The sequence below is a fragment of the Trifolium pratense genome, linkage group LG6, assembly GCF_020283565.1.
Source record: "Trifolium pratense cultivar HEN17-A07 linkage group LG6, ARS_RC_1.1, whole genome shotgun sequence".
Classification (NCBI taxonomy): domain Eukaryota; kingdom Viridiplantae; phylum Streptophyta; class Magnoliopsida; order Fabales; family Fabaceae; genus Trifolium; species Trifolium pratense.
The window spans coordinates 32,676,891-32,747,715 of NC_060064.1; the positions used below are offsets into that span (position 1 = coordinate 32,676,891).

Sequence of the window (70,825 nt, forward strand, 5' to 3'; positions counted from 1 at the left end):
GCTTGAGATTCCTTGCCGTGGTGAGAGTAAAAATTGCAAGGAACAAAACTAGCACATATACTAAGTAGTTAGACATCTTAATTTGCAGCTTCATATGACACTCACAAATAATTAGTTTGGAGGTAGGACTAGCTTTTGTATTGTATATATATATAGTGACAACTTTCTATAACTTTCTATAAAACGTTAGAACTATACTAATACAAGACCAATTATATTTGATAAAAAGTAGTTTCCGTGACCGTGAACTTAGTTCAATTAGTAGAGATATTACACTTAATTTATATGTAGGATTGGAGTATCGAACCTCGGATATTCCACTTTAAATGTAGAATTTCTATCAACTTGACTACATGAAAAAAATTTTATAAAAAGCATTAACAATGAATTAAGTAAATGGTGAGCATTTGGTTATAGAGGCTTTCATCTCCTACTTTTGTGTATGGAAAAAAATTAGTTGCATAGAAGCTCCATATTAATAAAGGATACTCCCTAAAAAAAAAGTTAAATATGTTTTTGCCTTTTTGGTTCTTATAAAACTATATATTTTATGCTTCAAAAAAAAAAACTATATATTTTATTTTTGGTTGTTATAAAAAAAAAGTGGCATTCCGTCAAAAAAATAAAAGTGGCATGTTTTGGTCCATACAAATTTTTTATTTATGCAGTTTTAGTCACTGCTAATTTTTAAAATTGTTTAATTATGGTTCTAATAATAAATTTTTGAATAATTTTTTTTAAGCATGTGTAAAATACTATAAAAAGTTATAAAAAAAGAAAAAGAAAAAAAAGTTTATCTACAAAATCATAGAATTTTTTAAAATGAGAAGATTCACAAGGAGAAAAGTGCCCTGTCCCTGTACCCACATCCAGTAGAGGGGATATTTGTACCTACAAACACTAATAACCATTCACTATAAGTCTGTAACTAGAATTTTTTTATTAATTTATGCTTATATATTATTTAACAAAACGGTGCCAATTCACTCAATCTTTCACCTTAGTCAAGATCCTTTCCGTTTTGTCTTTCTATTTATTATTCTTCCTCTCTATTACTATAGTTTTGAAGTCTTTTAAAATATATATTAAATAACATGACCCACAAAATGTCACATTATTGCATTTATATTTTCAAAACATTTATTTTTACGGAAAAATGCTTATCTCATTTCATTAATAATAATGTTGTAAATACAAGATGGTATAGCGATAAAATTATGGAAGGAAACTAGCTAGAGATGTAGCCGACCCGGCAGGCCTATGAGCAACTTCATTTGGTTGTCTCCTAATGAACTTAACATCAGAGTTCACTATATTAGAAGCTAGAATATTTCTACAATCATTTAAAATAGCACCAAGATCAGAGAGGTAGGTTCTTTTACTGTAAAGACTGTCGAGTAATTTTTTGCAATCCATTTCAAAGTCAGTGACATATAACTGCATTTCTTCTACCCACTTGAGAGCGTGCATCAAGCCTATGGCTTCACCAATCTCCAAAACTTTAGTAATTGCAAAAATGGAGAAATCTCAAACCTCAAGGTTCATCTTAATCGAATTTTCCATGAACATGCGATGAATCGCGGAAAGTTTCTCGGAGAAATCTCAAACCTCAAGCTTCAAATCTAAAGACTAGAGTTGTAGGTTTCATCTTCTTCATTTCCATCTTTGTGTTCTGTCTTCATCTCTGACTAGGGATGGCAAAAAAACTCAAACCCGAAAGACTCACCCGAATTCAAACCCAAGTCAACGGGCGAAACCCGATTTGACTGGGTTTGGGTTTGAGTTCGGGTGACACTCGATAATATGGGTGTGAGTTTGGTATCAGTCAAACTCACACCCGAAACCCATACGTCCACCCGAAATATTTTATAATTACCTAATTACCCCCGTAGTCTCCCGCAATTTCCTTGGAAGACCTTAAATTTTAGTTGTAATTTAATTTCTTGAAAGTTTATGTTGTAATTTCTTGAAATTCTATGTTTGAATTTCCTTGGAAGACCTTAATTTTAGTTGTAATTTAATTCAAAGTCTATGTTGGAATTTAATTTCTTAAATTTGCAAATTATTTTCAAATGTGTTGCGGGTTTGGGTTTGGGTGGGAAAAACCCGAACCCATTGGGTGTGGGCGTGGGTGTTGTTTTGCCACCCGAACGGTCTTTGGGTTTGGGTTTGGGTGATGATTTCGGGTGTGGGTTTGGTAAGTGTCAAACCCGCACCCATGGGCGCCCGTTGCCATCCCTATCTCTGACTGAATCGGTTGAGAAGGAAATGACACAACGACTAAAGTGGTGGTGCGCGCGGTGCTTTTTTGCCGTGTCTACTATTCGGTTTGTTTCTTCGACTTCACTTTTTTAAAATTTAAAATGATAAAGATAAAAGTAGGGAAAATCTCAACTTATAAATCAAATTTTGAGTTTCTTTTTTCTTTCTAGGAACTTTTAATAATACTCTAAACATAAATGCAAAATAATAATTCACAAATACACATTTGTTTTTTTTTTTTATATAATAAAACACACATTTGCTTAACAATAAAGACTAAAACTTTGTGCATATATAATAATTTTGTATGAGACCAAAGAATGCTAATTATTTACAGAAACCAAAAATATATTTAACCTAAATAGCCAAAGTATTGTCATTGTGAGACCAGAAGTCATAGATTAATCTTTCAATAAATTAGAGCTTTGACCCATACGGTATACGAGTCTAATTAGCCTAATATGTAATAATATCTGGGTTTAACTACATATTTGGTCTATTATATTTATGTTAGGTTTTAATTTGGTCTATTACGTTTAAAAAGTATCAGTTTGGTCTCGTACGTTTTTACCGTTTGCATTAGTTTTCCGTTAATTTTGTCACATGTGGTAGTCAGTTTGCATATGTGGAGAGACACGTGGGCACTTAGACACACTGACACGTATATAGTTCAAGTGACAAAACTGACAAAACTAACATAAATGACTAAATTGAAACCTATTGGTGAAGGAAAAAAATAGCTTATAAAGACATATATAATAGTATGACAATGACTCTTATTCGTTTCACTATATATATTAGTATAATTTTTTTTAAGCGAAAAAACAAAACCATGGTCATTTTTCTAAATTAATACATTTTTTTACGAAAAATTTGTTTAAATTAATACATTTTTTTACGTTTTTTTTACCTGATTTGTTTGGTTAAAAAAGTCTTGGGTTTGGCGTATTAAAAGACAACCGACGTATTAATTCAAAATTAAATGTGTCAATAATATAAAAATACTAATTGAAATTAAAAGACAACTGACGTATTATTTTAAAATAAAAATGTGTCAATAATTGAAAGATACTAATTGAAACGTGACAATAATTGACGTATCAATTAACTTCTGAAAATAAACGACATTAAATATATTAATTAAATTCCAACGTAAGAGATATGGAAATATAAATGTGTCAATAATAGAAATATAATAATTGAAACGTGACAATAATATTTTGGTAGCGAACAATTCAAAAATTAAGTGGAATAGTTTAAATTATTTTGAATACAATAATCATTCTATATTATACCTTAACATATTCGTTTCATAATGTTCATTCTAAATTTTTTGCTAATATTTTGAACAATTCTAAATTATTTTGAATTATGTGAACATTGCATCTTCAGCTTGTTGTTCTCATTCTCCAATAATGCGACAATAATATGAACATTGCAAATTATTGTATTGTATTTTTTACTAATGTGACAATAATGTTCATTCTAGATTTTTATTATATATCTTTTGATAATGATGTGTTGTAATCAAATAATGGTAGACGTATCTTATAAAATAAAAAATAAAAAAATAATGGTGGACGTAATAAATTAAAAATATATGGACAGGATTAATTTCGTTAAACGGTTATAAAAAAAAATTAAATTTAGATTTTTATTATATATTTTTGAGCTAGTATTTGTTGTACATTAAAAAAAGATAATAAAAGATTTTTATTATATATTTTTTTCACAATGATGTGTTTCGTTAAACAATTGAGATTAGAAGAAGATTAAGGGGATCACATAAAAAAGGAATGAAATTAAACGGTTGATATTAGAAGAAGAGTGAGGGGACCACATAGAAAAATAGATGAAAAATGAAATTAGGATAAAAATAGATTTTTGGAACAAGCTTAGAATATAAGAGATACTTTCACCAAGAGTTAAAGAAAAATATTGTTATTTTAACATGGAGGCCAAGAAAAAAAATAAAAAAAAAAAAAAAAAATATATATATATATATATATATATATATATATATATATATATATATATATATATATATATATATATATATATATATATATATATATATATATATATATATATATATATATACTATTTGAATAAATAGAAAGAAAGAAAAAACAATCTAAAGCATGATTCATTTCACATTTTTTTCATCTGGTTTCACGTCTGTACGCAGGTTCGTTATCCCGTTAATGAATTTTTGTTATGATGACTTATGGTTGATCCACTAGGTCTATTTTATACTGATGTATCCCTATTTGAATTATATCTAGGTCAAGTTTAATGTCCCCTAGTCTTTATATTTTCTCCGTTTATTTATTTTGCTTTTACTTTTGAAAAAAATAAATAAAAGATGATTTTAGATTAAAAAATATTATCAAAATCCCTTTTTCATTAGTGGATGAAAAAGAAGATAAAGTGTTAAAAGGATTTGACACCAACGGTGCGTAAAATTCCAGCAAGTTCTATATCAGTCAAATTTGACGAAAAGTGGTTTTTTTAATTTAATATTTTTTTCTAATAGCTTAATGATTAAAAATTTCATCTTAAAAGTGAATAAATGGAGTGTACATGGTTCGAACTCCGACTCCTACATAATATATGCGATGTCACAAAACAAAAAATAAAATAAACAATTCTTGTCATTCATTGAACTCCAACTTCAAGTTCAGCATTAAAAATATATTGAAATCTTAATCTTAATTCTTATTCTTAATAATATACAAACTCAAACCTATGTTTGGGCAAGTTTGCTTATTTGTCCACCTCTAACTACATCATTGTCAAATCATCATTAAAAAATATTATTTCTTTGCCATAGTTAGCTTTGATGCCAACTTGGTTGTTAGACATGAAGAAAATTCAAAATTCAAATTTCCCCCTTTTTCCACAAACAAACAAAAAATAAATTAGGTCCAAGCCCCAAGTCAAGCACAAAATGAGTCCACTATATGCAGCAGAACAACATTAACATGTTCTTTCTCTCCTTCCTCTCCATATCTCATCCTCCCTTCACCATCACCATTTCACACAAAAATACCCCTCTCACCATTGTCCCATCCTCACCATCTCACTGTTATCATCTCACCATTCCTTCTTCTTTCTTCCTCTCCTTAAACAACCGCCGACAACGGTGAAAATTGGAAGGAAGCTGCTAAGAGAGGTGAAAATTTCTTTTCTAGGTTGTTTCTCTTTGCAATTAAATTTTTCTTTGATTCTTTTTCGTTTTCAGTTTTAAAGACAAATTGTCATTTCAAGGCTTTTGTTCAATTCTTCATTGATGAAAAATTGTCATCTCTGCACATGTATATTTTTAGATGAGTTGAGCAATATGTAGTATATTATGTTGTTGCAAGTCTGTGTTTTTGTTTGTGACTTCTTTTCTAGTAAAAGTTAATTTGAGTTTCTTTCTTTTAATCCTCAATTTTCTAATCCTTATTTTGGAAGAAGCTATACGTGGTTCTGACAAGGGAATAGCTTCAGACTTTTGCTTACCATGTCCGAGGCATCTTCATATCAATGGAAAAGTGTTATTCAGCTATGTAAGTGTTATTTCTTATTGTTGTACAATTTATTTAACATTCTCCAATACTTTCTTCTAACAAGTTAGCAATGACAGGGAAATAACAAACAACAAGATAATGACATGGTTAATTCCTCTAATAAGTTAGCAATGACAATGAAGTAACAAACAAAAAGATAATGACATGGTTAATGGTTAATGAGGATAAACTAGGTCTATTAGCTTTCTTAACATTCTCATTTTGTTTTTTCTCTTGGCTAGAATGATCATTTCAATATTTTTATATTCACATGTGATTTTTTTTATTGAATTTATCTCCCCCTTTGTAAATATGAAATTTTTTCATTGACTTTTATAAAGATGTTCTTAATGTGCAAGGTATGTGCAAGAAACCAGGACCATCAATTATAAAACTGGGACTTGGAGAATTAAACGAATGGTTTGTCTTTGAAGGCATAGTATGATGATTATCATGTATTTCTACTTCTTCAGGATTATATTGTAGATTGGATATAATTAAAGTGAGTTTTTATTTTCTACTTTATTTTTTTGTTGATAGATTCATTGTATTTTCTACATTGGTCTATAGTTTTACTTTAATTTGTTTGACTATTTTTAGGGTAATATCTCAATATCCACACGGGGGCTTACCATAACCCTGCTTTTAGTACTTTCTTCAATTATTCCTTAACTAAGCCCCAAAAATATGGGGGGCTGAACCACAAACACTTACCATAACCCTGTCTTTTTTTTAACATTTAAAAGCCGGTACTTCCAAGTTCAACTATCAATGTTGTTTTTCCGAAAGTTTTTGATAACCTTTAGGAAACATAAGGAGATTGGTAGAACATCTTCAAACCAATGGATATTGCATTGAACTAAATGCTGTGTTTTGAAGTTATGTAATATTTTAACAACTTGACAAATTTTTAATGTTTTCTATTAGGTTGCCATGTAGTATGATTATGCATTATATTTTGGTTTTACATAGAAATAATGCATATCTTTTTGAATTGTGTAATATTAAGGCAAATTTCACGGATACTAAAATCTTAATTGTCCAACGAGTTCTATATTGAAGTATATATTTATTTACTATAACATTTTGACAATACATATATTTATTGTACGAAATTACTACAAGACGGTGTTTCTCACGCGTTAGCACGGACACTGGAACTAGTTAGAGTAATTCTTGTGTAGAAGTATAAATAATATAATTGTTTAAGAAATACTACATATTATTTTTTAAGAAACTCGATACTCCCTCCGGTCCTAAATATAAGAGAACATTCACTTTTTAGATACATTGAGAATTCAATGTATTTAGCCTATAATATAGACTAAATACATTGAATTCTCAATGTATCTAAAAAGTGGATGTTCTCACTAGAGGAGTATTATTTAATTATTATTTCTCTCATTTTTTGATTAACTAGGTGTTTTTTTTTCTTTTCATTTTTATCAATATTTATCAAAATATAATTATACGTAAAAATAAATCAAAATATAATTCGTTTATATATTGAAAATATATTTATCGAAAAATATTTCCCACTAATATAATTTTTATCAAAACTAGTGGGCCAGCCAGGCGCGTTCCGCGCCTATCTTTGTTTAAATTATGTTCAAAAATATATATATATAACTTATGTTATGTTCAGTTTGTTAATAAAAGATTTTTTGTTGCTAAAAAAAAAATTATCTTATGTTATGGTGAGTTTGTTAATAAAATTTTTTTGTTGGTAGTAAAAAAATTAAAAGTATTGTTGATATTATGAAAAGTTCATACCAAAAATCACGTATCTTCTTTATATATATATATATATGGGGTTTTCTAACTTAGACCCTAGTTAGGTCTAAGTTAGCAAGATGCACCTTTTCAATTGGACCAAAATACCCATTCTTTTAATTTTTGAAAGAATAGAGCAACAGGGGCATTTCTGTAATTTTACACCAACATTACACGCGCCCCACCTTCTGAAACCATTAATAGACGCGGATCCAGTGTCGCGCGCGTACCGAAGGACCATGGTTACAGACCGTTGATTTCCATCAGACAGCCAAGATCTGATCTCATCAAGACTGTCTGATCAATCAGACAGCCCAGATCATCCTGATCCATCAGATTCCAGCGCCTGCGCCACACTGGATTACAACCTGGAGAGAGAAAAATTTGCTTTTAAAAGTAGGACACGTGTCACACAATGGTTGGCTGGGCGTGATTTTTGTTCATTTAATACTTTGAACTCAATTATTTCGTTGTAAATTAATTTTTTATTTTTTTATTTTTATACCAAAATTCATAATTTTTTTTTGTCTTCAAATAGAGACTTGGTTCGTTTGATTTGGACACCGAAAAAAAAACGCAATTTTTCACTACCTTAATCTCATTTTTTGTCTACTAAATACGTTACTTGTGTGTTGTAATTTAACACGCACCACTCAACCAACTCACTGAAACCATTATACCAGGAAAATAGTAGATAATATTCTGGAACTTTTGGTATATTTTATGAAATTTTTGGAGACCTGAAACTATTTTTAGTTAATTAAATGAGATAAAACGGTAATTAAAAACTAATGTTTGCTTCTGAAACCATTTTACTGGTAGAATGGTTGCACATAGTTGTATTCTGAAACCATTTTACTGGTAGAATGGTTTCAATGAGTAATTTATTAATTGTGTTTGCTTCTGAAACCATTTATCTGGTACAATGGTTTCAGAGAGTTGTAATCTGAAACCATTTTGCAGGTAGAATGGTTTCAGTAAGTTGATTATTAGTTATTTGCTTCTGAAACCATTTAGCTTGTAGAATGGTTGCACATAGTTGTATTCTGAAACCATTTTACTGGTAGAATGGTTTCAGTGAGTAATTTATTAATTGTGTTTGCTTCTGAAACCATTTATCTGGTACAATGGTTTCAGAGAGTTGTAATCTGAAACCATTTTGCTGGTAGAATGGTTTCAGTAAGTTGATTATTAGTTATTTGCTTCTGAAACCATTTAGCTTGTAGAATGGTTTCAGAGATTTGTACTCTGAAACCATTTTCCTGGTAGAATGGTTTCAGTGAGTTGATGTAAGGTAGTGAAAAATGAGATTAAGGTAGTGAAAAATTGGGTTTTTTTTTCTGTGTCCAAATCAAACGAACCAAGTCTCTATTTGTAGAGAAAAAAAAATTATGAATTTTGGTATAAAAAATAAAAAATAAAAAATTAATTTACGATGAAATAATCGAGTTCAAAGTATTAAATGGAAAAAAATCACGCCCAGCCAATCAGACAGCGACACGTGTCCTGCCTTTTCAAAAAGCTTTCTCTCTCCGCGTCATCCTTCACCCACGCGCGCCTGTCGGCGCGTGTGATGCACGCGCGTGATTTTTGTGCAATCAGGAGCTGCCACGTGTCCTGGGGGTGGGAAAAGAAATTGGGGGCGCGTGTACTGTTGGGTAAATTACAGAAATGCCCCTGTTGCTCTATTCTTTCAAAAATTAAAAAAATGGGTATTTTTGTCCAACTGAAAAGGTGCACCTTGCTAACTTAGACCCAACTGGGTCTAAGTTAGCAGCCCCCTATATATATATATATATATATATATATATATATATATATATATATATATATATATATATATATATATATATATAGTATAGATATAGATATAAATATAAATATATCTCTCAATAATATAAATTTTATGCGTCAAAAAAATAACCTCTTGATAAGGCTTATAGCCCATTTAAATTGAATGGACCATACCGAAAAACCCATTCGGTAGGTCGGTTTATGTGATATTTACTATTTAGGCATGATATATAAACAATTCTTTTTTTCATAATCTCATCGAAATTAGGAAAACGCAAGAAGACCGAAAGAAGATGGAACAAGAACTCGCTTCACTCACCTTCGATACCGAAAACGATGCAGGAGATTCGAGTTTACCTCAGTCGCGGCGAATAATTGATCGTGAAGATGATTATCGTAAGCGTAGGTTGAATCAGATTCTTTCTCCGGATAGACATGATCCTTTTGCTGCTGGAGAGAAGACGCCGGATCCATCTGTGAGGACTTATGCTGAAATTATGAGGGATGAAGCGTTGAAGAGAGAGTTCGATCAAACAAAGAGGACTAATGCTAAGAAGGCTAAAACATCTGATTGGGATGCTCCGGAATCGATGACACCGGGGAGAGTTATTGATGCTACTCCAGGGAGGAGGAATAGGTTGGTTGCTACTCCTGGTGGTGCTACACCTGGTGCAACTGCTTGGGATGCTACTCCTAAGCTTCCTGGAATGGCTACTCCAACTCCCAAGAGACAAAGATCAAGATGGGATGAAACACCTGCTACTATGGGGAGTGCAACTCCATTACCTGGTGCAACTCCTGTTGGTGGTGTTGAATTGGCTACTCCTACTCCTGGTGCTTTACAAGGTTCATTTACACCTGAGCAGTATAATTTGTTGAGGTGGGAGAGGGATATTGAAGAGAGGAATCGTCCTTTGGCCGATCAAGAGCTTGATGCTATGTTTCCACAACAAGGGTATAAGGTTTTGGATCCTCCTGCTTCTTATGTGCCAATTAGAACTCCTGCAAGGAAGCTTCTTGCTACCCCTACACCGTTGGGGACTCCGCTTTATCAAATTCCTGAAGAGAATCGTGGTCAGCAGTATGATGTTCCTAAGGAAGCTCCTGGTGGTTTGCCTTTCATGAAACCTGAAGATTATCAGTATTTCGGGGCTTTGTTGAATGAAGAAAATGAAGACGAGTTGTCTCCAGATGAGCAGAAAGAGAGGAAGATTATGAAGCTTCTGCTTAAAGTGAAGAACGGTACTCCACCACAGAGGAAAACTGCTTTGAGGCAGTTAACTGATAAGGCTCGTGAGTTCGGTGCTGGACCTTTGTTTAACCGAATTCTGCCATTGCTTATGCAGCCTACTTTGGAGGACCAAGAGAGACATCTTTTGGTAAAGGTAATTGATAGAGTTCTTTATAAATTGGATGAATTGGTTCGGCCTTGTGTGCATAAGATTCTTGTTGTTATTGAGCCCCTCTTGATTGATGAAGACTACTATGCCCGTGTTGAGGGGAGAGAAATAATATCGAATCTCAGTAAAGCGGCTGGTTTGGCCACCATGATTGCTGCCATGAGGCCTGACATAGATAACATTGATGAATATGTTAGGAATACCACTGCTAGAGCTTTTAGTGTTGTTGCGTCTGCTCTTGGTATTCCGGCTTTATTGCCCTTCCTGAAGGCTGTTTGTCAGAGTAAGAAATCATGGCAAGCTCGACACACTGGTGTTAAGATTGTACAGCAGATTGCCATTTTAATTGGATGCGCTGTGTTGCCCCATCTGAGATCTCTTGTGGAGATTATAGAGCATGGTTTGAATGATGAGAATCAGAAGGTGAGGATGATCACTGCATTATCTCTTGCTGCACTTGCTGAGGCGGCTGCCCCTTATGGTATTGAAAGTTTTGACTCGGTGTTGAAGCCACTGTGGAAGGGAATTAGGCAACACCGTGGTAAGGTGCTGGCTGCGTTTTTGAAGGCAATTGGGTTTATCATTCCGTTGATGGAATCCTTATATGCTAGCTATTGTACTAAGGAAGTCATGCTTATTCTGATTCGGGAGTTTCAGTCACCCGATGAAGAAATGAAGAAAATTGTTTTGAAAGTGGTGAAGCAGTGTGTGAGCACCGAGGGTGTGGAAGCTGAGTATATTAGAACTGATATCCTCCCTGAGTTTTTCAGAAACTTCTGGGTTAGGAGGATGGCTTTGGATAGAAGAAACTACAAGCAACTTGTGGAGACGACTGTTGAGATAGCAAATAAGGTTGGTGTTGCCGATATTGTTGGAAGAATTTTTCAAGATCTTAAAGATGAGAGTGAACCTTATAGGCGAATGGTCATGGAAACTATTGAGAAGGTGGTCACTAACTTGGGATCATCTGATATAGATGCACGGTTGGAAGAACTTTTGATTGATGGTATTCTTTATGCTTTCCAAGAGCAGACCAGCGATGATGCTAATGTGATGCTTAATGGGTTCGGTGCAGTTGTAAACTCGCTCGGGCAGAGAATAAAACTATATCTTCCTCAGATTTGTGGTACCATCACGTGGAGGTTAAACAATAAGAGTGCAAAGGTGAGACAGCAAGCAGCAGACCTCATTTCGAGGATTGCTGTTGTCATGAAGCAGTGCCATGAGGAACAGTTGATGGGTCATCTTGGTGTTGTCTTGTATGAGCATCTTGGAGAAGAGTATCCAGAAGTTCTAGGTTCAATTTTGGGTGCTCTCAAGTCTATTGTTAATGTTATTGGTATGACGAAGATGACTCCACCTATTAAGGATTTGCTTCCCAGGTTGACTCCAATATTGAAGAATAGGCACGAGAAAGTCCAGGAGAACTGTATTGACCTTGTGGGTAGGATTGCTGACCGTGGGGCTGAGTTTGTACCTGCCAGAGAATGGATGAGGATCTGTTTTGAGCTTCTTGAGATGCTTAAGGCACACAAGAAGGGAATTCGTAGAGCTACTGTGAACACTTTCGGATATATTGCAAAAGCCATCGGACCACAGGATGTCCTGGCAACTCTATTGAATAATCTCAAGGTGCAGGAGAGGCAGAATCGTGTATGCACTACTGTTGCCATTGCTATTGTTGCAGAAACATGTTCACCCTTCACAGTTTTGCCAGCACTGATGAATGAGTACCGTGTTCCAGAGCTAAATGTGCAAAATGGTGTGCTCAAGTCTCTCTCTTTCCTCTTTGAGTATATTGGTGAAATGGGCAAGGACTACATCTATGCAGTGATTCCTTTGCTTGAGGATGCTCTTATGGACAGGGATTTGGTTCATAGGCAGACAGCTGCATCTGCTGTGAAGCACATGGCATTGGGAGTGGCTGGTTTGGGTTGCGAGGATGCGCTGGTCCATTTGCTGAACTATGTTTGGCCAAATATATTTGAAACTTCTCCACATGTGATAAATGCTGTGATGGAAGCCATTGAAGGGATGCGGGTAGCCTTGGGTTCTGCTGTTGTTCTTAATTACTGTCTTCAAGGGCTGTTCCAACCTGCCCGAAAAGTGAGGGAGGTGTATTGGAAGATTTATAACTCTCTTTATATTGGAGCTCAAGACGCTCTTGTTGCAGCATACCCTTCTCTAGAGGATGACCACAACAATGTTTACAGTAGATCGGAGTTGATGATGTTTATTTAGATTTTGATTTAGACAAATGAGAATGTCCCTGTTTTGCAATTGTGAATGGATTGGTAAGTTCTCTTTGAATGCCTAACTTTTATGCATCTATCACTTTTCTGTGTGAAAAATTTCTAATGTGCCATGTGTTGTTTTTGTTTGCCTGAATTGAATTACTATAGAAACTGTGTATGAAATAGCTTTTTTGTTACTTCGATTATCTCAAATTGAATTACCGTGGAAACTGTGTATGAAAGCTTTTTTGTTACTTTGAGAGAGTTATAACATATAGTTCACTTGACTTATATAATTGCATTTTTCTTGGACCAGAGATAATCCAAGAGACCACAGAGAAAATAAAAATGATACAAGAAAAGATGAAGGTTGCTCAGAGCCGACAAAAGAGTTACACAGATAAAAAAAGGCGGCCTTTAGAATTCAAAGAAGGTGATCATGTGTTTTTGAAAGTAACTCCTAGGTTGGGATTAAGAGGAATTTTCAAGACAAAGAAGTTAAGCCCAAGATACATAGGACCATATCAAATCATCAAAAGGGTGGGAACAGTGGCATATAAGTTGCCTTTACCACCTTCATTATCCGGACTTCATAATGGCCCATAACCCATAGGTCCCTGGATCGAAATCAGGCTCTGATACCAAAAATATAACATTCTAATAATTTAAGCTAATAAATCAATTAGGACATTAATCTTGATACAGGATAACATAGTATATAAGTCTGAACACATCCGATCACGTCATTCCTTTGGTACAATACTTAGTTCGGTCACATAGTACTTGACTCATTAAGTCCAAGATACAAAAGGAGTTATAACAAGATTCACAACTAATTCAAGTTATTAATTACATAGCTCTTGACTTAACAAGTTCAAGATACAACTTAGGAGATATAATACATTCCACAAAAGTTATACAAGGGATTAGGCAAGCAAAATAAAACTTGAAGCTTAAATTCCTGTTTCCTTTTCCTTCCTTGGAACCTGTTCATCTGAAAATAAAAACTTGACGGGATGAGATTATATCTCAATGAGTTCTTAACTAAATCCATAACCAGCCTAACCCAAGTACCCGGATTTTTATAACTAATAATAATAATGTAAATAACAATCATTATCTTTCCAACGTAATGGAATAGTTGAACACTCAAGAGGGTATTATCTTGCATTTTTTTTCTTTTAACTACAAGGCAACTGAGTGTGAGCGATGTCGGAAGCCTTGCCTATCCGGATGAAATATTCATTTCAGACAACAACTCACGATGATTATTACTACGTACGTTGCTTCACAACATAGGTCTTTATCCTTATGGATAATTAACTAGATCAACAACTATTCTTTAATTTAATTTAAAGAAAACTAATGCTTAGTTATAGTAAAGTCTATAAACATCTTCACTATCCCTTTTGTTTCTAAATCAAAAGCTAAAGTTCTTTATTTGACAATTTCTATTAGTCCAAAATATGAGTACTAATTCTAAGTAAAGGAGTGTAAAACTAGCATAACCTTATGCTCTACACAACAAGACTGGCCACCTCTGTTTTGGACATTTTTCATCCAAGACAGCTGCTGTACCTATTAAAATGTTACAGAATTTTCCAACAATTCAAACTAACCATTTTGCTACAATATTAGTAGTCACCAAAAGTTTCAACGGTCCTAAAGAAGTCTCAGCACTATTCCAATTTCAATTAACATGGAATTTTAATTAAACCATGAGCAATCATAATAAAATTATGAATTTAACATACTCTAATTTCTACATTGAAGTCTCTAAGCATAATTTTTCATAAGTTGAGATAGAATTTCTTAACATTCTAATACATGCAACTTTTAATACTTAATAAGAACTCTAATTTCTACCAAACTCTAATTTACTCAAACTCTAATTTCTCAAACTCTAATTCTAATTTACTCAAACTCTAATTTCTACCAAAATCAAACTTAATAAGAACTCACCTTGACTCTTTGAAGGTAGTTCTTGATGGGTGAGTGAAAATGAAGAAGATTGGAGAAATCCCTAACACTTGAGTTCCAACTTCTTCTCTTTTGTTAACTCATGATGCAGATCCAATGTATAATCTTCTTCACTAAGCTTGTTAATAAGGTAGAAGGTGTTTATTCTTCTTGAATCCTAAGCATGCATGTGGTGTTAATGGTGAATTTGAAGAAAACTACATTGGAGGGGGTGGGGTTGTGTTCTGCCGAGAGGAAAGAGAGAGAGAGACTAAAATTGTTTTTCTTTTTTCTTTTTCCCAACACTCACTTTATGTATACTTGTTGATAGAGTTTTACAATAATGTCCCTCTATAGAATAGTTTCTTCTCTATGATATTATTCCTCTTCTCATATTTACTAATAAGTCCTATTTAAATTAGTGACTTAATTTAACATAAAGTTACTTATAATTATTATTTACTATAATAATAAAATAGGTTGTTACAATTTTTGTTTCTTACATTTACAAAAATAATCTATCCATCTTAAAATCCAACGTTTTGATCCTGCAATTATTACATTTGTTGCAAAAATATTGAGTTATAACATTTTTTTTTTTGAGGTTAATATTGAGTTATAACATAAGTTTTACCCCAAAATAATAATTTGAGAGACAAAAAATGTTTTTTTTTTAATCTAAAAAAAATGATTTTTGACTTTAAAAGATGTAGTTTATCTTCAAATTTACAATTGATCACAATACATCACGATCTTCGCATCAAAGTTTCATCCAAAGTAACTGGAGCAAAGTTTCATACGTAAAAAAAAAAAAAAGGCAAACTTACAAGAAAAAATAAGCGAAGAAAAGAAGATTTGCATATACCAAAAAAAAATGCCAAAGCAAGAAAGAAAAAAAAAAGTATTAGGGAGATGAAGAATTTTCATTTTACACAGAGGAGATGAAGAATCTCAAATATTTCTTTTTTCCCAAATCCCACAATTTAGCAACGCTACTCACAATCATTCGGTACTTCATCATCGTTCATCATCATTATACTCACTCGTTCATCATCAATCAATGTTCTATAAATCGTACATAATCATTCTGTCTTTGTTCCTACTTCCTACGATATCGTTCATCATCATTCAGTTTCTACGACTGTGTTTACCAATTCAATCAAAAGCGTTATTTTCCTTCATGAACTTAGTAATAATAGTTGTTTATGGTCTTTGATGAGAAAATAAATGTATTGGTTTGGTATAATGAGGGTTTTTTAATTCAATCATTGACAAATACCATATGATTATTATTTGCCATTCAAAAATAAATAAATACCATATGATTATCATCTTTATGGTTTGGTCTCTAAACCATCTAATTATAAGTAGTTTTTTTAATATGTGATCTAACCTGTTGATCAGAGTAGGTGTGATGGCCAGCAATCGTCCGTTGAGCAGCAATACGTCCACCGGAGGAGGGGTTGTACCTGCAGGCACTCCGATGCTTAAGTCAACAAGAGAATGAGAGATACAAGAGAGAATAGAGAGATTGTAGAGAATTGAATATCTGGTTCTCCTGTATAGAAGAACTTATATAGTTGCCCCCGACGCTGGGCCAAATGTCGGTCTAATGGGCTGGAATGAGCAGGCCCAATAGACTCGACTCCCAGAATATGCCCTGTATGATAGGGAAAGCAGTTGTTGCTCATATCCTGGTGGAGTTGTTCCACAATACTAGGAAAGTGGATAGGCTTCGTGACTGAATGGCTGTTGTAGCGCGGAGCATGTGTTTATCGTGCTGTGAAGGTGACACGTCAAGGACGCCACGTCATGTGCTGAGGTGGTCGGGGACGGGGACGAGGCTCCTCGGTTCAAATTTTTACAAACAAAAATTTGGGCCAAAATTTACTCTAAATAAAAAACGGGGACGAGGCTCCCCGGTTCATAATTTTTGCAAATAAAATTATTAGGAACGGGGGACAAAGCTCCCCGGATTAATTGTGAGCAACTTCAAGTCCGGTTAGAGTTTTTGTGCAGATTTATGCCGCACGGGGGACAAGCTCCCCGGATTAATTGTGAGCAACTTCAAGTTGCACGGGGACGAGGCACCCCGGCTAGAATTTTTGTGCAGATTTATGTCGCACGAGGGACAAGCTCCCCGGATTAAAATCCAGCCAATTTGTATGGGGATGAGGCTCCCCGACCAAACACAGACTCCTAAATTTACCCAGAAATCTATCCTACATTAATCTAGTGCTCGGAAATTTCATCCCATGTTCATCCTATGTTCATAAATTCATCATGTTCTTCATGGAAGAACCCAGAAAACACCCAAACTGAGCAAAAAACAATAAAAACTAGATCTAAACAAGCAAATCATAAGAAGAAATTTGAGGAATACCTTGAATTCGAAGAGGATTGAAAGAACGAGACTTGACACTTGAGCAAAGCTCTCAGAGAATCCTAACAGCAGCAAACGAAGAGAGAGAGTGAAAAGTGAAAAATAAATTCACTTCTCTCTATTTAAAGAAATCAAAGGCCACTACAACGAAAAGGCTTTTGACCCAACGGTTTATACACCCCCTCGTAAAAATAAAAAGCAATAAATACACCTCTTCGCAGGCATCCCCTCGTCGCCACAGGCACGAGCTCTAAAAAGAAGCAATCTTTCATGAACAGCTGCTCGTATGAAAGCAGCGTTTCACAAAAATACCTCCTCGTGAACATAACGAGCAAGGTTATAACAGGTGACGAGCAAAGTGACGAGCACGTCCCTCTTCAAACAGTTATGGTCTTCAACCTCCTCGTAAACATCATGAGCAGGATTACACCAGGTGACGAGCACATCCTCGTACAAAAACTGAACTACACAAAATCAACAGAGGTAACGAGGACATCCCTCCTCGACATTAGGCTTAGCCTAAAAGTCATTACTCCTATGTCTAAGAGCAACGACTTGGGGGCTCCTGTTCTGGACTAGACTAGAACTAGTCCACTTCATACCCTCTAAAGTCCACATGGCTTTCCCCATCATATCCATGTCAGCAGAACATGGTGGAACCTCTCCAAGATAGGAGCAAATTATTGTTCTACCCACTATCTAAGGGTGATATCTTGACAGTCCTTCTTATTGGGCCTTGGCAAGTCCAACCCAATAAGAGGACCTTTGGCCAGAGCTGGGGGCTATATAAGCTCTCATATACAGGAGAGCTAGGTAACATTATTCATTCTCTCATTACTTTCTCTCTCTAGTATCTCTCTTGCTCTCTTTCCTTGTCTGACTTTGGCATCGGAGCACCTGCAGGTACAACCCCCCTCCGTGGATCAGCTGCTCGACCCGCCGTCAATCACCTGCTCAATGGACTGCTAACTGACCATCTACATGTTCTGATCAACAGTTAAGATCACTTATTTTATTTATTTATTTATTTGACTAAGTAAATATTCATTCATTCAAATCGAAACATACATAGATCATTACAAATTCGATTGCTAAAAACTGAAAAAAGTGAATATACAAAAAATCTTGCAGCACCTAGTTTAATAGCATACATCGGCATCATGAAAGTACCTACAAATATGACAAAATAAATGTAACCGGAATCTTCATACTTCAGGATCTGCAACGTTGATGTCAAGTCTTTATCGGATCCGTAATGAGTTGAAGATGATATGTCAATTTGAATCAAAGAAACACGGTATCAAAACGAAAAACCAACAAACGCCGCACAAGACGACTACAAACACAATGCCGCGGAAGACGACCACAAACAGAAAATCATGAAAAAAAAAAATTAAATGGATGTGAAAATCACTTATTTGAATAATAAAGAAAGTAAAAAACAATTTGAATAACAAAGAAAAACTAGGGATTTTTGAAAAATGGAGCGGCTGCTCCTTGGTACAATTGGACCAAATGTATGACATTTATGTTGGCTAATGCTACAGTGGACCACTTGTGAAGGACAAATGATCTACCGAATATGAATTTTAAAAAATTCACTATTGGATTGAAGGTATATATCGTATAGATCATCCATAAATTTTTTAAATTTTTTTGAAAATCATTTGATGTTTTATTGAGACCTATCAAGATTTACGTTATTTAATAAACCGTTAATCTTGATGTGTCTCAATAACATATCAAATTGTTTTCAATTTTTCTAAATTTTTCTATGGATAACCTAAGGGAGGCGGTCGACCTGGTCGTATGGGGAATCTGCGGGGTATTGCTGGGACGTACATACGAGGAGGTATCATCCTAGCTAGCTTTCTTCGTCTAAGTCGTCGTTGTTGATTAGGTCCATTGGATGGACCGTAATGGAGAGTAACCTGTTTTTGTGGATTTGGTTGCTGGTAACTGATGAGTACAATATTGGAACGAGCATTCTCTTCATGAATTTGATTGTTGTGATTCCTTGCAAGTGTGAGAGTGATAGTTGCAAGGAACAAAACTAGCACAGATAAGTAAGACATCTCTTTAGCTTTCCTTATCTGTGATCAAATAATAATTGTATACAAGTTTTTTTTTTTATGCACTAAAAATATAAAATTGTACAGTATATAAGATTTAGTTTGAAGGTAGCCAGTACTAGTTTCAGTATATATAATATAATATGACAAACAATTTCTTTAAATTGTATGTGTAGAAGACCAATTATTATATGATAAAAGTCAAGCAGAATGGGGAGGTTTTGATCCACACCTTAGGGATGAGAGTTTTTGATCCACACCTTAGGATAATATGACTCGGCTTAATTATTATTATATGATATTTTCTTTCTTTTTTTGTGTTAGTTCTGTTAGACTTTTCAACAAAGAATATTAAAACTTTTTTAGAAGTCTTTTTAGCCTTAAAGATTTTAATATTTGGTAGGTCTTAAATATAAGTAAAAATTAAAATGTATCTAATTAAAATTTAAAATAAATAGATTTTGATTTTTAATTTTTGTAAGGGATTAATTTGAATCTTCACTCAAGCTTTTATTATGAGAAAAGATTGGTTTTTAGTGAGATCTCATTAACCGGCCCGATAATAAATCACATCACTTAGTTAGTTAAACATGGAAAAGGAAAGACTTGGTTTGTTTTTCCGGCCAACCCGAGTCTTTCCTTAATTCTATACATTTTTTGTGTTTAAATATTATTGCTTTAAAACCATATCGGTGACCGAATCGGTCAAGACACTGAATCATTAGTTGGATCGATAAAAAAAACTTGTAAACCTAAAATGTTCGACTTTCTTCAATGAGTGTGAAAAACAGTCTCATCAGCATAAGATATACTGAGGTAGACTATAAAGATTTACAAAAAGTCAATGAAAGAGAACCATAAACAAATCATAAACAAAGCAAATGACTAGACCACCAACTATGATAGTTTGAAACTAAAGTAACACTCGTCGTCTTCAACCACTTATAGCAAAAAAAGCTTGATCTAGTCTGACATATGATGAGCAATGCTTGCTGAGCCTAAGAACAATCTATGATTTCTTTCCTTCCACACAACCCAAACGCAAGCAAGTCAGATGAGTTTCAAAAAAGATCGGCGAGCTCAAGATCCACCTGCTGACAATGTAAACTGAACAAAGTGATCACGTAAAGAAGTAGAATCCACACTGATGAAATGTCAATCCACGCACGAACTAATGCCCAAAGAGAACCAAATGTACTGCAGGAGACGAATAAGTGATGGGTCTACTCAACCTCTCCACAACCAGAAACGCAAAAGTGAGTTGCCGAAGATAAGATGCCCCGAAATATTAATAATAGATTTGATTTATTACAAAAATATATCACGTTATATTTTTTATCTGAATAAAACACATAAACCGCCTTCATAGACTTGGACAGCAAGGCGCGGATTGGCTTGGCGAATAAGCATGAGCATATAAACGAAACAAATCTTCAGAAGATTTGATATAAAAATTCTCCGCGCTTCAGATCAGCACAATGCTGTACTCACATGCTACAACATCTTGTCCAACATGTGGCTGAAAATTGTTTTTGCAAAATGTAGCCAACACAAAAACCCTAACAACTTTATTTTTATATTTTGTTATAAAAATAGATTATTCATGAGCACTTATATGATAAGCACTTGATTAAGCTATTTATCCAAACATTGGTCTTACCAGAGATCAACTTGATTAAGCTATTACAAGTAGCAATGTAGTCTGTACTTACAATATAACCATCTGGTGTCCACTGAATCACTTCCCATAGATTATTTTGTTTTTTGCCCAGAATTGAATTTGAGACCTCCAACTACTTTAACTCTTCTTAAAAAAAAAAACTCTTAATTTAAACCATTTGCAGCCTTATTCACCAAAAAAAAAACTATTTGCAGCCTTTGAGTTTATATTAAAATCGGTTGGGGAAAACAAAGGTTGACCAAACATACCACAATACATTTAAAAAAAAAATGATCTTGAACAATGGTTAAAAATTCATAATTTAAAATAAAAGCAGAATAATTAAAGGACAAAAAAAAAATCCTTCCATTACAAGGCAAACTCTGAAAGTTGGAACCATGACAAAGTTTCAATCTGAAATTGCATATTTTCTTCCTTGCAAATTTTGGCAAAGGAGAAAAGTATAAATGAGAAAACTTATACATATTACTGTACATGATAAGTGCTTAGTCTGAACTCTGAAGTATTCACAATGTCTATATTTGTATTTTCAGGTTGCTTCTGTTGTTGGCATCATCGACGACAAAATATTAAGTTGTTTCATCGAATAGCATCACCTATACACCAAAAGAAAAAAATAAAATAAACAACTCTTGTCAATCATTGACCTCCAACTTCAAGTTCAGCATTAAAAATAATATATACAAATGCAGTACACTAGAACATTTTATATTCACAAGTGACTGCAAACACATTTAAAATAGCATTAGAATCATTGACATTTGACTTGATTGGATTAGCTTATTTACATTTTTACTGACAGAAGCGCTTGCGAAATTGTTTGAGAGAGCTTATGAAAACAACTTATGACGTTTCCAGAAGTTGTTTTTTGCTTATTTGCATAAGCTTTCTCGGATAGTTTGTGAAAACAGCTTATAACCTATATGAAATAGTTTGGCTTTATTTTCTTTTGTTATTGAAAGAACTTATACATAAGCACTTATATGATAATCACTTATTTAAATTGTTTGTCCAAACAAGACTATAATCAGAATATCAAGTTCAAGCTGCTCCAACTCATGCAAGGAGTATAAAAGTATGGTACTATGTTACAGCAGCAACACATAGCCAACAAGTAAAATAAGTTTCATATAGAGCGCACACATGAATTAATATAGTGTGAGAGCACACATTATACATACCCTTGTTTTGTTCTATTCAATCAACAATCGGTTAATAGGCCGTGCAGTGTGTCACTAAGTAGCAGAAACACGCAGTGAACTAAATTAAGTTTCTTTACATTTGTCTCAGAAAAGCTAGTTTCAAAACATGAAAAAACACTATATATAGTCTAGAGAATCAATAGTAATACTAGAAGCAGTGAACTAAACTGCATTAGGACATGGGAGTAAATTTTTTATAGACAAATATTAGGGGGAGAGGGATTTAGTTAGCAGCGGATATTGAACACTGGACCTCCTTTTTAATATTCCTTCAGCAAGAGAATTCTCAAGAAAGAAAGAAAGAAGGACCAGAAACATCGCAGAAGAATTCTTACAAAAAAGGGAAGTAACCAGAAACTTACAAGTTCCAGATATTTCTTAAGAGATAATTGAACTATATTTAGGTTAAGAAAATAAGGAATCCATATAGAGGAATGCTAGTAAGACAGGTACTGAAACCCTCTTCTCAAACACTATTATTGCCAATAGCAGATTTCCTATTAAAATCCAACTATGTGGAGTGCGTCGACAAAGAAAATTGTTGAGAACGATGAAACACCGACAGGAACACCGGATACGACATTGAAACATAGACACTGGTAATAATTTAAAAAATAGAAGTGATTGAATGTTAGTGTGAGATGCCGACACAAGCCAGACACTGTGCACGTCATCAATCTCCAATGTAGTGTCTGTGCTATATAGGTTCAGTTTAGTAGAATTGGAACTCTTTTCCAGTTGTTACTGGAACTGACTGAACCAAGTTAATTCACATTGGATTGCACTCTTAACCTAGTTCGGGTTACAGAAAAAAAGCAGTTCAGTGATAAAGAATTTGCACTGACTAAGTTCAACCTGTTTCCCACGACACTGATTTTCGTGTGCTCTACTATGAACCAAAAGCAATTCCATGAGAAAGAATTTGAAAAGTACAAAGTAAATATTACCTTCCCACAAACAGGACAGGTGTCACTTCTCTCCATCCACTCATATATGCAACCAAGATGATAATGATGAGAACATTTTGTCACTATCTTCGGATTCTCTTCAGTGTATTCTGCAAGGAAAATATTCATAGAAATATAAGAATCTAATAAAAGGCCCTGTTAATGATCATTTGCTAAGTTTTTATTCTAATTTATAACATCAATAATACCAACGCTGCATTAATGGGCGGCCACCGGATACACCACATTTGGGGGCGGCCATCGACTACTCCGTTGCCATAACGGCGCTAATAGTCATTATTGACTACATAAATCCGCAAGTATACCACAAAATTATAATACCCAAATTAAACAAATTATGTCAAGATGTGTATAATATAGCATCCTACGGTCAGATATTTAGTACAACATTGAGTTCGACAATCAAGTGGTATTCTAATGAAAATTTGAGTATAAAACTGCATGAAATTTTAAAAATCTCTACCTTCAAGACAAGTTGGACAAACATCCTCCTCTTCTGATGATGCGTACACAATCTCAGCTCCAGTTGTAGGTTTTGCCGAAGAAAGTCTTACCGTGGACTTTGAGCGGTATTCCTTTGACCCATCTTTGCCAGTGGATTCATTCCATTTACCACTCAAGTTCATAGATTCTGAATCTACATCTAAATCATCCCTTAGAGGTTCTGACTCCTCATTCAAATGACTGGAACCCTTTTCACGTCTTGAAACTAGTCCGTCATGCTGTGAGCGGAAATGCCTAGGGTCTGCATCATAAGGCAACGGCCTTGGAGGAGAACGGTATATGTCTGATAGAGAATTATCAAGTGATGCAGTAGAAGTCCTAGATGCTGCCCCCTGTATAGATGTAGGAAGCGGCTGCATTTCCCCTCTCCGGAATATTGATGCATACTGAAATTTGAGGTGGATTGGAAAAAAAGTTACACAGTATAGTGGCCTATAGTTCCGGTCAATAATATGTAGACACGAAATTCTGAAAAATTGCTTTAGGACTAAGATAATCTTCAAAATGTTGTTTACAAAATATAAAGATAAAAGTGGTAATTAAAACAATGAATTTACCACAAGATACTTATGGTACTTTGATGTATATTTGAAGGACAATATAAGTAGAGCAACACGAGATAAATAGTTACGCCATATGACTATTCTTTGTTTTGTACATTTTTTTATGGATGATGCACAACTCAAATATACTGTGGAACTTAAGACATTATCTGATTTGGATTGCGGCGATTGCCTGCCAGTCACAATCTCTCGCATTCACGCGGTCATCATTCATCGCATTAGTGGCCTTTGGATCAAGATTTGACAGTCTAAATTTCAAGCTTAGTATTTTAAAATTAAAAGAAATCAAAATATGGATCGTCCGATCTAGATCCAACGATCATTGATGTGCTGACTGCATGAATGCGTCGATTGCTGACTGTCGACAATCCAAATCTGTTGCATTGCGTCAAGAAGTTGTCTAAAAATAAAATTCCAAACAATTTTGTTCTATTCAGCACCTCATTTTTAAGCAAATCCTTAGATCAAGGAACATAGCGTAGCTTTCCTCAACAAAATTATAGGTTACAGAAGGTCATACAAACAACAGAGTTCATAATTATAGACTTACAACATTCAAAAGGTTTTGTAGGAAGCAACCGCCGCACACGCAGTTCCTAAATACATGACTATGTGGATTCGCATAATCTTCTAAATCATCAACAGTCAAACAAGAACAAATAGAACCCATTGTTTCAGCTTCAATATCTGTCCGTTTTTAGCTTAAAACTCTCGCACTTCTCAGCACACCAAAATATCAATGGTCACACACACTATGAGAAAAAGGAGCCCCCAACAGCGCTAATCAACGACTACGCTTTCAAAAAAGGAGAGAGGATTCTAAGCTCGCAGAAGTCTAAATGCCTCCGCAAACCAGTACCCTCCCTCTTTTGTTCAGATGATCGGTAATATAGATAACCAGACTCTGACTCTCTTGATCACCTGTAAAATACACCAAAATTGCATAAACATCACTCATTGTGACCAATCCACACAACAAATTTTCTAAAGGTTTGTATTGAGTTGAGCAATGCAACGAATGGTAAAGCTCAAAATCCAAACAGCATGTATACAGAAAATCATCGACAAACACACGTTATAATCAAGACCAAACACCGTTCTTTTCCCTTAAAGGGTAAGAAAATAAGTTTTCAATTTGTCTAGATGCTCCAGTTCTTATAGGAAGGCAGACCCTAATAATCCAGAGTTCGGTCGGCCGACATATAAATAAAGTTTGACCAATGATTAATTTAATATGCCAAAAAGCATAATAATAACAAAAAAAGTTTCAAATTTGATTTTTGTTACAAGGGAAAGCTATAATTTATTTACAATGTTCCTTCAAACTATGGAAAAAACAATTCTTTACTTCACTGAAAAGCTATTAGTACATCAATCAGCATAAACATTGATTGTTTCTCTTTTTCAGCTAAAAAATCACAATCACTAATTTTATACAACAAACCATAAACATAAAAACATATTCGGACATTAAAGAATGAAAAAATATATAATTAAAAACATATGCAGATATTATTTAGCTTCAGGTAGAAAACCTCAATTTTCAACCAACAGAACATAACAAAAAAAAATTCAACAGAATACAAAAACAAAATTTATGATCCAAATAACAAATAGAAAAATACCCAGTTACGATTATCAAATAAAAGCGGAAAAAAAACGATAAAAAAAACGGAATTTGGTAATCAAATAAACGATCAAAGGTGGAATATTTTTAGGGGAAAAAATACCTGAAAAAGTTATTTTCTAACGTGTTGCTGTTAGAGAAAAAAGAGAGAGATAGATGAAGGTGGAGAATATTTGAGATTGAGAAATCAGGGTTTTTTCTAAAAAAGGGTTTTTGGATTTTTCGGTGGAATTTGCTATGAATGAATTCGCCAAATTTGAGAGAGCGTTATATAGCACTTGGTTTGTTTTTTTGTTTTTGTAATTTTATTTGGATGGTATACTTCACTATTTTATTTATGTTTTTTAATACATATATTCTCTGTTATTTTATTACACAAAGATAATCATCAATTAAAAAAAGATAGGCTTATAAAATTAAGAAAAAGATGGACTTTTTTGGTAAAAAAAAAATTAAAAGATGGACTTTTTCTTTAGTGAAAAGATCAAAAGAAGATAGAATTGGACTTATAAAATTAAATAATAGACCAAATAAATCTATAATGTGCGATCTTTTAAGTTTAATGTTTATAGTATATTAATTATTTTTTTAATTTGTGACTAGAAATTTTATTTTAAAGGTGAATAAATAGAGTGTTAGGGATTCGAACCTTAGCTCTACACATATAGTGTGATATTCCTGTCAACCGAGCTAAACTCGCGGAAATAATTTATTTTTTAAGTGGTCCTTTAAGTTTTTTGTAATATAATGTCTTTTAATTCATATAATAATGTTTTAAGTTTTTCTTTTGTAATAAAAAAATATTTTGACTTTACCAAAAAAAAAAAAATTTTGAGTAGATTTGTTGAAATATTTCTTGATTCTATTATATTATATGTTGAATGGGCCTATTGGGCCTATCTTTTCTGTCATAGTTGATTTCATAGATTTAGTTTATAGTTTAAGCCGTTTGGTTAATTTAGGGTTTCAACTGAGGCTTTTTTTATTATATATGTTTTTTCATGAAATTAAACTGAATTTGTGTTCTCTTTTAGAATTTGAACAAGTCTTGTGACAATGTACTACAAATCAAAAAAGAAGAAACCAACAAAGAAACCGGGTACGAAACGTAACTCAATCTAAGATGTTGTATTTATATATTTTTTTACTCTTGAACCATATGATCATAGTTATATTGTACTATTTAATTTCCTATTATTTTGGTTATATTCATGTTAAGATTTTTAGCAAACTCAAACTAAGTTTATGTGTTGTATTAATAGTTTGAGTTTCCCTCTTTTATGATTATTTATATTTCTGGATTTTGAACCATATGATCTTGGTTATGTTATGTATGTTTATGTTGCTATTTTATTCTCTATTATCTTGGTTGTATTTACCTATAAAGCATGGACACAGACACCGGAAACGACACGGACACTAACACGCGGTAATAATTTGAAAAAATGACATAATCCAGTGTAATCATAAGTATCGGTGTCTGGGCTTCATAGGCATTTACATTATAAGATTTTTTAGAAATTCAAATTAAGTTTATATGTTGTATTAGTAGTACTATGCACTTCTTCCCTCTGTTATGATTATTTATATTTTGAAAAAATATAAATAATTTGAAAAAATGACATAATCCAGTGTAATCATAAGTATCGGTGTCTGGGCTTCATAGGCATTTACATTATAAGATTTTTTAGAAATTCAAATTAAGTTTATATGTTGTATTAGTAGTACTATGCACTTCTTCCCTCTGTTATGATTATTTATATTTGTATTTACCTATAAAGCACGGACACAGACACCGGAAACGACACGGACACTAACACGCGGTAATAATTTGAAAAAATGACATAATCCAGTGTAATCATAAGTATCAGTGGGCTTCATAGGTATTTACATTATAAGATTTTTTAGAAATTCAAATTAAGTTTATATGTTGTTGTATTAGTAGTACTATGCACTTCTTCCCTCTATTATGATTATTTATATTTTGAGCAAATTACAGTGACCTCCCTCCCTGAGACTTCTTTTAATGTCTCTTACATGCCCTCTATTTTCATAAAACCATTAACCTCCTTTGTCGTCGTTAACTTTGTTTAGCTACTGTTAGGAAGAAGACTGCGATGAATGTTCAAAGAGAGGTACAGTTGAAAGTTCTGCAATTGTGTATTTAAATGGAGAGTTAATGGTGTTAAATGAGTAACGGAGGTGTCTATCTATTTATAAAAATTTATGGAGGTTAGGTTTTATTTTAAAACTAGAGGAGATGTATGTGTCATTTAAAAGATGTTAACGGAGGTGATTGTAATTTCCTCTTATATTTTTGACATTTGAAGCCTATGATCTTGGTTATGTTTATGTTGATATTTCATTCTCTATTATCTTCTTTCCTGTTTTCTAGTTTGTGTCTCTTTTTTTTTATAGCTTTCTGCCATATTCCAATGATCTCATACTTTCATTTGCTTTCTCTTTTCTTCAAAACAGAATTGAGTCCGGAGCGCATTGCAAAAATGGACAAATATGATGCTAGGGTTAGGATGAGACTTGATAAGAAAAAAGTAAGTTTTTCTCAAAGTCTCAACTAAGTTTATTGGGCCTTTATTACAGTTTTTAATTCTTTGTGCTTATTTTAATTTTTATTGACAATATGCAAACCTACAGTGTAAAAGTGGCATGACCAAAGACGAACACAATTTGTGCATTGATAGATTGTTCGCGTTTGCAAGGTTACGCAAGGAGGGGAAACCCAAAGATGATGACATATTGCAGAAATATATCCAGGAAGCTAGCGAGAATAGAGAGGCTCTTGTCAAGGCTTCTTGTTTAAAGAGGGACAAGAAAAAGGCCAAGGCTTTTAAAAGGAAGATCAGCAGGCAGTTACTAAAGAAGTCCTGATACAATCATGTGTTTGTGTGTATAATGTTTCTTTTTTGAAGAACAAATTCTGCATGTTTCTTATTATTAATCTTCAGTACTAGTATAAACTAGATTTTGAATTACATCAAATTACTCTCATCTTCTTGAATCCATCATTGTGGGTTGCAACAGATATTAAGAATATCATGATAATCAATTTACACAATGAGGATCCCTAGAGTAGTAATGGCGGTCTTAGACTTTTTAGTTGATGGTGTACCAAAATTGGTCTCAGAACATTGTAGCCTTCCTTCTATTAATGCCATGAAAGTCAGAGGCCATGGCATATGATTTGTAAGGTTATTCTTTGAATTACATGTGAATATCATCAGTTTAATTTTTAACTGAGTACACTAGAGAACATGTAATTAAGTTACTTCAGTTCATGTGGCATTGAAAATCCCTACATTGCAACAATAAAATAGCAATGTTGAGTTTCATTAGGCCACATATATGGTTAGTTCAATCTTTTTAAAGCTCGTCCAGTCCCTGGACGAATACCTCCAGTCCAACCTTGTCTGCATGGCAACCTAGAGACATGTTAAATATCTGAATATTGCAGACAACTTTCAGTTTAAAGTCAATTTGGCTGCATTTTCATATCTAGATTGAGATTACCTAAGTAAAGAAAATGTAAACATGAAGTTTATTTGAATTCTAAACATGTTCATTCAAAAGAAGACTAAATTACCTTTTCCTACATTGGGCAAACTTTGTAAAATATCCACCAATATAATGCAAAGGAGCAATGCAAATAAATTACTACATATCCTTCATTTTATACGAGTGACTTAGTATACTACTTATCTTGATCACCACATGCCAAGGGTGCATTCCCTAATATGTACTGTACTTTGGTTTGTTTAAGTTTTCATTATGTTTTTATATGTTTTAGCTGAACAAATGCTACTAAGTTTAGTTTTTTTTTTTTTTTTTATCTTCTATCTCATGCTACATGTAAAATCTTTATTGACTATTATAACTTATGTAATATATTATGTGTGTTTAGTATTTTATTTCTTCTATCTTATGCAATATATTATGTGTCTGATGTTTGTTCAAATTTTATAATCTTATTAAATAAAAGTATATCTTTTAAATAAAATATTTTTTCAAATTCAGAACACAGTTTTTTATTTAAAGATCAACTTTTTAAAAGTGTTATTTAATTCTAAAAAAATATAGTTTTTTTATTAAATAATATATAAACATACATGTTTGGTAAATATAACTCAATTAATAAAGATATTACATTTTATATGTAGGATTAGCGGTTTGGATTTCCTGCAGTTGAAAATACTGCAGTAAAGGTGCAGTAATACATTTTGTGAGAGAGGGGATTTTTTTTATGGGAGAGAGAAGATATAATTTTAACAAAAAAAAAAAGGGGTAGTTTTATGTGTAAACTTTGGGAACCGCAGGAAATTTGGACTGCAGTGAATCTCAATCCGTAGGATTAGAGTTTGAACTTACAATCTTGTAACCAAAAAAAAGAGTTTGAACTTACAATCTACTACTTATTATCTCTAAAAAGTAAATTTTTAGCTATTAAACTATTTACCAAAAAAAAATTAAACTTACATGTTGGATTAGATGTTAAACTCGAAATCTCCCACTTATTATTTAGATATGCAATATCCCACTTTTTTATTTCCACCACCAGTATCCGTTTACGGGTCGGTTCTTTTCAATGCCCTCCATTCGCAGTGGTTTTAGCCTTCTTCCGATCGCAGTTAGTTGCAGATGATCGAATCGTAATTTTTCTTATAAGTCCAACGTCAATCACCACCGGAATTCTAGACCAACTAGGTGTACTATCCCACTTTATCACTAACCATTTTTCTACCCTTTTTTTCTATCATTCATTCACCATTTTTTTTTCACACTCTGGTTCATAGGGGAAGGGGGCCCTAGTAATCCAGAGTTCGGGGCGAATTCTGGTATCAGGTGGTTTCAGTCTCCTCCCAAATACAATTGCGGAGATCGAACAGTGTTCCTCCCTACCAAGTTTGGCGTCAATCACCACCGAAAACATTTGGTTTCAATCACCATTTTTCTTCCAACTTATCCCTTTCCCTCTCATTTTCCTGTTAGGGAGGAACACTTTCGAAAAAATATATTGTTATGTCATTATTCAATCATATCGCTTATAATTGACTGTCATCAGTAATTAACTTTATTGTATTATTATTATTATTATTAATAGTTAATAGTATATTTTTATTTTAGGTTTATCAATTTATAGGGAGGTTTTGGTCTAATCCCTTCGTTGTGTATTTAGTGTCTCATTCTATTTATATATTTTGGGGGTTGTAGCTCTCTGCTACTACTCTAGCTTATTAAAAAAAGAGTATATTGTTTATTTTATTTTATTTTATGAAAAATATTGTTTATGTTTCTATTTCTATATTCCTAACTTTATGCATATTTATTTTATTTTTTCTATAATTTTGTTTTTAGTGACTTTTTTTATCATCTTTTTTCTTTTAATAGATTATTGAGTATTTTTGTTTCTATTTTTAAGTATATCATTTTTTTTTTGTATTTATCTTACATTCTTTCTATATATATTTATTATTATTTTTTTAGTGAAATTATAATGAATGATATAAAACTTGCAACGTGGTTAAAAGTAATAAGAATAAATTAGTAACTTTAGTGGTAATCGATTTTAATATATTAGTAATAGACTAGTGGCCAGACGGACACTTTCGTGCTTGTCTGTGTAATCGGCTTTTTCTAATTTACTAAGTTGTATAAAAGATTATTCTCTACGCTAAATTAACGTCTTTAAATTTTTCTTTTGTAATAAAAAATACTTAAAAATTTACTTTTTAAGTTTATAGAATATTTGATGTATTTGGTCTAAAAAATGGACCAAATACATAAATCATCTCATGAATCTAAAAAGTAAAACTCATCTTATATAAGGGATGAGAAAAAGTAATATTAATATACACACACTTTCTCTGATCATGAATATTTTCGCGCGTTTTTCTTCTTCGCGCTTTCTCAACTCAAGGTATTTTTCTTTCTCTTTAATTTCCACTTCATGCTTCAGAATCGAATCCCTCAATTTCAATCTATCTTTCTTGTCATTGTTGATTTCATAGATAGATTCGGTGTATATAGTTCATGCTGTTTGGTTAATTTAGGGTTTCAATTGGGGCTTTTTTAGTATGTTTTTCATGAAATGTAACTCAATTTGTGTTCTGTTTTAGAATTTGAACAAGTCTCTCAACAACCGCAAAACAAATCAACAAAGAAACCGGGTACGTAACTCAATCTAAGTTTATATGTTGTATTTATGTTTTAAGATTTTTGGCAAACTCAAACTAAGTTCATGTGTTGTATATGTCATTTTTTCTTTGTTGATTTGTTTTGCGGTTGTTGAGAGACTTGTTCAAATTCTAAAACAGAACACAAATTGAGTTACATTGCATGAAAAATTACATAATCAACTAAGTTCAATGCAAACCGAAAAAATGACATAATTCATTGACACTCATGATTGCATTGAATTATGTCATTTTTTCAAATTTATATCGGTGTCGATGTGTCAATGTCCTGTCCGGTACATGTGCTTCATAGTGTATTAGTACCATGCACTTTCATGCATCCCTTTGTTATGATTACTTATATATCCTCCATATACATACCATGCATTCAAATATCTCAGTCAGATATAGAATTAGGAACACGATTGGCATTTTTTAGATGCAAATGTTTTTGATAACAAGTGAAAAACAATAACAAGTGATTATGTAATAAAAATAAAACAAAATGAAAAAAAGAATAGATGAAAACAAGTGAAAAACAAAAACAAATAAGTAATTATTATATTTTGATAAAATAATATAATATTGCAAAATTTTATGCAATTATTTAAATACAATAAGTTTTTTTGGTAGATTGACGAAATGACGTCTAACCAAGCAATTTCGACATTTCTGTCAGTTGGGATAAGAATGTGGGAATTTAAATATAATAAGTTATTTGATAAATAATATATACATAAATATTGTAATAAAAAAATACATAGTATAATTGGAGTTTTGTAAAAATCAAATAAAACCATATGCTTTAAAATATACAATTATTTTTTATTTCAATCATATATAATATTCAATCTCACATGATATGTAAGGTATGATTTAAAAAGTCATATTTAATACGTAAAAAAAATTAGAGACATGATTTTTTTACAACATATATTGATGAGAATATAGTTGTTGAGTTATTTGTTATTGAAATGCATGACTATATATAGTCATATTTAATTAATGAGAATAAGAGACAATCAATTAAGTATGAATTATCCAATATTTAAAATTTATTTTTATTTAAAATTAATAATATATTAATTTTGTCATATTTTCTTTATTTAATATTATAACACTTAAATTTCTAAATTAAAAATAAAATTATTAATTTCATATTACGTTCAAAATTAAATAAGTTAAAATATATACAATATACGAGTTTACAAGTTGAATCTACGTTTCGATTTTACTTAGCCAAAACGGTTGACGTAAAAACTAGATTCTGACAACCTTTTTTAGAAACAAATTGAATATTGTCAAAAGTGTTGCATTTAATATATGAGTATAGAACTGACACTTCTAACAAAGCGTCGTAGTTTTTTTTTTTTTTTGAATCGGCAAAATTTATTAAAGCTTCCTCAATAACAAGAAGTACATGAGGAGCCAAAGCAGTACAAGAACAAAAGAATCCACTAGCACATCCAACAAGGACTGCTACAAAGATCCAAAAAAAAAATAAAACACCCCACTAACATAGGAACAACAACTAGCTAGAAGCATGAAAAAAAAATTAGTCCCATACACAAGCCATGCAAACTGACAAGAAAAAGCCACCCCTTAAAATCATTGGCGTTGAAGACAATACCCGGGGTCTCATGTCCATTCACAAGAGACACTTTCAATCTAGCCAAACTCCATTTCCAAGTCATAACTTTAATATTATCAACAATCTCTTTTGGGGCAAAAGAGCCATTTGCAAAAATTGAGCTATTTCTCGCCTTCCAAATGGACCAAAGTGTTGCATGCCATATCATCAAGTAGCCTTGTGCGCCTTCGCATTCTAGCCGCTCCCCTCAACACCTCAAAAAGAGTGAACAACGATGGAGGGATCACAATCCTCACCCCAAGCCAACTAAAAAGGTCATACCACACCTTCAATGCACTTGGACAATGCAAAAGAGGTAAAGAGAAGATTCAACTCTTCCAACACATCCCACACACTCCCATGGTATGTCCCTTCCTAAAAGTCCTCTAATCTCAAGATTACTTCTAGTAGGTATCCTATCATGAAGAAGTTGCCACGAAAACTCTATTACCTTTGAAGGCGCCGGACTTTCCCAAATTTGCTCAAACACCACCATTGCCTCTTCTTCCACCTCATTTTCGGGCCGGAGAGCTTCTAAAAGATAATTATAAGATGAATGTACCGAGAAAACCCCCGTCGGTTCCGGCACCTAAATTCACTTGTCATCCTCCAAAGAAAAATTCATTGTTTCCAAGAGTTCACCTAACCGAGCTACAAGATCTTCCTCCCATTGGAATAGATTCCTTCGCCAAGAAAAAGACCAAGACCGACTTTCCCCTAAATGATCACACAAATCTTCTACCATTCTATCTCTTTGATTTGAGAGGGAGAACAACCGAGGGAAAAACACCAAGAAGGGTGCATCTCAAATCCACTTGGTCGTCCAAAAAAAAGTGGAGCTACCATTTCCCAATTTTCGGACCACCGATTCCATAAACCAATTCTTGGACACCACCACCTTACCTAAGGAGATACCCTTCCACCATTTTGACGCCATATACAGGATACTAGCATTAGTCCAATCAACATTATAGAGAATGTGACTTCCTTATTTAGCCACTAGAACATCCTTCCAAAGTGCCCTCAGAAGGAGAAGACGCCACCGCCATTTAGCTAGAAGACTTATATTTACAATTTTCACATCTCTCACTCATAAGCCTCCTTGACTCTTTTTGTTGCACACCACCAACCACTTCACCCATCTAACCTTATTTCCTCCTCTCACTCCACCCCATAAAAACTCCATTTGAATTCGCACCACTTTCTTCCAAACTTTTACCGGCATCTTCAAGAGAGATAGATAAAAAATGGGTATAGCATTCAAAACTGCATTTATCATTACTATCCTTCCTCCAAGACTAATGTGTTTATTTCTCCAAGAAAACAACCTATTGCGGAGATGATCCAAAAGAGGTTCCCAAGTAGACATGCTTTTAGGATTTGCCCCGATCAGAAGCCCGAGATACTTAAACGGAATTGTGCCAAGCTTACAATTAAGAAAAATACACGCCATCTCTAAGAAAGTTGTAGACACATTAACACCTCATAAGCCACTTTTCCAAAAATTAACTTTAAGCCCGGAAGCCAGTTCAAAACCTCTAAGGATAGCTTTTAAGGTCCAAAGATTTTCCACCGATGCTTCCCCTATACATAAGGTGTCATCCACATATTGGAGATGAGAAATCACAATCGGTTCCTCCCCAATGGTGAAACCTTTAAAGAGATTCAAATTCACCGCCTTCCGCATCACTCCACTAAAACCTTCTACCACTAACAAGAACAAAAACGGGGCCAAGGGATCCTCTTGCTTAAGTCCTCGTTGAGTATTAATTTTCGGTGTAGGGGAGCCATTCACAAGCACCGACAAGTTTTCGACAAAAACACACACCCTCATCCGACCAATCCACTTTTCGCAAAAACCACACCTTTGTAGCATATATTCAAGGAATCCCCAATCAACCGAATGATAGGATTTCTCAAAGTCCACCTTAAAAATAAGACATTCTTTTTTAGAGACCGTCATAATTTTTTTAGAGACCGAATCATCCAGTTTAATACCCATATAGTTTGGTTATAGAGATCAGTTTATTCAACCGAGTTATATGGTTTTATCCGATTTAGTCATGCGGTTCGACCAGTAACCCAGTGTCGACCAATGAACCAGTGATCCAATACCGTCATCGATTAGATGATCGGTTCAATTTTTAAAACACTGCTAATTTGTCTCTATCTTTCTTGCATTTTCTCCCACTTAAACCCAATTTTAAATCAGACAGAGACCTGCTGTGTGAAAACTGTGTCATTTTCAACATCATTAAATTCAAGTTCTATCCCTTTTTTTATTACTTTTTTTTTACAATGTTTTTATTATTATTATTATTATTATTATTATTATTATTATTATTATTATTATTATTATTATTATTATTATTATTATTATTATTATTATTATTATTATTATTATTATTATTATTATTATTATTATTATTATTATTATTATTATTATTATTATTATTATTATTATTATTATTATTATTATTATTATTATTATTATTATTATTATTATTATTATTATTATTATTATTATTATTATTATTATTATTATTATTATTATTATTATTATTATTATTATTATTATTATTATTATTATTATTATTATTATTATTATTATTATTATTATTATTATTATTATTATTATTATTATTATTATTATTATTATTATTATTATTATTATTATTATTATTATTATTATTATTATTATTATTATTATTATTATTATTATTATTATTATTATTATTATTATTATTATTATTATTATTATTATTATTATTATTATTATTATTATTATTATTATTATTATTATTATTATTATTATTATTATTATTATTATTATTATTATTATTATTATTATTATTATTATTATTATTATTATTATTATTATTATTATTATTATTATTATTATTATTATTATTATTATTATTATTATTATTATTATTATTATTATTATTATTATTATTATTATTATTATTATTATTATTATTATTATTATTATTATTATTATTATTATTATTATTATTATTATTATTATTATTATTATTATTATTATTATTATTATTATTATTATTATTATTATTATTATTATTATTATTATTATTATTATTATTATTATTATTATTATTATTATTATTATTATTATTATTATTATTATTATTATTATTATTATTATTATTATTATTATTATTATTATTATTATTATTATTATTATTATTATTATTATTATTATTATTATTATTATTATTATTATTATTATTATTATTATTATTATTATTATTATTATTATTATTATTATTATTATTATTATTATTATTATTATTATTATTTACCCCATCCACTTTATAACTAATAACTAAACATAACAGCAAATCCTCTGCCTATCATTGAATCACCATTTTTCTTCCAACTTATCCCTTTCCCTCTCATTTTCCTGTTATTTCTCAGACTCACCTTTCTCAACGCCATAACCTCAACCACCGATTTTATCATCGGAAACCAGATCTCAGCGTTTTCATTTTCATTATTTTTCTGTGTTATGTTTCCTGTAACATTTCATCTATAATAATTTCTTGTGGTTGAAAGAGAATGGTGGTGAGAAAAGCATCCCAAATTTTTTTGGGATTAACCAGCAACAACAAGATCAGAAACATTTCTTTCAAATCCATAGATTCACCGTTACCATCACCATCACTTAGCCATGGAATCCACGTCTTTCATTGCCCTGTAAGTAACTCACTCACTCACTCACTCACTCACTCTCATTCCATGCTTTTTACTATTGAAAACTCGTAAAGGAATGATTTTTTGATACCCCATTATTGAATTTGAAAATGGGTTTCTTCAATTATTTGGAAAAATGGAAATTGAATTTTTGTGTTTTTTTGTGATGTTAACAGGATGCTGTTGGAATTGTTGCTAAGTTATCTGATTGTATTGCTTCTAGAGGTGGAAACATTTTAGCTGCTGATGTTTTTGTTCCTCAAAATAAACATGTCTTTTACTCAAGAAGGTAAAATCTTTTATTCATTCTCTTGTTTTTTATATCATGTCATGCAAACATAATCAATGTTGTTGGATTTCTATTAGTAATGTTTAGTACCTGTTTGGATTGACTTATATGAGCTTATTTGGAAGAGTTTATGGAAGGAAACAACTTATGACATGTCTATTAGCTGTTTTCAGCTTATTTCCATAAGCGTTTTAGGTTAGCTTATGAAAAAAACTTATAGCTTATATGAAAAAAAGTTGATTTGATTTTATATTCTATTATAGAAATAGCTTATACATAAGCACTTTTATGATGAGTGCTTAATTAAGTTGTTTATCTACACGGAGCCTTAATGTAACCACCCCTCCTGCCTCTTAAGTACTTTTGATTTGATTTCAAGTTAGTTCTTAGGGATCATTCTTAACATCATTTACTCTGGCTCAATTTGGATTAGGTTCCTAGCTTATACAAGCTTCTCAATTAAAATAGATTTATGATTCTTCAGAGGCTAATTCTATGTTGAACGAGTGATAAATGTCTTTGTCTCATGTATAAGTTTTTTTCACCATTAATAGTTAAGTCCCGCCATATAGGTCTCATTTTCTCTCTCCTTCGACTTCACCATTGTTTTATGCAAAAACTGTTGCAATCCTGTTAACTTCCTTAAATACACAACATCGTTTGGATCTCATAATTATATCTTTCCTATGTCAAATTTGCTAGTATCAAAGAGGGAAATAGCCTGATAAAAGGTCATAACGATCCAAATTATTCCTTGAAGGTCACTGGGCACACTGTTGTCTTAAACACACCTACAAACTACTACTGTCTACTAGACAACCTTTCTTGGACCATAAATGAAATGCACCAGAAGGAACTACAAATACATACAAGATAACACCAAAAACCTTAAATCACCATGCTGGAACGTTGCCATACGACTTCATCACTCTTTTTTTTTTGATAAGCAACGACTCATCACTCTTGATTCACTGCTCGAGTTTCAAAAGCAAGATAGAGTTTGAAAAGAAAGGGTTGTGACTTTGTGTGTATAGCGATGGGACAACCTAAGGGTGGGAGAGTGAGGGAAAGTGTGGGAGAAGGAGAAGAAGAGGATTTGGTGTAGAGGTTGTGCAATTAGATTTGTTGGAATTGTATGATCTAATGGTAAAAAAATGTTTTGCTTAGTGAACCCCCTAATTGGCATTTGCACAATAGATATCGCCTTCTTGAGATACATAAATGTTCTTTAAGGCTTATATATGTAATGAAAAAGTTAAAGATATAGAATTTTTGTATGTTTTAACATGCTTTGTTGTCCAATACTCCAATTGATCTTAGTGTGAGTGCTTGAACTGAGCTTCATAATCCAATGCATAGTTAAAAAAAATCAGATCTGAACACAAATACATGCAACTTGCAAGGGAAAATTAGTCAGCGATTTGAATGAGTCTACGGAAACAATGACTACAACTGCATTGACTTGTGTTGATCATTGCAGTGATTTTGTTTTTGATCCTGTTAAATGGCCACGGGTGCAGATGGAGGAGGATTTCCTAAAGCTTTCACAAACATTCAATGCAACGAGATCTGTTGTGAGGGTGCCAGCTCTCGATCCGAAATATAAAATAGCTGTCCTGGCATCAAAGCAGGTGGGAATTATTATCACTGTTGTCATGTTACACAGACATATACATAGATGGAAATAGAGTCCATCTAGTAACCTTGACGTAGTTACTGATCTCGGTTGTTCAATCTAAATTGATGGTGGAGATCATTTAATATTTTGATTTATTGAATAAATAATCTAAGTCATCGGATCTTGAATCAATGACAGAGATTGATTACATCGTGTAACTGTGCGGTATTATTACTTCGACGAATTTAGATAGATATTTGTTGAACCCTTCTTTAACTTGTTGCAGGACCACTGCTTGGTTGATTTATTACACGGATGGCAGGACGGAAGACTTCCGGTGGATATCACTTGTGTAATTAGGTAAAATTTCAGAAATTATACTACAAAATTGACTTATGACTCTTTTTATATGGTTTTTTCAGTTTTTAATCGTCTTATATGATGTATTGATCAGTAACCATCATAGAGATTCAAACACCCACGTGATTCGTTTTCTCGAAAGACATGGTGTTCCATATCATTGTTTAAGCACGACCAAAGAAAATAAAAGAGAAGGGGAGATATTGGAGCTGGTTCAGAATACTGATTTCTTAGTACTTGCAAGATATATGCAGGTAGGTTACTCATTACAATTCGTGTTTTCTGCATGTTATCAGTATCTCAGCTCCTTTGTAGTTCTTCTACAACATTTCATTAACAACAGTTGAAAAGGAACGGAGGGAGCAGAATTTTAATATTTGAAAGAATATGATTATTGTAATTGAACTTATTCTTAATATTTTGATGATTTTTGGAAAATGGCTCATCCAGTCTACTCTGCTTCTACAACTTAATTGTAATCTTGGAAGCATTTTTATGTATTGTATACCAATGTTAATATTTGATTGTATTGAACTATTGATACTTAACAGCATTGATTTATATGTAAAGATACTATCCGGAAACTTTCTAAGGAGCTATGGGAATGACGTAATTAACATTCACCATGGTCTGTTGCCATCATTCAAGGGTGGTCATCCATCTAAACAGGTTGGTTTTCCCGCATTTTCATATATTAAGTGCATGCTTGGATTAATAGCGAGTTTGACAGAATTACGGTATACCAACGCAATTTTGACAAATGTCACACTGTAGAGCTTCGACAAAATTACGATGCCATTGCGATCTTGTCAAACTCACTACTAATCCAAACATACTAACTGTTGCCATTGCCACTTTTAGCCCTTCGTTATGTGTTCTTTCTGATTTATTTTCACATTCTTGTATGTGTTTAATATGCTGTATTATTTGGCAGGCCTTTGAGGCAGGTGTTAAACTAATCGGGGCAACAAGTCACTTCGTGACTGAAGAACTTGACGCTGGACCTATAATTGAACAAATGGTAAACACAATTTTCCATACATGTTTCTCTGTTGTTTACATTTCCTTGCCACCTTTGTAATAAGGCAAGATTGATAATGTTGATCTGATTTGAGTTGATCATAAGCTTTTATTCTATAAGTGCTGTATCCAAACAGAGTTAATTGACGGTCTCAATTTTGGTCTTGATAATATTTATGTGAGGCTAATATGGTTGAATCTCATTTGCAGGTTGAGAGAGTTTCACATAGAGATAACTTGCAGAGCTTTGTGCAGAAATCGGAAAACCTCGAGAAACAATGCCTTTCTAAGGCTATCAAATCTTATTGTGAGCTTCGAGTATTGCCTTATGAAGGCAAGAAGACTGTTGTATTTTGAGTGAAACATATTGCACACCCAAATTTGGGAACCATCTGTATTTACATTCAAGAATTTACTTGAAAAATTCAAATAATATTTCATTTTACTTTAGTTGCAAAAATAATGAGTATAAAAAGAACTTGATTTATTTGGTTCTTATCACATTGATAATAGAATAAGAAACTCCATACACTGTATGGTTTTTCTCCAAACATATAATCCTCCTGTTAAATGAAATTTTGTAAAATATATATGTTTGGTTACTACTATTTCATAGGAAATTATTTTGACACAAAAGCTTGACACCGTATAAAATACATTCTGCGCTAATGTGTTTTTCATTCGAGGTGGGAGACGATAATGATAATATAATCCGAGTATGATGTCAATATGTGTAAAAAACATTTATGGTTTCAAAATTACCTTCAAACCTCAATTTGATTTTAAAGTAATGGTTTTTTTGGTTAAGCTGAAAATTTACATTCAATTTTCTTTTAGAGTACAAAAACATCAGAAGAGAATTCATTTCGAATTCAATTTTACAAAATGAACTTTACTTGAAATTACATTTATAAAACACTCATCCAAACACATTTATAAATAGCAAAGTCATTCATTTTATTATTGATGATTAGGAATCGAATTCGATAGCATGGAGTTTACAAAACTCAGTGCGCATCCACCGCTTGCGCTAGACCACTTATATAATGCAACATGACACTAGCTTCTTATTTCTATAGTATCATTGTAATATTGTAATATAAGACAATAGAATTAGAAACTTTGTAGTGCTGAAATTCAACTTGTAGCAGCTTGAAAAGCTCTCAAGAACCCTTCACGGGACTGTGCACCACTTAACTTCTGATTCCCATTAATCTGGCAAATGAATAAATAAGTCAATCTGCCAAGTGCTGATCATTATATTCCTAAAATAAAACTAATGAATTTGTACACCTACCACATAATATGGAACTCCTGTAATATTTCCTGAGTGTGCATTAAGCTCATCCTCCACCTAGGTAGAGTCATGGAAAACAAGATCAGCATAGATGCAGTGTTATTCAATTTATAACGCGGAACATGATAATTGCTTATGATATCTATTGTGGTAGGGGATTCGGATTCTTTACGGTCTATTCACGAAGTCGTGGATTTCGGCAGTTAAATAATATCAGAGAATTCGTATTTAAAGATGTATTTTTGAAGTTGGTTTTGGCGAAATTATATTATGAACCGTCTGATCTTCATCCAATAATCGATATCCCTTGACTACATATAATCCATATCCGGTTACACAACTGATAAAAATGTATGCGAATGCCTAGAAACTAAAAAGATCATGTTGCCAATTTTTTATAGACATCGAAAGAGGAAGACAATACATTAAGTATTTGGAAGGTAGATCAGAACATCTAATGGCCTAATAATTCAAAATATCATGCATTAAACATATTTGATTGATCATATGGACTTAAATAAAGCATAAAGGAGTTCTGGTGATATTGAAAAAAATTACCTCCTTCAGCCCATTGTTGGGATTCTTAAGAAACTCTTCTGCGCCTTCTATACCAACCTTGGTAGCAGCTTCCACAAGAAAATTCCTGCATCCAAATTGAAAAGGATAAATCGATAATGTCTGTATCTTACTTTAGGAACTAGATTTGAAGATATTTCATGCAAATGTCATGCAAGAAAATGTGAGTACACAGTGACTTTGGTTCTTAAACGTGTGACGCATTGTAATAATAGTCCCTAAATAATTGTCTTTTGTTAATCAGTGTAGTCATCAAACGTGTCTTCCGTTAATTAGTTTAGGCCATAACAATACGAACAAAAGACACACTTGAGGATTTTTTGTAGTTTCGATAAATTCAGAGACTAAATAACAATAAAGAAAAAGTCACACACCACATAAAAAAGCACTTACTGGTCACCAATATATTTTCCCTGGGTGAAATAACCAAGACCAAGTTCTTCAACTAGAGCATGTTGCTTATCAAGACCCTGCTGTCTAGCAAAATATATAAGTCTGTGGCTGTCCATAGTGTTTCCCCTGTGTGAGATAATTGAAACAATGTTAGTCAAACCTCAATTAGACAGAGGAGATTCTATCCGGTGAAAATCCTCACCACTCAATTTTCTTTTAATGACTTTGACCGCATACGGTAAAGATAAATGAGCGACTGAGATTTCACTTTAGCAAATTTTCACCGGAGAGGATATGTTCCTTAGACAATACTCCACTATTAATAAACTTTGTTCATTGATGAATTGTAAAACTCTTAATCTTACGTGAGTCCGGACAAACTATAAGCAAGACCGACCACCTTGAAGATCTGTCACATACCAATTGGAAATAATCAGAGATTAAAAGTTCACAAATGTGATGAATATAAACATTTTTACAATCAACAATAACAAATGTGATTAATAGAGTGATTAACAATATAAAAACCTCCGTCATCCGAGCTTCCATCTTATCTGATTGGGATCCAAACTTGCTCCTGTAAAACTCCCTCTTTTCAATGCCTTCTTTAGGGGCATCAGGGTTGAGTTGAAAGGGATGCCAAATTATCTGTGAATTCAGTTAAACGGAATTTAGCACAGAAAATGGCCAATGTTGTCAATCGCAGAAAATAGCAGTTTGTTCAAATTCTCTACGCTATAGTGTTATAGTGACGCTTCTGTAATAAATAGCATATTGCAGAACAATGACGTTTTATCAAATTCCGCTAAGCTATAACACTATATTACCCGCTATTCGACAACATTGGAAATGACAGACATAGTTAGACCCCAAAATACACGCATCCAAAGAGAGAGTGTTAGACCTCAAAGTTGTATTTATCCTTAGATTTAGCTATGGCTTGGTCTAGATTCTTTTTGCCAACAAAGCACCATGGACATACAGTATCAGAACTAACGTCAACTCGGATAAGTTTCTTTTCGGAGTGAGCACTATTAGTGTCAGTCATGATCCTGCGGTATCTGCAATGTCTCTAAAACACAAATCAAATTAAGATTGCTATTACAAGGCTGAAGAACAATTTATTACCTAGAATAAACATTGCTCATCAGTCATGTTTATCTCCTCACTGTCCCCAGACATTTTTTTTTTCTTTCCTGTTTCGATTGACTTATTTGTACTTATATACTGTCATAAACACTTCTCACACTGTTTGGAAGAGCTTCAAAAACCAACTTATGATATGTTCATTAGTTGTTTTCACCTTATTTCTATAGGCTCTCCAAGATAGCTTATGAAAATAGCTTAAAACTTATATGAAACAGTTTGACTTTATTTTATCTTTTGTTTTAAAAATAACTTATAAATAAGCACTTATATGATAAACGCTTAATTAAAATGTTTATCCAAACCTAACTATTACCCCAAATTGCATACATGAAATGCTTAATTTTGTAGATTAGCTTCTCTTTTCCATACAAAATAAAATACTTTACATTTCTTAATTTGTGTGAAACTGACTTATAATTTTTAATACAGAGATAATATTAATTTGCATAAATAAATAAATAAATAAAAGTAAACATAGAAAATCTAGAGTTAACCCCAAAAGTTTCTAAATGATCTAAAACAAGCTAGAAAATGAACCACCCTTACCCTAAAAAAAAATCAGATGATGATTCAGAAACAAGCCAACAACAATTCATACAAAATTCAATGAAAAAGGAGATCAATTTGGAATAGAACACAATGAATAGGGAAAGTGAGAATGATTTATAAACCTGAAAATGTGAAGAGAGAGAAAAGAAACCAGAATTCAGAAGCTTTGTCAGAGAATTGGATTTGTTGGTGTATGATGTTGAATTTTATGAGAGTTGAAAAAGGAGAAAATGAATAATTCCAATTATTTTTATTTTATTTTTCAACAAATTATTATTAATTATTATTATTGGTATTGTTTTTATTACATTATTATTATGTGTTGACTTTATTTTCCTTCGTCTCAAAATTATTATCGCAATTTAATTGTGTGTATTATTCATACAAACTATTTTGACCATATTTTTTTACTAATGTATAAAGATAAATATTAGCACATGAGATCTTGTTAGATTTGTCTCAGTGAGTACTATCAAAATACCAATTTTTCATAATTTTAATAATACACAACTAAAAATATTAATGATCAAAATTATGCATCAGCAAGTATACAGCAGTAAACGTGACAATTATTTTGGGACGGAGGAAATATTATTTGCCGAATGACATGTTCCATTTTTGATAATTTGACAAATGCGGAGGGAGTATTATTTTGGGACAGAGTGAATATTAAAAATAATAAAGATAAATTAATAAATTTGGTGATAATCGATTTTAATATAGAGTTTAATTGTTGTGCACCGTCGGTGTAATTTTTTTTTACACATACATCCAATGACGCGTTGCCACATCATTTAATGAATGTGACACATCATGTGTTTTTAATGACCATACATGATGTGTCTGTATATTATTGGACGCATGTGCAAAATATCTTTAGACCGACGGTGCATATAAATTAAATTCTTTAATATATTAGTAATAGATAAATTAAATTTATTAAGTTTTTTATTTCTTCCGAATAAAAATTCAAAAAAGTATTAGTTTGTCTTTTGGTCTATAGGCTTAGAAATTCCAAAGTAGTGGGTAACCTTTTGAGGAACCGAGAAAAGCATTTGACACCATTCGCTCCTCTCTTCACTGCAACTCTCCGTCCATCCCTTTTCATTTCATTTCATTCATTCAAACTCTCTCTCTCTCTTGAATTTACTGCACACATTTTTCCCCCTATTTCTTCCAACCCCATTTCCCAAAATTTCAACTTTCTTTCAATTTTGGCTTGATAAAGTAAGCAAAAATTAAAATTGGGTTTCATTTTATTTTTATTTTAATCTACTCATTGTAATGTTTATTGGGGTTTCATTATTTTGGGGATATTTAATCATATTCATATCATGTGTTATGCAACCTTTGTTAAAGTTTGTGTTTTTATTATCATTGTTTGAAATTTAGGGATTCAACTTATTCAACCTTTTAAGTTTCAACAATCTATGAATATTAATACAATTTGAGTTTTTGTTGTTATTTGTTGCAATTTAGAGATTGAACTTAGGAACCTTGCATTTCAATGTTAATATTTTATGGTTATTGATGTAATTGTTGTTTTTATTATCATTAATTGAAATTTAGAAATTGAACTTATTGAGCTTTGTATCTCTAGGTAAACAATTGATGCAATTGTTTTTTTTTTCTTTTTTCTATCTATTTAAGAAATTGGACATTGCAAATCTCAAGTTCAACAATCTATGGATATTGATTCAATTCATGTTTTTATTATTATTGATTGCAGTTAAGAAATTTAACTTATTGGACTCTTCATATCAAGGTCAACAATCTATGGATATTGATGCAATTTTTGGGACCACCAAACCCGTGGCTGCGGATATTCCAAGGAAGAGTGCTATTTATGTGTGGGGATATAATCAATCCGGGCAGACAGGTAGGAAAGAGGAAGATGATCAGTTGAGGATTCCAAAACAGCTGCCTCCTCAGCTGTTTGGATGTCCAGCTGGTCTCAATACGCGCTGGTTGGATATTGCCTGTGGTCGCGAGCATACAGCTGCAATAGCCTCCGATGGCTCACTTTTCACTTGGGGTTTGGACTTCTTTAACTCTTGTCTTTTTTACTCGACGTTCATGTATTCATTTAAAAACTATGTTAGATAGTGTTGGAGCTGGTTTTTTGTTTTTTGTTTTTTTCTCAATGATTGTTATTCCGTCAAACTTAATATCAAATGTATAATCTTGAAGTGAATTACTTATAAGTTATACTACTTCATTAGAGTGATGTAGGAGTTAAAAGTATTGCCTTATGGGGTACGGAATCCCCTAACGGGAGCTTGCAAGTATGTCTCCATCATGTGATTAGCTAGGTTATTGGAACCACAACAAGGATTATTTTGGTATTTTGTCTCTAATATAAACAATTATGCACAAGGCTTTTAAAATAACTTGTAAAAGTATAGATTTAAGTTTGGGAGTAGGACATATTCTCACCGAGTATTGCTTTAGCAGGAACTTTCTATATTTCTAGGACAAACATGCCTCATTGTAGTGCTTCAAATATGGAATGTGGTTTTTTTTTTCAGTACTCAGTAGAGATCATCTTCTGTTCTGTCTGTAGTTCTTTCCTTCTTGTAATTAGAGTTGATTTATTTGATAGTTTATTACTATTAGGCAACAATATGTGTCAATGTCATCAATAGAGTCCTATAACAGCGCAATTGCCTATTACTATAGCAGACTAGTAGGGCGGAGCTGTTTTAACTTTAAAGTAGTGGCTAGTGCACAGCAGTTGAAATTGCAAACTCTCGCGTGCAGATTCGTCATGGTGGCGGAGTCCAATGACCCCAGCCTCCTCATGCGGTGCTAAAGTGACGCATTGTCTGCGGCATAAGGTGTTTCCACTTTCCATTTTGTTTCATACCCACCCATTGTGACTGTGCTGGGGTTATTAGGGCAAACAATTGCTGCTTTGAATTTAGAATAGCAAATTGTCTTGGGCCCATCTGTTCGATCATTAAAATGGGCACATATCAACCGCCTGATGAGCTCATATTACTTTTTTAGTATACATTTTATTTTAATGGAAAAAGGCAGGTATAATAGTTGTAAATAAATTATATACTAATAAATAGAACTTGTGTCATAAAAAGACTTATAATCGACAGAAAAGAAAATGAATTATATGTATATGGTATAAAATATAAAAACATTTAATTTATAAAAAATTTAAATAGCAGTGACCCATTATGAGCTATCCCGCTTACGCGCCGCTGTCTGGGTTTAATAAAATTTATGTGGTCAAGAATTAATCAGCCTTGCTAGAGATTTTTCCTTTTTTATTTACCATTCTAATTTTAAGTTTGTCTGCTATTATTAATAGTTTTATATCACGAATGACAATGACTAGAAAACATAAAAGTGCCAAGTCTCAAAGGCTAATGCATGTTTCCCATTTCTCAGGGGCTAATGAGTTTGGTCAACTTGGTGATGGAACTGAGGTGCGAAGGAAACATCCAAAGAAAGTCAAACAATTAGAGTCAGAGTTTGTAAAATCTGTAGCCTGTGGTGCACATTGCTCTGCTTGCATTGCAGAACCTCGTGAAAATGATGGTACTGTTTCGACGGGAAGGCTCTGGGTGTGGGGACAAAATCAGGTATTGGCTTCTTAAGGGTTAATGCAATGTTCTTAATATGTCATATATGATTATTCTTCAACTTTACATTTTATTTTATATTCCAGGGATCAAATCTTCCTAGATTGTTTTGGGGGGCCTTCGAACCTAACACAGTAAGTATAGTTGTTCGAGCATATACCACTATATACATGTAACATTTACTCGTATCTATACATTCTTAGTTGGACACAATTTTTAAATGATGCAATAGTAATCGTAATATTTACGTTTTGCTGTCTGTTTATTGATCTCTCACTTTCCATTTTGCCATCATTCATATCATTACTTACAGATCATTAAGCAAGTGTCTTGTGGAGCTGTCCATGTGGTTGCTTTGTCTGAGGAAGGCCTACTACAAGCATGGGGTAATTCATCGATTGCCTTTCTTTATTTACTACTGTCTGTCTAAATATGTTATCATACATGATTTGTAAATTTTATGTCTACACTTGCCCTTATGGAGTTGGAGTCTTATGAGTTTACACAGCATTGAATGTAGGAACGTAAACTTGATCATTTTAATGAGGGTTTTTGCGAACTACTTATTAGGGTTTTCTTACTGTTTTCATAAACCAGGCTACAATGAATATGGTCAACTAGGCCGAGGTATTACCTGTGAAGGACTACAGGGAGCTCGCATTATAAGTTCTTATGCTAAATTCCTTGATGAAGCTCCCGAGCTCGTGAAGATTACCAGTGTGTCATGTGGGGAGTACCACACAGCAGCCATTTCTGATAAGGGCGAGGTGTAAGTGATATGAAGGAAATTATTGTTGGAGATGTTTATAAATTTAAGCTTGAGAAATGTGCTTTTCCGCATGACACGTTAGGGAATCTTCGTCAAGAGACACAATACAATGGAAATGCTGCATCTATTATGCAAGTTTCTATTCCCTTGCCCCTTGGCTTGGTTATAACATATAAAACTCTAGTTATATATATTCCTGGAGCCAACCGTGTCATATTTTATTTTAAGCGTTTTTAGTTTTAGTTTTAGTTTTATGTGGATTATTATATTCATATACAATCAAGGTTCTGCCGAGTAGTTTTTATTTTATTTTTAAAACAAACATAGCCATATTAAAGCGTGGTGCTCATTTGAATAAGGTCATTAGACTTGTTATGTAGTAGTTGAAATCTTTAAGCTTAAAATATGTGCAACATAACCTTTTAGAAGATTCTAAATCTGTTTAGTTTCTTGTCGTCATTTGATACATGGACACATACATATGTTTAACTAGGCTGTTCAAGGAATGTTTTGTTCCATTATGTTATTTGGGATCCATAGGCAATATTAAAAAATGATTAGTTATGGAATTTAGCTTGTGATATTATTTCATCACTATTTATATTTGTCCCTTCCCTGGACTTGCAGTTACACATGGGGGCTTGGAAATATGGGCCAGCTTGGACATACTTCACTTCAGTATGGGGGTAAAGAGTTAATTCCGAGGAGGGTGGTTTCCCTCGATAGTATTTTCATAAAAAACGCAGCATGCGGTGGTGTACATACATGTGCTTTAACTCAGGAAGGAGCACTTTATGCTTGGGGTGGAGGTCAATCTGGCCAGTTAGGCCTTGGTCCTGACACTGGATTATTCTCATGTGTTGCCAATGACTCTCGGACGTTTTTCCGTAACATTCCAGTTTTAGTTGTTCCAAAAGGCGTGCAACTTGTTGCTTGTGGACATTCCCACACACTTATTTGTATGAGAGATGGCCGAATACACGGATGGGGTTACAATAGTTATGGTCAGGCGGCCAATGAGAAAACTACATATGCTTGGTATCCATCACCAGTTGACTGGTATGTGTTTCTAGCTGAAGTAACTTCTTCATGATTGCATATGGTTTATGTTAAAGTTTCACTTCCCATTTATTACGGATTCTAACTTCTAATTTGAAACAGTTTTTAGAGTTTTTACTTCAGTTTCTCATATTTTTTAAGAGTTGTAGCAAACATATAAAAAATTTCAAAAGTGATTTTTTCAAGAAAAAATTGTAACACGCGGACCATCAACATCGCAGGTGTGTTGGGGAGGTTCGGAAACTAGCTGCTGGTGGGGGCCATTCAGCTGTGTTGACCGATGCTTATTCATTAAAGGAGTTGTGCGAGTTTGTACTTGCAGATAGTATGACCTTATCTAATGCTGCTAAAGTTGAGGATATTGCATATAGAACTGGATCCGATGCTTTAGCTCGCCTTTGCGGAAGACTCAGGTATTTTGCACAAGAGTTTGATTGATATGCATTGTTTCCCCTTTGGTGTGTTTTAATTTATTTTTCGCTTTAATGTATATTCTCATTCTCAAATCTCAATGAACCATATAGTGATATTATACCAACAACTTGATTGCAGAGAGTGCATGCTTGCCGGCGGTGCTCATGAACAAGATGAGGAAAAGAATAATAAATCTAACTAAGCATAATAAGTTAGAATTGATCATAATTGTATTTGTATTCATGAAATGTATGTAATTATATATGTATTCATTCCTGGAGGCTGGAACTGTATTATTATTTGAACAGAAGTAATCTGCAGTGTATATAGTGTTCAATTACTTAGAAGGTTAGTACCAAATAATGTATTTTAGAGTATAAAGACATATTTTGTCTATATTGAATAAAGAGATCATTGACTCAATTAAGAGGAGGGTCTTACCTAATCCTTAATCTTCATATGCACAATTCTTGTTATTGAAAGGTTATCCTCTTATTGAGGATGACATTACTTGCTACTATTTTGTATCAAGGCAAACCACCATTTTAGTCCTTGGAGTGTAACTCGTCATATTAGTCCCTGAAGTATCAAAATTGCAAATACATTTCTAGTACCTCTTTTGTTAGTAATTTTATGGACTAAAATGACCAATGAAACACATTTGAAGTAGTACTTATTTCAATAGTTATTTTTATTTGAAGTAATTTTAATATAGTTTTTTTTTACAGATGTTATTTTTATAAATGATAACAAGGTAATCTCTGTATAAACTTAAATCAACTTGTAGTTATATAAGTAGATTTTGCTATACCCTTATATTCAAGTGCTTAAGTAAACATATAATAAAAACACTAATAAGTTCTTTCAAACATTTCACAGTCTAAACATATTGTGTTCTTGTTAGATATTTACTTTTGTCACCCTACTCATTTTTTTGTGCGCCCTATGAATTTACTAAAATACTTCCGCCCGTTACTTAAGTGGTGGATGACATTTTTTCAAAAAATTCTCATTTTTATAATAGTAAATCTATTCTTGATATGATAGATATTTTAAAAAGTTCCATCAGGGTTACAAGTTTGTTTTTTTGTAAAAAGATAACATTTAAAACCAAAATAAGGGATTCTCAAATTGTAAAAGACATCAATTATAAAGGATTCAATGTTATTAAACTGCTTAAAATCAACAATCTATCATATAGCACAGATTGCATTTTCATTGATTAAAAATATGAAGGATAGGGCAGAACCCATATATATACTAGAAGAAGTTTGAACAGAATATAAAATTCTGACGTTGTTCATGCCTTAATAAGGCTTACTTACACATTAATCATACATATTTAATATAATATATATGTCTGTTACAGACATACATAAATAGATATACTTCAATCTAATTTGTGAGATGTTGTAGCATCCATGCTGGAATGAGACTATTATTGGTTCTAGGAACAGTTTGAGCTTCACCTGTTTCTTCCATTTCCAATGTCCTTCTTGCTTGTAAAGCATCCCTGCAATCATTCATTCATAATTTTCACACATTTCATTATCACAAATTCACAATACAATAATTTACATACCTAGTTAGCTTTGTCACAATAAAATTTTCTACATGCATACATACTTATGTGTGTGTGTATAGAGGTTAGGGATGTATGTTTGTGTAATGTTGTCAATTCGGAATCTTGGAAGATGGATTGCTGTTTGCCCTCCTGAATTGCTCACACCAGAAAGATATATCTCCCGGTAAGGTTTGCACTACTAAGAGATATCTCCCGGTAGATGGGGGGGGAGACTCTGATCAATTTAGGGGGACGAAGAACAACCAACATCATGGAACGGAAAACAGTGGTCTGTTTTCACCACCCAACATTGTTATGGCGCTGCTATAGTCGTTATTTAACATCAATTTCTGCTTAATAGCATATTGTGGAATAATGGTGATTTGTTCAATTTCTGCTATGCTATAATACTAAATCATACTAGGATCTATACATCTTATAATACTACATGCTTATAAGCAAGAAAAAATACCTGAGATTTAGAGAAGGAACCAATCTTTGTGGTGGTGGTGGTGGTGGTGGTACCTCTGGTTGACAAATCAAGTTGAGAGTGCCTGAACATTGCCCTAAGCCTATTGTTTCTAGGCCTCTTTTTGGATGTTCACTCACTGTCTTCTCTTTCTCCTTTGTCTAATCATATATAAATGGAATAAAACATTAGTACTCTTATTTATTCTTAAACCCTTTCTTCTTGGCTAGAAAAGTTAGATAATTGAAATGTTAATAGAGAAGTTGACTTCTACCTTTGCTAGCTTGCTGTTTTGCTCCTGCAATGCCCTTGTCTGTCATATGCACACCAAAATATTATCTCACTTGCATTTGTATGAAAATGAAAACTAGTTTCACTTCACAAGCACAACTTCAATTTAATACTAGCAATATATTCATAGAAGAAACAAAGTAACAACTAGTATTAATTTTGATGCACTGTCGGTGTAAATTCTTTTACACTGCAAACCAAATCACAAATCAGTTTTTGTATGACGTTAAAGTGTAGATACAGCGTACTAAAGTCAAATATTTTTAATAATGTAAGAGTAACAGTTATAAATGATTGACATCATAAAAAAATATTAGCGTCGGTGTATATCAATTAAATCCAAGAAACTTGTTATATATATGATTTAGCTTTAACATGTCATTGCAACTTGCACATGAAATTCAGTTTCAAACATGTATAAGTATATCAAAGATATTGGTCAATTTTTTGTGTGATTCAATGTAAATGCAAGTATCTAATTTTATAAGCTATGAATCTCTTACCCTTTTATGCAGCTCTGAGATGGATTGATTCATAACTTGGTTCTGCAAAAATCATATTAATCAGTCAATTGAGCTGAAAAACCAAATGTTATATGTACTAATGATAATTCTTTGATTTCAAGAGTACTTTGGTTTCAAATGTTATAAGCATTCTTCACCTTTCTTGTTCGGATGCGCTTTAGTGATGTGTCAAGCTGTTGCTCCAAACTCTGAAGCTCTTTCACACTCAAAGGGTCCAGATCATCTCCCACAAAGTTCCTATATTGAAGATGATATAAGGTACATTTCATTCTTTCCATAATGTTATTGATTTTTGAAGTATTCTTATGCTAGCACTTATTGTTTGGCTTTGAAAATCAAGATAATATTTGGAAATAGTAAACTACTTCAAAATTGTGAGTTTGTGAAATCAATAAGGATTGTCTAACACATTTTGAGTTTGGATCTTCTATAGAAGCAACATTGTGTAGCATACTGTAAGACCGTTAGATCTGAATCCAAGACCAACTGAATTTAGATCAAACGGTCCTACATCTCACAGTATGGTGCATTAGGGATCTGAAAACATATGTAAAAGAGTTCGGATCCCCGATAGTCATTGCACCGTGCAAATATTATCATGACATGAAGTGATTTTAAAACATCCTCAAAAGCTAAAAGTAATTATTATTATTATTATTATAGGGTTTGTCTAATATAAACCTCTTAAAAATGGTCCAAAGGTGGACCCGCTACAATTTTTAGTATAAAATGAAATTTATAATAATAAGAAATGGATAACAAATCTAATATTTTATTAAAACATACTAAAAATAGTAAGATCCACCTTTGAGGTCTAAAAGAAAGTACCTTAAGTTCCTCTCCAAGACTTGAACTTTAGCAGTGAGCTTCATGTATTCAAAAGACCAGTTTCCCTACAATCAAATGACCTCAATCACTATAATGTGACAAACATGGAAACAAACAATAATACATACATATATTTGACTTTCATGTTAGCTTAAGCATGTTGATATATTGTTTCTCTTTGTAATAATATGTCAATAGAAATTTATGTTTCAATGAAGTTATATACCTGTGTTTCATTGGTAGCTCCAGTAAGCTCTGTATGGTTTTGTCTCTCATATCTTTCCAAGATGTCTTCCATGCTGTTCCATAAGTCAAAATGAGAAATATCAAACAATGAAAAAAATGTAACACATAAAAAATAAAAATTAATCATTTAAATTTAAAATTAAGTCTTTTATACTCTTTCTCAAGTTACACTTTTGAGATTTAAATGTAGTAAGTAGTAGCTATGAAATTATACTCACCCTGAGTAAAAAGTAAAATAATTAATAAAATAAGCACAATTAAATTAATATATAATACAATGGATGTAATGTATTCTCCAAGCTATTATTCATATCTCTCAATTTCTTTTTATTTGATATAGTGTATCTCTCAATTTCTATGACTAGAAAATAAACCAACTAATATTAGTCCAAAAAAAACAAGACCAAAATCTCTAGCCTCCCTTCAAATAAACCAACTCCAAGATAATGTTTTAATATGTTAGATGACATAGCTAATTTGCAACACCTCCCTAAAAAATTATTTTGTTAATCTAGAGCCATAACAGGACAATATGTGTCACCTTTTTAAACCCCTAATTTCCTCTCAATAAAGCTCCATATGATGTAAAAAAAATATCAAATCTATTAATATCATTTGCTTATTAAAAAAACCTATATATGAAGGGTTGTTAGTGGTACTCATTTTCATCTCATTGTTCTATTATTTTTTAGGCAATAAAAGTTACAATGAAAATAATACTATTTTAAAAGATTAATTATAATCATCATGAGTATGTGTAATCTTTTCAACTATACAAAGTATAGAGTAGTTGGCTCAAAACAAAATTTAGATTAGTTATGTCATATTGGAATAACATTACATGGCATACGTGTCAACCATATATAAATATATATAATATATCCTAGGAATAGTAAAAAAAATAAAAATTAGTTATTATATTATATTATATCAAAGAATGACATTTTTGTTGAAACAGAAAACCTCTTAATCCACATGTCATATGCTTTGTTTGTTCTTTTTCTATAGGAACCAGAATCCCAAAACCCTTTTACTTCACTTCAGTTTTCCTCTGACTACTACTTTTGTACTATACTACAATTTAGGCAACATATTTTTGTTGCAGCACCTTGTCTTTCCAACTATTTTTAATTAAATTTATACATATTATATAAATTTGGGAAATATTTTTGTATGTATATGCATATTCTTGGTTAGGTCATAGCTTTGCTTAGGTGATATATACCTAGATTAGGTTATAGCCTCTTCTCTTCTAATATCACATAGCTTTAGGGTGAGACTTATACAGCTGTTATTTGAAATATGTAGATGTAGATGTAGATTTAATTTAGTTCTATATTGTTTAAGTGAGTGACTTTCTTTTAATAAGCAAAATAAAATTATAGAGAATATTAAAGTTTTCAATCCATTAGTATAATAGGGCATTTTGTAGGCACATCTTTGGATTATTATTCAATCAATCGAAAATACAAACTTGTAAATCATTTATATAAAAAACAGGTGCGTCTAATTGATGAATTTTACTATATTTAATAAATTTTAATAAAGTATATATGTTCTCCATTTATTATTATTAAAAAATTATTAGATGTTAATATTAGACACCCCTACAAAACAAGGACCAGGACAAATTTTAAACTTGATCCACAACTTGAGCTATACCACCTACCATTTTGAAGAATATTTTTTTGAACAAATGTTAACATGATAATCTAATATTATTAGTATTCTTTTCATTGTCGGAGTTTGAATTCCGATCATTTAATTCTTAATTCAAATCAGTTTATCTATCCAATCCTTTACTTAATTAAATGTACATTAGTATTCTTTTACATTCACTAGACACTTACCCGTGCGATGCACGGGTCTTATGCGCTATTTTATATTATAACGTCAAAAAATTATTTGTATAAGTAGTAAATTTAAAATTGAAACAAAATGAGCAAATATATTAATCTGAAACTTATTGGAGTCTTCATTATCCCTTACCAAAAAATTACTGCATTATCGAATTTGACATTTATATTAATTTGAAATTTATTGGAGCAAAAATAAACCAACTTAACTCATACTCAAATATCAAATATGATAAAAATCATACAGGGCATAACAACCATTAGTAAATTTTATTTTATCTAATTTTTTTTACTAACATTAAAAAAGTAGTCCTGACAATCGACCAACTTCTTATATTTACAAAGATTGGACAAAAAATTATAAACAAAAACATTAACTATTTTGAAAAAAAAAACAATAAAATACACAAAATAATAAAATGAACACAAAAAATTAAAATGAATAATAACCCAAAACAACAACAACAACAACAACAATAATAATAATAATAATAATAATAATAATAATAATAATAATAAATGAATGTAAGTGGATGATGTGGCTAAATGAAAGGTTTTCATTGGTTTTTGGATTAGGGTTTAGATAGACAATTCCATAACTATCTAGGATTTATATATATAGATTAGAGTATGTTTATTTTATAAGCATTTTTTATGAAAGGAAGTATAAGAGGTACTTCAATCCTTTAAACAAAAAACTATCCGAACTCAATATCATAGCGGAAAAAATTTATCCATCTTCTATGAAAGATTGCAGAGCTTAAAAGTCAGACTCAAAATTAGAGAAACAATCCTTACAATCGAGTTCATATACATCCTCACGTTAAATCAGGGTTTGATCTCATTTTTCTTTTGAATGCCAATTTGTTCTTATTTATAATAATGTTAATTTTTTTTCACCGAGACTTGAACCCTGAATCTTCAACTCCCTAATTTTTTTTAGCTCAACTAGCTCAACGGGGTTTGAACTCTAATCCTTTAATTATTAACTCAAACAGGTTTATTTACCTAACCATCATTATCATCCTTATATATAAGCACCATGCATGGAGTAGCACTAAGTAAATGACTTGATGTTTGTTGTATTTTTTTTAATGGCAATATGCCTAAACATAGTTTATATTAAAAGAGGAAAAAAACCATCTTACCCCCAACAATAGACACGTATATCTATATATATATATATATATGACACTTCATATTATAGTGAAGTTGAAGAAAGCATTGTCATGTCTATGAATGATATAAATTGTACGAAAACATGTAAAGAAACTCTTGGAAAAGTAACAAAGAAATCTTCCACAAAGTATGGCTTCTCTTGTTAGATAAGATATATAGTAAACTAAAAGGGTTGGATAGTGATACACGATTATGTGACCAGACCCCAAAATAGAGAAACAAAGTACAATCAAAACAGCAACTTCAAGTACTCCTCATGAGTAGAATTTGTGTGCTGTCTATATTTAATTTTGACAAAAACTTGGAGCTATTTCAATTAGGTAAGAATATCCTAAAACACCAACATATGTAAAAAAAACCTAAGATGAACACAAGGGCAATGATATGAATCCAAAAATAAAAGTACTATCTATATTAATTAATTAATTTTTTTGAATGGCTATATTAATTAAATCCTTGCTTAAAAAAAGTATATATGACACAATTACATAAAAAAAAAAAAAATATAGACATAGACATACATCATAGATGACACAATTACACCAAGCAAATAATTAATTAGAAAGTATATATTATTTTTTCTAATAAATTAGGAAGTATATATTATTTTTTTCTAATAAAAAAACAAAAGTTTCCTTAACTAGATGTTTGATGGTGATAGGAAAAAAAAATGGATCCAAAACAACTAAAAGCATATATAATATAAAATATATATAAAAGTTAATAGTGAGTGTTGCACTTCATATTCCACCATTTCCTCTCAAAAAAATTAATAAATAGAAATTAATAACTCTTAAAAAGGAAAGAAAAAATGTTTGAAATATACTGATATATATAAGTGAAGCAATATTTTTTTTTTTGGATTATATAAGTGAAGCAATTTAATTAATTAACTAACCTTGGTGCAGATGAATACTCAAAAAGTTTTCCTTTGGTAGAGAACATAATCAAAGCAACTTGAGCATCACAAAGAACAGAAATTTCATTAGCTTTCTTGAGAAGTCCAGTTCTTCTTTTGAAAAATGTCACTTGTTGACTTGTTTTGTTCTCGATCCGTTTCAGCTGAACCCTACCCCTTCCCATGATGATGATGATGAATTTTCTTTTAACCTAGCTTACCACAAATTCTTGTTCTGTTAAGAAAGAAGGAATAATCAAAATAAGCAAAGAGATAAGCTAAAAAAAGTAAGATAAGTTGTTACATATAAAGAAAGATGGATAAAGAAGGAAACCCTAGGAAGAGTAGATAGAGAGTATATAGTATTGTTCACCTGAAGGAAATTGAAGAGTTTGTGAAGAGATATTGTATGGTGTGTAATTAATAGAGAATGTAGGAGGGGACCTTTTCTATTTTTGCTACAGTATATTCAATTTAAAAATATCAATAAATTAGGAAAACAATTTTTTTTATTAATAATAATAGTATTAATAATTATTTTACAATTATCAAAGATGAGATTTGAATTTCAATTCTAAAAATTAAGTCGAACTTTTATCACTGAATTGACACTTCATAAAGATAAGTATATAAAATTTATTTTTATCCCTAGCTACTGACGTCGAGTAGGGGTTGGATTTCTTTCAGTGCAGTTTCCACTGTAAGAGGTCCAGTCCATAATCCAATTATTCATTTTTCAAATAAAAAAAATCAAAATTGCAATGATAATAAAATGTGAGGTTGAGATTTCACTGGATAGACTAATGTACCGGAGAAGATCCTCCCGTAGAGTATAGCGCAAGTGGTTAGTATCTAATTTGTGTAGGGTTATAAACTTCAAAGAATTGAGTTCAATCCCTAGTGATAAACAAAATTAAAAAATAATAGAACTTGCAAAATTTTATATAATTATTTAGAATAAAAAATTATTTTATTAAGCCACTAGGTTTGGTCTAGTGGTGAGGAATTTAGGTAGTATACATGAGGTTTTGGGTTCGATCATCTGCTCTCTATTGTAAACCAAAAAAGAAAAAATTATTTTATTGAACAAAAAAATTAATAAATTGTAACTTTTTTTTCTGAATGACAAATATATATATATAACGACGAGAAAAATACAAGGGAAAGTTCAAGGAGGTACTAAAAGTACAATCCATTAGGACTCAACCATCCCAAAAGTAAGACATGAAAACAAACAAGAAAAAAATACAATGAGACACATCACCAACAAACTAGAATCTCTAAAAGGCACCACCACAAGAAGAATACTCCTCCGAAAAAAAGAGGGAATAAACAACCACGGGTAGGCCAAAGCAGCATAAAGGACCTCCAATCCCACTGACCAATCGAGAGCCAACACGACACCCAAATTGTAACTAAATAGTTTAAATGAAGGATATAACACAAAAAAAAAAAAAAACTACACCAAAACCTCTATAATAAATAAATCCCATAAACTATACTAAACCACTCAAGTTAAATCACATAATATTCCTTTCTCTATGTTTTTTTTTGTCTATAGTCTATGTGTGTTAACTTTTCGATTCTCATGAGAAATGATCATGATAATTCAGAGTTCGACTGAAATTAAAGATAAATAAAGTTCGATCAAAAATTGTTCATTTGAATAATCGAACTCGAGTTCTTTCATATATTTTTTTCTTAAGAGGAGCTCGCTATCCACTATCACTTTGTTCCACACTCTTTTATATGATTCTCTTTAGAAATTTATGTCCCTTTTTAAAGGATTATTTTTCAATTTATTTTTTATATTAACCATCTAATTTTCAGAGTTCGACAACGTGTAAGTAAAATTTAGCTAAATGAGCCCAAATGTATTGGGTTTTTTTTTCCCTTCAAATATCCAATTGCGTTACTTCTTTCTTAACCAAAATACCCTAATTATTTTACCTCCTTTTTGTAATCAATGATACAAATGATAAGAATTATGATGGAAAAATAAACATGATTTTCTGACTGAAACTTTAAAATTGGTATTGCTTATTTACAAATTTAAATTATTAAAAATTATTTAATTAACATGATTAATAGTCAGCAAAGTTCTATATTTAAGGGCAAATATAGCATATATTAAGGTTCAAATATCCTTTAAAAAAGTTCAAATGATCAAATTTAGAGAGTAATAATTAATTTAGGACAAAATTGAAGGTTTAATAAATTATATTATTTAACTTTTCATTATTTTTTTAGATGTAATATGCAGGAGGTCTAGTCCCAATTCCCAAATCTAACCAACCACGTTTCAAATAAAAAAATTAAAATTTTAGTGGTCATACAATATGGGGCAGATATCTCACAAGACAAAATAAAATATTGGAGAGGATCGTCTCACATGTAATATATTTAAGGTCATGTTAAACAGTATTCCGAAACAATATTTAAGAAAATAACTTGTTCAAAAATATTTAAGCAAATAAAAATGTAAACATATAAGTAAAAGTTTTAAGTCAAAAAGTTCTTTTTCAAAATTTCAAGACATTATAATCCACTATTTTCAAAATTATATTATCATTTTTATTTCTTTAACCATTAGCCATTGCATTAAAATACTATTTAACATTTTCTATATATTTATAATTTTTTTTTTACTATACGTTTGAAATTCTTGTTCCTTAATTACATTGAGTGAGTAGTGAAAATTTGCAGTAATTATTAATAATGATGAAACATGAAAAATCTATATAGATATAGGTGTTGATAGAGGGGATAGTGGTCACTCACATAAGACATTAAAGTGAGAATAAACTTTGAAACGAACGGAAGAGAGAAACTAGGATTAGAATGGTACAAACGTTGTCTTGTTCTAATTGGTCGAAAATGTTTTAGTACCATGTGTTGTCTAGCTCTTATTGGTTGAAAGTGAGAGAGTTGGTTGATGGTCTAGTCTTTGACATGGCATGGTGTTGAGGGGACATACCGTACGATGATATGGGTGGCATTGATATTGATTGATATATGTTACATTACACTATATATGTTTTTTTTTATTTATTTTTTGACAACTTGATACTAATATTATTTTAATAATTTATAATGTAAGACTTTAGAAACGGGAAATGGGTTTGTTTTGTTTGTGTTGTGACACTCACACATTGCTTCTAATTGGTTGACGGCGCCTCTAACACTCACTAACTGTTCCCCTCTATAGGCTTCAGTGTTTGGCACCTTTCAAAATATGACAACAAATATTCATGAAACTTAAGAAGAGGAAGAAAAAAATAAGCTAATTCAATACGTACTTGTAAATGTGTAGACAAAAGAAAGATCGTTAATTTTGACTTTATAAAAAAATTGTTAATTTTGAAATTCAAAATAGTTATATAACAAGTGTGTGTTGCTAATTAGATTGCATTAACTAAAAAGAAATAAAATCATAAAGAGTAAATGGTATGATGGGTAGAACTTTAGTTTGTTGTCAAAGTGAATTAAAGTTTATATATTTTTCCGCCTTATTTATATTTTGGTTTGCATAGGTAAAAAATACTCTAACAGTCAAAGTTAATAATTAATAATTAATTCCTATGATTTCCTTCTAAGGAGTCGGGTCATTGAGTACAAGCCCTCGGCTGAGCTAGGATTAAAAAAATTTCAAGTCTTTAACCCTCCAATTCCCCTTCCTCTTTTTCTTTGATAATACTACTCTGTCCCAAAATATAAGGGAAAATTGGTCAAAGAAAGTTGATGTATTTGGTTAAAAATTTGGACTAGATACAGTAACTTTAGTTGACCAATTTTCCCTTATATTTTGAGACGGAGGGAGTATTTTTTATTTAATTTTTGAAGGTTTAAAACTCTTACTTGAGTTGTCTTACCATTGGGCCGAGTCTGGCCAAGATCAAATTATTAAGTACCACGCTACCCACCAAGGCTAATATATATGCTTGTTCCTCCAACAACCAAACCTCCTATCCAACACATTGATTACCGATTTCCACGTTGAGAGCCTCTTTGGATTAAAGTCCACTGGTTACCCAAGATAAATAAAAGGAAATTTCCATACTTTGCGCTCATGAAACTTTAAATCCGTGATGATGAAGTTACGTTGAATCAACATTCAAACTATACAACTTTCTGTTATCGAAGTTCACCTTTAGTTTTGGAGATAAGATCAAACCGTCTAAGAAGTACTTTCATATGCACCACAATTTCTTCACACATGCCTCTCAAATAAAGAGTATCATCGACATATTAGATATTAGAGTTAGGAAATCACCACATTCGAGCTTCCCACCATGAAGCCTTCAAAATGGTCTATTGAGACCACTTTTTTCATGAGAGTTCCCAAGCCCTTACTGAATCCTATTGAGTATAATCAATAGGGCAACACGATCCATCGTCTAGGGTCTCAAAAAATATGAGGAGGTGGATGGAACTACTTAATGCTAAAACTGATACCCGAATTAGATTAGGTGGTTCAATAGGCCATATGTTGGTGGTGGATTTTTTTTTTTTTGATTTATTTGATAATTTTAAAATATTTGTTGTAAAAATAATACAATATATTTAGTCGTGTTTATAAGTCAATTCATTTGTAAACTTCACATTTTTTTTAAAATTCTTTAACAAAATATTGATTTAAGATGAATTTTTATACGGTACTTAAACGCTATTTTAAATAATAACTTGAGTACCTTTTTTCTAAAAATAATAATAATAATACTTTGACAAAATAAATTACATAATTTAAAACATATATAAATTATTAAACAAAAAAAAATAAATTAAAGGGATGTTTAAAAAAATAAATTAAGAGGGACATTTGAATTATTAATAATAGAGAATTTTTCTTTAGCAGAACACTTTAAGGAAGTTAATAACCCCACAAATTAGAATGGCAACTTCGCAAACAAAATGAAGGGGTTTGAAACCCCCACAAACTGAAGAGTAGTGAAAGAGTTATGGGCAGACAAACTACACATATACAACTTAGAGGAGGATCATAACCGCCGTTATATAGTGTACCTACAAAAAACTTTCTTTGGGGAGCTAGTGGGGGGGCGTGGCCCACCCCAAACTCCTGAGCGACTCTACTATTCTTTTTTTGAAACTTTTCATGGAAAGAGTATACATTGATATTATTTTATGTATCTCTAGTAATACTAGGATCCATTGACAACGTTTTGTTGATTTTCTTCTTGATTTTGTTGAATCAAGAAACGAAATTGTAAACCTTGTCAATCTCCCAATTTTTCTTTTACATTTAAAAGACCTCATTTTTTTTAATTTACCCTAAGGGTGACTTGTTTGAAGGGTTAATTCTTTTGACAGTTTAATGAAGATGTATTGATCGTATAAAATAATTTTACACTATTACTTAATGAACAGTTTAAGAAGTTGAGTAACATGACAAAAAATATGATTATTATGGGTTGATAGTGTAAAATTATTTTATATTGTTTGGACATATTTCTTTTTCTCTTGTCCTAAATCTTTTTAGTTTGTTTCCAGCCTTTGACTTCTTTATTATTTCACAACAAAAGTTACTTTCCAAACAAAAGATATACACATGGTGTTGTGAAAAAAATTGAATACAAGGAACACAAACAGAGAAATTTTTCTTTCAAATTTTCAAGGGAAGGGATATTCAAGAACGAAATTTATAACTTAGGCACAAAAGAGGGGCCACCTGATTAGTAATTGAAACTAATCTTTATGTTGTTAGATTGAAAAAGAATAGAGAAATGAGAATTGTAGGAACATGAACATCAAAATATTGCATTGATCTAACACTTGGATAATATATTTTGTTCATATATTTTCATTTTACTATATACATATTTAATGAAACTCGTGATTGAATCGAAAGTTTATACATATCATAAAGATTATTGTTGGAATGCTCCTATTTAACAAGATCGATCAATCCCAGTAGCTCCTAAGCACATTATCAGATTCAACCACCATTGATTCAAATCATAGATAAATTTTGACGACTTTGTTCTTAACCAATTCCACGGTAAAATCTCGACATTCTCAATAATCAAATTAATGTTTAACTCCTTTTCTTAAATATAATCATTGCATTCCTCGCATTTCAAATGCTCCATATACTCCCCCCCACAGGTAATCCAAAATAAATAAAGAGTTTTTTTTATTTGACAATTAAGCAATAAAAAGTTATTAATCAAGGAGTAATGGAGTATAATACTATGCCAACTAGAAAATAAATCAAGATGTACAAAAATAGGCATAAACTATGATATATGTTACCGATCTTGTTTAGAAAACAAAGTATGTGCCCTTGTGGTCCATGATTACAACAAAAACAACAAAAAATACCATCTTTAAAGTCATATATATGCGTATATATATATTAAAAGAATACAGCAAGATATGTGGTCCAATTCTTTTTGTTGAAAAATTGATTTTTTGCTCTAGTTTGGTCCCCTCCTTTCTAATTTTAACCCTAACTATTATTACATTACTTTGCTCCTTTTGATTATATTGAAAGAAGAACTTATAGGGATATAAGCTAGGGCTCGTACAACGCATTATTGTTTGTATGGGACCATCCCATGAAATTGAATGGTCATAATTAATAGACCCTTAAGACATGATTTGTTTCGGATTAAGGGGCAAACTAAAATCTTTATGGTTTCCAATACTCCGTATGACTAATTTTTGCACCTTCTTCAAGAAAACTAAAACATTTAGTTATCATGTTTGTTATCCTGTGTGCACCAAACATAGGATATGATAACTGAGTATAACTGTTATCCTGCTGTTATCCTATCCTATCCTTATCCTGTTTTATATCATATCATGTCACTATGCTATCCTGCGCACCAAACGGGCCCTTAAGGTTGTTAACTTGTTTAGGCATGCATCAAAACCACAATTTTGAGCTGTCCCAAGCATATTAATATAGTATATTCGAAGAATTGCCTATTTATTGAATAGTAACTTCTTTCAAAATCAACTTTTCATGCCAACGAAGATTGATTCAGTTGATAAAAAATTAACTCATATCCTGTAAAAACATGAGTTCAACTTCTGTTGCCGGTATGTGAGAGTCTCTTTAGTAGACAATCTATAAATATATTTATGAACGCTTTCTAAATCTTAAAACTTTATAATGACTTTGATGAGTTTGAAGATTTAACTCACCTAAATTTTTGTTATAAAAAAATAAATCAACTTTCATTACCAACCACCATCTTTTTCCATTCGGAATCCTTATTAAATCTAACTTTTTTTTAATTGCACTTGTTTTTTTGAACAAGCAATAAAAAAAAAAGCATTCAATACTAGAACTATCAAAGACCTTTCTCCCTTGAAAGAAGGCATTTTGGCACGATGATACTAACTTTTTCAACACCTTTCTTCAATCCACCAGCAATATTTTTGATAGAATTTTGTATGAGCATCCTATTAAAGAAATAGGTCGATTGAACTAAAATTTTGAAGCGTGATTCGAGTGATATGATAGAAAATGCTCAATAAATTTTTGGGCTAAATATAATATTATCTTAGAATTTAAATTGTACTTAATTCAACTTCACAAGATCGACTTGTGAGGTGGGGAGATGCCTCCCACTTATATAAACACATTTACATGCTACATTAGATCCGATGTAAGATTATTGATATTTATTTCACATATAAGAGTAAATATCTTTAGTGTGATCGAAGTGATTCAATAACGGGTCCAACAAACCTTCAATAAACTTTGATAATATTTTAGTAGACTGTTGAAGTTATTTTAGTTTTGATGGCTCAACTAGTCTAAAATTCAATTCATCTATTTTTTCTATTATTTACAAGTCAATCAACTAGGACGTCGACCCGACCACTATTTTGTCAAGGGTCAGAGTTGCAACAGATTTACCCGTTTTGGCACCCCTACTCTCCACCATATTTTTCGACAAACATATTTCATCAGATAAGGGACCATATATATATTTAAGAGACTAACATATAGTCTAGAGATTTTTTTGCCACTCTACTCATTTTTTCGCGTGCCTTACAAAATTACAAAAATATCCCCGTCTGCTAGTTAAAATGCGAAATTTCATGTTATGACAGTGTTTTTCTCAAAATTCTCATTTTTATACAAATCCGCAACTTAAGTAGCAGACAGAATCCGCTACTTAAGTAGCGGACGTTATAAAAATGTTGAAATTCACGTTAGAGAGGTGTTTTTTTCTCTCTCAAATTTCTCATTTTATAACATCCGCTACTTAAGTAGCGGACAAATAAAAATCTTAAATTTCATGTAGGATTTTTTTTTCTTAAAATTTCTCATTTTTATAACATCTACTGCTTAATTAGTTGAATGCTAAAAATAAAAACTCGTAGGATGCGAGAATAACCGGCAAGGTGGTAAAAGAAAATCTCTATAGTCCATGTATATTTGGTTTGATTTTTCACTTTTGCTGGCTGTGCTTTTTGTTTGGGCCGTTAATGTTTGTGGTCTTTTTGGGTCTACTTTTACCTTTCAATCCATTTCAGTCGACCAAACAAAAAATTTCTTTTGTAGGTTTTGTGTTTATATTTTTTAGTACATCTTGTTGTAAGATTAACCAACTTAATTAAAATATTATTTGGAATTTTGGATCTTATTCTTCGATGGCACAAATATAAATAAGAGGTGTTAGGTACATCCACAAAACAAACAAATATTAAAGAGAAAAGAAATAAAATGATGTTGATTGATGTGATTATATTATTTTTGTTTTAAATTTTTGGATCAGTGTGTGCGTCCAGATAAAATATTATTGTGCTTATGTAAGTCTTTCTCATTTTAAAGTGTCTTGCTAACGAGTGTCTTTTGATACTCTTTAACCAACATTTTAAATGAAATTCTAATTTGAAAACCACTTTCCAAATGAAACTAATTGAATGGGTGTGCAATTAAATTCTTTTGTGAAACTAGTTTAAGTCAAAGAATCATATCTTCAAAGATAAATAGATAAGAAATTATTATTCTCCTTTTTTTATGGAAATTTATTACTCTAACGTTTGTTACAAGATTGAAAAAGTTATTCTCCAAGTGAAATTTGCAGAAATAAAATAACTTCAAATATTCCTTCCAATTATTCTCAAGGAAGATTATGTAAAGGGAATTCTCGTGAGATTTTATAAGTATTGTTTTAAAAAATAACTATAAATACCTCTTCTTTTTTTATCAAGAATTTTAAAAATAGTGAACAGGATAAAAATATGTTTCCCATAATTATGGACCCATTTTTCAAAGACAAAGATTAAAATAAAAGTGATTTTAATATGAATAATTTTGAGATGAGTTTTTTTAGAGAATCTGTTTAATAAAAGTACAAGTTTTGTGTTTGTTTAAAATTATTAAAAATATATTTTGTATTTCTCTCTTATTAAAACTAATTTTCTTTAAAAACTAATCTATATAATAGCTTTTCATTTTCAACAATATGATTTTTGAAGAAAAAAAGATTAAACAAATATAACTAAAACATATAATATGCTTTTTTTTAAAAAACATCAAAAATCATTTTTTTATTGAAACAAGTGATTTTCTCCCCCAAATAATCTTAAATAAACACACTCATTATATTATAAAGAAAAGGTATTCTCAATTTTGTTTTCACAGATTGTTAAGAACAAAAACATTAATTCAAATTAAGATGCTCAATATTATAAATTTCTTGAATATGCCATATATGCATATATGGCTAAAGGTTTAGCAGCTTCAAGTAAGTCATATAGCTGTTTTTTATACCTCAACATGAAAAAACAATAGAAGGAAAGTAGCAGCATCATTTAATTTATACATTGCATTGCCAACATTAAAAAGCACTATTAATTGGCTTTTTCCTTTTGTTTAGCAAGCTAAATACTTAGTTTAATTAGCTTAATTAAAGCATCCATCCAGGAACAAATCCATTCACTTGTTGTTGAGCTTGACTTGTTGAAGCTATCTGATCATTAGCTACATTGTTGTACCTATAGTCAGAACTGAATCAAAAGAACCCAAGTTATTATAACATCAAAAACAATGTTTTAAAAACTGAACTGAATCGATCGGTTGAATTGGTTGAACCAACCGGGAACCAACCGGGAACCAACAAGTTCATTAGTTGGTTTGATTCAGTTACAATGCAGTCTGGTTGAACTAGTCAACTAGATTGAACGTAAGTTGAACCGTCTCAATCATGGTTCGTTAAACCAATTTTCATTTGTGTCATCCGGTTCAACTGTAGTTGAACCATGACTCAGATGTCTCAATAATTTGATGTACTATCCAATTTTGTAACATTAACCGTAAGTGTATTATGAATGAGGTTCATAAATTCGATCTCTACTAACAATCCTTTTCCTATATCAAATTAACTACTAGCAATTTTTCTTTATAAAAATTGTGATAAAAAATGGTATATTTGAAGGGACAAAAATTAGGCGAAATCCGAAAAGTAGTGTATTTTATTTAGGACGAAAAATATATTTGAGTTTATAAAATATATATATTACCCAATCTGCAATGTGGGATTGCAGTCCAACTGCTGGAAGAAGCTCTGAGAGTGAGCATTCTGTGGAGCACCATATTGCATGCTTTGTTCACCGGCTTCCCATGATTGTCTGTACTGATTTCTGGAATTGATTTCATCCAACTGAACAAATCATAGTATTAAGTTTGAAGAGACATTGAACAACTCATTCATAGTAAAATATCTTAACATAACACATGGCATGTATAACAATGTGTTAAACAAAGACTAATTAAGGAAAGTTCTAAATTTTGGTCCGTGATCTGCAATTATGACCGCAATATAATGGTTTTAATGGTCTCTGCGTAGGCACTGAAATGCAGTTTCATCGTCCGCATTATGCCACAATATTAAGGTTCATTGTGTATTTCAGTCACGACCACGATTGCAATTTAGAATCATATGTATTTCTTGTACATATTATGTAACTAACTATATTAACGTTCATGGGGAGGAAAGTGTTTTAAATTGAAGTCCGCAACCACATAAAAGACTTCAAAGTCTCTGCAATAACATCATAACCGCAATTTTGGCAACATCATCCACCTCATTTCCCCGTGACTAAAACCACAATTTAAAATCATGGGAAGAAGAACATCAGTATAAAGTTTACCTTAATTGACAAGGATCTGTTAGCTTCTACCAACATCTGTTCCTGTAACAAAACAATAGCTTGAAATTGTTAGGTACACCCTAAAATGTTGCTTAATTAGTTTCTTTTTGATATGTACTCAAACCATGTATGTACCTTATTTTGAAGATCAGCTAATTGATCCAGCATGAATTGTGTCTGCAAATTCATGTTCCAAACAGTTCAAGTATAACAGTAAATGAGAAAATGTGAAATCAAATGAAGAAAGTTACAAACCAAGGTTTTAAATTACAATACAATTATTCTGCTGAAAATCGTTATATTGTCATGAATTAGAATATACTTTTTTCTAATTCATGAATTAAATCTTATTATGAATTATAAGTTACATTGTCAATAGAAATATATTATATATTATTTCTAAGAGAAAAAAAATATAAGATGATATATCATATATATACCTGAAAACAATTCAAGATTTTAGTAATCTCATTAGAATGAATTAGGATTCAAATTGTATGACTTACCCTACTCATTTGAAACAAAATTTACTTATAAATAAATTAAAAACCATTTTAATATTTTTTTCTTAAAGATAAAAAAAATACCTTTGTAGACCTCACTTGCTTGAGAGATGAATCCAATTGCCTTTCAAGCTGCTCAAGATCTTTTGAACTCAATGGGCCCAAGTCTTCCCCTAAAAGATTTCTGTATATACATTTTATCAAAATAGTTAAATGTTGTTGATATATATATATATATATATATATATATATATATATATATATATATATATATATATATATATATATATATATATTGGCCAATAAACTATGAAAGTTTAATGTTAAAATTCACCTCTGGGTTCTTTGAAGATTTTCAAATCTTTGTTTCAGCTTCAAGTATTCACGGTAGCTACTCTGCTTCAAACAAAACAAAAAAAAATTAATGTAAAATAATCAAAAAAATTATAATATGTAAAAATGTCACATTATAAAAAAAGGCTACATTATTATTATTATAAGATAAGTTGTAATAATAATATCATTATAAATGGAAGAAAAGTTGCTAGGTACCTCAAGTTCTTTGGCAGGTTTGCTAACTTCAACAGCACCATAACTGCATTTCTGGTACCTATCAAGAGTTTTGAGCATGCTGTTTTCAAGAGGTAGAAAAAAAGAACCGTCAAATTCATAGAATATATATTGTTTATGTAACAATTTTATTAATCATAGTTACACTCTTAACAATTTTACAA

At 31.7% G+C, this 70,825-nt stretch overlaps 8 protein-coding genes and 2 long non-coding RNA genes across 16 annotated transcripts in view; 5 read left to right on the forward strand and 5 right to left on the reverse strand.

Moving 5' to 3' along the window:
* The first annotated feature begins 5,242 nt into the window (after positions 1–5,242).
* Positions 5,243–6,710, forward strand: LOC123890237. 3 transcript variants are annotated; one of them, XR_006802798.1, is made up of 4 exons: positions 5,243–5,437; positions 5,722–5,816; positions 6,158–6,318; positions 6,417–6,466. It is a non-coding gene; the product is annotated as an uncharacterized LOC123890237 (long non-coding RNA). The 3 variants fall into 3 exon arrangements; XR_006802796.1 differs by having other exon boundaries at positions 6,158–6,710; XR_006802797.1 differs by having other exon boundaries at positions 6,176–6,710.
* Positions 6,711–9,645: 2,935 nt separating this feature from the next.
* On the forward strand, positions 9,646–13,834 carry LOC123890238 (splicing factor 3B subunit 1-like). The gene is made up of 2 exons (XM_045939804.1): positions 9,646–13,077; positions 13,334–13,834. The coding sequence occupies exon 1, from the start codon at positions 9,677–9,679 to the stop codon at positions 13,022–13,024; it is 3,348 nt and encodes a 1,115-aa protein (XP_045795760.1). The 5' UTR covers positions 9,646–9,676; the 3' UTR covers positions 13,025–13,077; positions 13,334–13,834.
* Positions 13,714–15,416, reverse strand: LOC123890239. The gene is made up of 2 exons (XR_006802799.1): positions 14,980–15,416; positions 13,714–14,011 (listed from the first exon to the last, which is right to left on the reverse strand). It is a non-coding gene; the product is annotated as an uncharacterized LOC123890239 (long non-coding RNA).
* Positions 15,417–21,433: 6,017 nt separating this feature from the next.
* LOC123890137 (E3 ubiquitin-protein ligase At3g02290-like) lies at positions 21,434–26,304 on the reverse strand. Its single transcript, XM_045939692.1, has 5 exons — positions 26,080–26,304; positions 24,900–25,270; positions 23,746–24,172; positions 23,262–23,371; positions 21,434–21,708 (listed from the first exon to the last, which is right to left on the reverse strand). The coding sequence occupies exons 2-5, from the start codon at positions 25,017–25,019 to the stop codon at positions 21,682–21,684; spliced, it is 684 nt and encodes a 227-aa protein (XP_045795648.1). The 5' UTR covers positions 25,020–25,270; positions 26,080–26,304; the 3' UTR covers positions 21,434–21,681.
* A 2,106-nt stretch (positions 26,305–28,410) lies between these two features.
* LOC123892588 lies at positions 28,411–29,178 on the forward strand. The gene is made up of 2 exons (XM_045942409.1): positions 28,411–28,528; positions 28,632–29,178. Exons 1-2 carry the CDS (start codon positions 28,412–28,414, stop codon positions 28,863–28,865), a joined length of 351 nt encoding a protein of 116 aa, XP_045798365.1. The 5' UTR covers position 28,411; the 3' UTR covers positions 28,866–29,178.
* Positions 29,179–37,157: 7,979 nt separating this feature from the next.
* LOC123892670 (formyltetrahydrofolate deformylase 1, mitochondrial-like) lies at positions 37,158–41,255 on the forward strand. The gene is made up of 8 exons (XM_045942518.1): positions 37,158–37,511; positions 37,685–37,797; positions 39,278–39,428; positions 39,702–39,775; positions 39,870–40,029; positions 40,346–40,444; positions 40,710–40,796; positions 41,006–41,255. Exons 1-8 carry the CDS (start codon positions 37,374–37,376, stop codon positions 41,150–41,152), a joined length of 969 nt encoding a protein of 322 aa, XP_045798474.1. The 5' UTR covers positions 37,158–37,373; the 3' UTR covers positions 41,153–41,255.
* Positions 41,256–41,727: 472 nt separating this feature from the next.
* Positions 41,728–45,031, reverse strand: LOC123892717 (uncharacterized protein YwbO). Of its 3 annotated transcripts, none has more exons than XM_045942573.1 (8): positions 44,882–45,031; positions 43,966–44,133; positions 43,590–43,709; positions 43,427–43,470; positions 43,062–43,187; positions 42,651–42,735; positions 42,093–42,149; positions 41,728–42,010 (listed from the first exon to the last, which is right to left on the reverse strand). In XM_045942573.1, exons 2-8 carry the CDS (start codon positions 44,107–44,109, stop codon positions 41,933–41,935), a joined length of 654 nt encoding a protein of 217 aa, XP_045798529.1. In that variant the 5' UTR covers positions 44,110–44,133; positions 44,882–45,031; the 3' UTR covers positions 41,728–41,932. The 3 variants fall into 3 exon arrangements, with proteins under 3 accessions (XP_045798529.1, XP_045798531.1, XP_045798528.1); XM_045942575.1 differs by having other exon boundaries at positions 43,966–44,122; positions 44,882–44,984; XM_045942572.1 differs by lacking the exon at positions 44,882–45,031 and adding an exon at positions 44,757–44,861 and having other exon boundaries at positions 43,966–44,122.
* Positions 45,032–45,772: 741 nt separating this feature from the next.
* LOC123890588 (probable E3 ubiquitin-protein ligase HERC4) lies at positions 45,773–51,067 on the forward strand. 2 transcript variants are annotated; one of them, XM_045940226.1, is made up of 9 exons: positions 45,773–45,986; positions 46,525–46,794; positions 48,165–48,358; positions 48,445–48,492; positions 48,672–48,744; positions 48,956–49,127; positions 49,755–50,186; positions 50,408–50,599; positions 50,739–51,067. In XM_045940226.1, the coding sequence occupies exons 2-9, from the start codon at positions 46,536–46,538 to the stop codon at positions 50,800–50,802; spliced, it is 1,434 nt and encodes a 477-aa protein (XP_045796182.1). In that variant the 5' UTR covers positions 45,773–45,986; positions 46,525–46,535; the 3' UTR covers positions 50,803–51,067. The 2 variants fall into 2 exon arrangements, with proteins under 2 accessions (XP_045796182.1, XP_045796183.1); XM_045940227.1 differs by having other exon boundaries at positions 45,773–45,985; positions 46,489–46,794.
* Positions 51,068–51,772: 705 nt separating this feature from the next.
* On the reverse strand, positions 51,773–58,860 carry LOC123892580 (truncated transcription factor CAULIFLOWER A-like). Its single transcript, XM_045942399.1, has 9 exons — positions 58,829–58,860; positions 58,456–58,690; positions 54,503–54,575; positions 54,277–54,341; positions 53,586–53,685; positions 53,428–53,469; positions 52,908–52,946; positions 52,637–52,794; positions 51,773–52,113 (listed from the first exon to the last, which is right to left on the reverse strand). The coding sequence occupies exons 2-9, from the start codon at positions 58,638–58,640 to the stop codon at positions 51,996–51,998; spliced, it is 780 nt and encodes a 259-aa protein (XP_045798355.1). The 5' UTR covers positions 58,641–58,690; positions 58,829–58,860; the 3' UTR covers positions 51,773–51,995.
* A 9,183-nt stretch (positions 58,861–68,043) lies between these two features.
* Positions 68,044–70,825, reverse strand: part of LOC123892581 (agamous-like MADS-box protein MADS2) — a 4,828-nt gene continuing 2,046 nt past the window's right edge. Inside the window, exons 2-8 of one of the 2 annotated variants that reach the window (XM_045942401.1) lie at positions 70,644–70,722; positions 70,426–70,487; positions 70,176–70,275; positions 69,724–69,765; positions 69,589–69,630; positions 68,959–69,098; positions 68,044–68,445 (exon numbers count right to left, since the gene is read on the reverse strand). In XM_045942401.1, the coding sequence (XP_045798357.1) occupies positions 68,346–68,445; positions 68,959–69,098; positions 69,589–69,630; positions 69,724–69,765; positions 70,176–70,275; positions 70,426–70,487; positions 70,644–70,722 (565 nt within the window). In that variant the 3' untranslated portion in view covers positions 68,044–68,345. Of the gene's footprint in view, positions 68,446–68,958; positions 69,099–69,588; positions 69,631–69,723; positions 69,766–70,175; positions 70,276–70,425; positions 70,491–70,643; positions 70,723–70,825 lie in introns of both variants that reach the window. The other variant, XM_045942400.1, reaches the window with a different exon arrangement.

Excerpts from the sequence above, each read along its gene's own strand:
- LOC123890238 (XM_045939804.1), top strand. The coding sequence starts at position 9,677 with ATGGAACAAGAACTCGCTTCACTCACCTTCGATACCGAAAACGATGCA.
- LOC123890137 (XM_045939692.1), bottom strand. The coding sequence starts at position 25,019 with ATGGGTTCTATTTGTTCTTGTTTGACTGTTGATGATTTAGAAGATTAT. Across the intron at positions 24,173-24,899 it reads TACAAAACCTTTTGAATGTT|TATGCATCAATATTCCGGAG; the intron begins GTAAGTCTATAA and ends CTCAAATTTCAG. Across the intron at positions 21,709-23,261 it reads CCTGTCCTGTTTGTGGGAAG|GTGATGCTATTCGATGAAAC; the intron begins GTAATATTTACT and ends TTTGGTGTATAG.
- LOC123892588 (XM_045942409.1), top strand. The coding sequence starts at position 28,412 with ATGATCTCATACTTTCATTTGCTTTCTCTTTTCTTCAAAACAGAATTG. Across the intron at positions 28,529-28,631 it reads TGAGACTTGATAAGAAAAAA|TGTAAAAGTGGCATGACCAA; the intron begins GTAAGTTTTTCT and ends GCAAACCTACAG.
- LOC123892670 (XM_045942518.1), top strand. The coding sequence starts at position 37,374 with ATGGTGGTGAGAAAAGCATCCCAAATTTTTTTGGGATTAACCAGCAAC. Across the intron at positions 37,798-39,277 it reads CATGTCTTTTACTCAAGAAG|TGATTTTGTTTTTGATCCTG; the intron begins GTAAAATCTTTT and ends TGATCATTGCAG. Across the intron at positions 40,797-41,005 it reads GACCTATAATTGAACAAATG|GTTGAGAGAGTTTCACATAG; the intron begins GTAAACACAATT and ends TCTCATTTGCAG.
- LOC123892717 (XM_045942572.1), bottom strand. The coding sequence starts at position 44,806 with ATGAATTGTTGTTGGCTTGTTTCTGAATCATCATCTGATTTTTTTTTA. Across the intron at positions 43,710-43,965 it reads AGGATAAATACAACTTTGAG|ATAATTTGGCATCCCTTTCA; the intron begins GTCTAACACTCT and ends CTGAATTCACAG. Across the intron at positions 43,188-43,426 it reads TATAGTTTGTCCGGACTCAC|GGGAAACACTATGGACAGCC; the intron begins GTAAGATTAAGA and ends TATCTCACACAG.
- LOC123890588 (XM_045940226.1), top strand. The coding sequence starts at position 46,536 with ATGGATATTGATGCAATTTTTGGGACCACCAAACCCGTGGCTGCGGAT. Across the intron at positions 46,795-48,164 it reads TGGCTCACTTTTCACTTGGG|GGGCTAATGAGTTTGGTCAA; the intron begins GTTTGGACTTCT and ends CCCATTTCTCAG. Across the intron at positions 48,359-48,444 it reads GGGTGTGGGGACAAAATCAG|GGATCAAATCTTCCTAGATT; the intron begins GTATTGGCTTCT and ends TTTATATTCCAG.
- LOC123892580 (XM_045942399.1), bottom strand. The coding sequence starts at position 58,640 with ATGGGAAGGGGTAGGGTTCAGCTGAAACGGATCGAGAACAAAACAAGT. Across the intron at positions 54,342-54,502 it reads GAGCTACCAATGAAACACAG|GGAAACTGGTCTTTTGAATA; the intron begins GTATATAACTTC and ends ATTTGATTGTAG. Across the intron at positions 52,795-52,907 it reads AAAACAGCAAGCTAGCAAAG|ACAAAGGAGAAAGAGAAGAC; the intron begins GTAGAAGTCAAC and ends ATATATGATTAG.